General features: G+C 46.8%; 2 protein-coding genes across 2 annotated transcripts in view; both read left to right on the top strand.

Annotated features, from left to right (window-relative positions):
* The first annotated feature begins 13,813 nt into the window (after nucleotides 1–13,813).
* Nucleotides 13,814–50,563, top strand: LOC135914623 (uncharacterized). The gene is made up of 2 exons (XM_065447549.2): nucleotides 13,814–15,356; nucleotides 49,398–50,563. The coding sequence occupies exons 1-2, from the start codon at nucleotides 13,836–13,838 to the stop codon at nucleotides 49,737–49,739; spliced, it is 1,863 nt and encodes a 620-aa protein (XP_065303621.1). The 5' UTR covers nucleotides 13,814–13,835; the 3' UTR covers nucleotides 49,740–50,563.
* Nucleotides 50,564–61,483: 10,920 nt separating this feature from the next.
* Nucleotides 61,484–72,089, top strand: part of LOC135914622 (uncharacterized) — an 11,520-nt gene continuing 914 nt past the window's right edge. The window contains exon 1 of the mRNA XM_065447548.1: nucleotides 61,484–63,029. Within this exon, the coding sequence (XP_065303620.1) occupies nucleotides 61,656–63,029 (1,374 nt within the window). The 5' untranslated portion in view covers nucleotides 61,484–61,655. The remainder of the gene's footprint in view (nucleotides 63,030–72,089) is intronic.

Genomic DNA, 72,089 nt, shown 5'->3' with positions numbered 1-72,089 from the left:
CAAAATAATTTTTTTTAATATTGATAACTGTTTCCACCGAGATGGCGAGTAAGCTCTGTATTTCCACATGGATTTATTTGAATAGGCCTTCGAATTTGGTAGGGAGGATCACTGTGACTACTGTCGTTATTCACACAGGTTGCATTTTATATATTTATTGCGGGCGCCTAAGTTAGCATTTATCAGTCACAAAGCACGGAATCGCGCTTCTTGATAGTACATTATCGCGTTTAAGATTTCTTCAATATCCTATGCACGCAGTAACATCCGAGTGATATTTGAACTGTGTCACTCAGTGTGATCGATTCCCTGTAGGCAAAGGATCACCTAATCAAGGCCATAACCGCTAAATATCATGACAAATATGTGCTCGGGCACCAAAGCCCTACCACCAAAATATTATAACTTTGTCAACCCCCCTCCCCTACTCTTGTTCTGAAGTTCACCTAACTCACCATGAGCAGTGCAGTTATAATATTGTGGCCAATGTGTTATCTCAAACAATTGGGGCACGACTTTGCCATAAACGGAATTAATTATCATATGTGGCTTAATCAAAGTATTACAAAGTAGCTTCAAGATTATTAGTGCGAGAAGTCAGGAGGACGTTCAGACCCAGCTGCCCTGGAAAATTTAAAGAAACAACTTTTTGATATGTCCATGTTGGCTCAGCCCCCATATTTTCATTTTCAACAACCACTAACGCCTGATAACTCATACTATTAAATATAAGAATCTCTGCAACGGCACGTTCTTTTTAATGACAGTGACTAGCCTAGCCACCTGAGCGATGTTATGCTAAACACGAGGTCGCGCGATCGAATCCCGGCCACGGCGGCCGCATTTCTATGGGGGCGAGAACACCCTTGTACTTAGATTTAGGTGAACGTTAAAGAACCCCAGGTGGTCCAAATTTCCGGAGTCCCCCACTACGGCGTGCCTTATAATCAGGTCGTGCTTTTGGCACGTAAAGCCACATAATTTAATTTATGTAACTAAGCGATGTTATAATTACGGCAATAAAATATAAATGATGAACAGTCTCCTTTTGAAAGTCTAGAATTTATGATCTTCATAAAGTTCACAGAACAACCGCAGCTAATGCCACTTGTCTTGGTTTATATTCCTTCGTCCGATAGCTTCCCTGTATCTTGATTACACACCAGAACATATGTCACAAGAGGAGCTTCTTTATACAACGGCTGTCGACAGCACTTCTCGCACTGCCAATAGTCACGAAGTTCAATGTCACAGTGCAAAGAACGATTTTCTATAACTCAGCGAACTAACAGAACGTGGCACACCAGACACGTTTAGAAAAACCAGCTGATGACAAACGTTTTGGCTAACAACACGGCCATACTTGCACCCCACGTATCTCGGAGTACTGATATTGTTATCCACTTTTTGCGAGTTAGAACACTGCAACCGAACTTTCGCATGACACCATCTGTGAACTTGTAGAGTCTATGAAACTCAAGACAAAGTGTCTTCGAATGCACTTTTCTGAAAAAGAGATATGACACTTATTCCATCGAATCGTCTCACTGGACTTATTAGATGTCGTATATAATGGGACCGTGGCATAGGTAATCTATTTTGTGGTTATTGTCATATGTTAGTGGAGCAGCCTTAAAAATTTGCGTCTCATAATCTAAATAACCGGTAAAGGAAGTGGTACTTCTGTTCCAATCCATTAAGAAAGCAGTGTTCTATAAGTCCCATTATTGAGCACTTCCCCACATCGATAACAACCACGTGGCTTTTAGAGTAAAGTATGGTTCCAAATTCAAAGGTTTTTGGCTTTCCTGATATCTTAAGTCGTGCTAATGAAAGGGCAGAGACCGACGATACACAGCGTTACATCATCTTGCATATTTACTTTTGTATTTTTAGCGGTACCCATAATTCCAGTGTGATAGAACAACCCACCCGAATCATGGCTGTGTTGCTATTGTTAGTAGATATTTGAATGACCATTTTCAGAAAATGTGCTCGTAATGGCGCTGGAGGAGAAACTGCGAAAAGATAACATTTGTTGGTGATGCTTTTGCAAATTTGCAAAGCACAAAAAATCGAAGTTTGAAATAGGACTTCATTTATTGAACACCTGGCTGTGAGGGCTACATTAGTTATTACTATATTATATTTATGGAATTCTGTCGAGAAAGAACAGATGAAACGTTTGCGAATTTGAAAATGTTGATTCTAAGCTGAGACGATTACAAAAAAAAAGTGAGACCAGTTCACGGTTCATGATAACGTTCCCTTATACTTTCCCTGTCCATTCTCGTTGTTGACCATCACGAGAATTTCACAGCACGGCACATTCGCCAATGCATTCGCTACGAACGAACACGTTTTTATAGCTCAACTAGACGCATATGTTTGATATGTGCTTCCCTTGAAGCTGTGGTAACGGCGTCTTAGCCGCGAACATGAAACGGGAAGCATGCTTGCTTTCGACGGATCACTGTGAACTGTTTCGATTCTGACATCACCAGGAAACGTAACCTTACTGGACATTTCTTTAACTGTTGGAACGTAGATGATGTGTAGAGTGGACATCCTTGTTTTTTTTCCTCTGGAGTGGAATATTATGTGGTGTTCTGTAGCTGCTCTCCTGGCGCAGATTCATCTAACCGTGTGGTGGCGGGATACAGATGATGAATTTAAGTGGTTTATTAGGCTATCTATAAATTGGAATTTACACGATAGAGAAGCTAAAAGGAAAAAAGAAATACGGTAGTTTTTCTCCCTTTCATAATAGCAGTTCGTGCTGCAATTATTGTTGACCATTAGCACAACAACGAGAGCGTTCGGCGTGAATGTGGCATTAAACATATTATTTAAAGTAGCTGTAAAACCCCATAGGAACTTCATGTGAAGTCTGTTGATTTTCTATGACACTGATCTTCACTCACGATCTTACAATTCTTGCCGACTAAAGCCTGTAAACTTTACACGAGCCACATGACATGACATCAGTTGACAAGAATGGATCAATGAAATATCTCTGTAGGGAAGTTTTCTCTACATACAGCACAGAGATTTCATGTAGCAGAGTGGAAAGTCTATAGATAGCAAGGTGGTCTTCGAAAGTTTGTTTCTAGATAATCAACAACAGCCAAAATTTATAGTAGTATAGGGATCATTGACTGCCAATTTCATGAGAAATATTAATATCGCTCCATTAAGGTTGCCAGGAAACACCTCAAATTCGTATTGACACTGGAATTCTTGAAACACCACTGCAATTTCGACAGGTCAAAGTGTGATGGCACGTGAGGTTCTGAAGCTTGAGAAAAAAAATTGCTGTGATGAAAAAAACTAGTAGGGATGATTTCTCACCCTTCTTTAACCCCGAAATCTGCATACTGGATTCTCGCCGATTTCCTGCGCAATACGTTACGAGATATTGCGAGCAAATGAGTGTCCCGCCCCTTCGGTGACGATGGAATTGCAGGAGCATGGGTCAGGATCTAGTAGCCTCGACAAAAATGAGTAACCGCTGGCAGTGCAGTCCAGTGGCTCCAGTGCGCAAGCGGCTCACCCCCACACTCGTGCTGTCAGGGCGGCGCGAGAGCGCCCTAAAGAGACTAGCGTTTCAGTTTGCAGCGTAGCTCTTGGCATGCAGTACTCGGTCTGCTGTGATAACACACTGTGTGTACAATACCTTAGTGGGAGTAACAAAAAGAAGAAAAAAAATACTGAAGCAAAGCCGGTGCCCGCCTGCTGTCATTGTATAGCCATCGTTTTTACACTGGTGCACGTCTGTGTGACTGAGTGAAACCGTGTACATATGTACATAGAAGGAAATAAACAGGTATAATTCTTGCAACCGTCTGCGAGTGTACTAATGCAAACATCTAAACCAGGCCGCGTACATTGCAGCGTCGGAAGGAAGAGACGAACGCATGGAACGTCCGCAGCTGATGCTGACACTCGAAGAGCCCAAGCTACACCAACATACGGCTATGGCCTCACGTGATTCAGCCGAGATCGTCACTGTCTACACATGAAGATCCCTACTCTCTTTGGCATCTTTGTGCCGACTGCTGAATGCGGTGTTATTTTTTTTTTCATTTCCAACTTTCTTATCCGCTTCTCAGCTTACTCAGTTTTACTTGCTTAGGCTTGCAAGGTTGACAGCTTGCGCGAGTTGACATTTCATGGCAAAATGGTCAAAGGGTGGAAGACTGGGGCAACACCATGTGCGGCTTTTGTTTCTGTGCTTTCGTCTTTAACGCCGTGCTAGTTTTACCTGCTTAGCTCCATCGCACTTGCAGGGCAACAGGAATACAAACTCTGCCCATGAAAGGAGCTGTTCCCCTCATGAAGACATGTAAGCCAGTCGAAACACTAAAGAGTGCTAGTAATACTACTAGCAGGAACGATGGTGTTGCAGTCATTTAGCTATCATGCTAATATTGCTTAGTACATGGATTTGTATGATCTCCGTGCTTGTGGCTTCAGACGTTCTTGTGACTACTACACAATTTACTACACTCCATCGGCACTCAGAGACTCAAACTTCGAAGAAATCGTACTTTTGTAAATGCATCAAACAATAACACTTTGAACACAAGCATAATCATTAGCTAATTCTAGCTCATTAAAGGCAACATTTTGGTGGAAATTGTCGATGTCCTAAGTCATATGGCTATTTCAGACCAGGAGGATGAAGTTTAGGCTAATTCATGTATTAACCATCATTCCCATACTGGCCGACAGACTTTCTTGCAGGTTCCACAGACACTAGCATCAGAGTCCTTTTCTAGAAATATTTGTAAGAATTTTATGGCTGGAATGATGGCTGCAGGCAGAGGCCTCCGTTGTTTTTCCACTGATTATCAATACTTCTTTCTTTGGCCAGTTCACCTTCGTTTACAGCGTTGAACCGGTATAACCTAGATATCGAACCATCTCTGTAGCATGAAAGCCTCTGGTAACACCATGCTCAAAGCATCGAAAAAGGAAATAATGGAAAAACAGTTAACGAATTAACGCAGGTTCAGATCAAGAACCTCACAGTACTTAAGTGGGTGTTCGACGACTTAACATACAGCCTTCTTTTTCATGGCATTTTTTACGATAAGTCTACCATACATGCATAATGTACTTTAAAAGCGGCCAAAGCTGTCATAGCCGCGTCTGCAACCACAAACACACTGCAAAGTTCATTTCACAAGTTGGTTGCAGCATGGCGAAAGCTGGCCGGATTTCAGCCAATCAGGAAGGCGAGCTGCTTCACGTTGTTTTAGTCCATGCTCGCTTTCAGCCATGGCCTGATCGGTTGAACGCCCGTACCGCGAGATCATGCGAGTCTCATCGGACGCAAGTTCGGATGGGTCGAGTTGAAGAAGTTTCTTACGTTAATCTTCTGTAGCTGGCTAACGCCAAATAACCCACCGCACTGTTTGAGCAGTGCTTTTGTTCCTTTGCGTTCTGTAGCGTACTTGCCGTGTGTCCGCGTCCTACGATTGGTCCTGTTACGACACCCAACCGGTGCCACCAGTATTACGACTTTGTGGTCCCGTAGCGCTCGTCACCCGTTTCGTGACAGAGCGTTGGTAGCGAAGACTCCGAGCCAGGCGTCGATGAGAATAACGAAAGGGATTTTATACATTATATACAGGTCATTGTACAGGACAAGATCGGATCGGCACTGGGGCCGAGAGCTCACACAAACGCGACTGTTCCCGCACGACGGCGTCCGGCGAGAACGCGTGACACATCTCACCCCAGTCGGGAGCGACACTCTCTCCCGGTGGGTCGGCGGATCCTGTTTTTCAGGCAGCGCGTCGCTGCTTTTATAATCCCCGAGGAACCATTGTCACTCAAACGGCCCAATACAAAGTCAGCACACGACGGTCGTCCGAGGGGTCCAACCAGCGACCGCGCTGGCCACCCGGTTCAAAGTTCGCGCGCGCGGAGACCTCCATGCAACAGGAGGTGCGGCGCCGGGCTGTCTGGCACACGCGGACACGTCCAAACAGGCTGCTCGCCGAGGCTTCTCCCGCAGGATCCCGCTGCCTGACGGCTCAGCATCTTGACTCGGGAAGGGAGAATTAGGGCGCTCGCAGGATAGATTCTGCATCTTGCAGATTCGGAATCCGGGCTTGTGGTAATGGCACAACAGTCCTCACGGAAGCCGATAAAAAAGCTTCTAAACGTAGCGCCTTTCCTGTAAGGTTAGTTTTGTTTTTATGGATATTATGTCATTTTACAAAGAAACGGTATATGGCGCACACCTCGGCATTTCTTCGTAACGTGGACCGTCAGCAGAATACGCTATGCGGCAAAGCCAAATTTCTCATAATGGCTTGTAGCGTCAATTTACCTTCGACAAAAATTATTGTGCAAGAGCCCGACAAGTCAACTCTAACACTATGCTGAGTTGCATGTACTTTTCACAATTATTTACCCTACCGTGGAGTTGTAAACGTTTTGGAATTCATTTCTGCTATCAGTAGATGGGCTTTTCTTTTACGGGAGGAGCAAGGATGCAAAATATGGCTGCAACTTGTGCATCACGGAAATTATCCCAAAACATGTTTCATAAGGTTTGACTGCTCAGCCAACAACATAACCGTGGGGATGTTTATTTCAGCCGGTATCATGGATACTTATCAGTTGCGGTTTCGATACAAATGACATGATGACCCCGCTGCGCCATTCTAGCAGCATCACAAAGCCACTGTGAAGCGAGCAGCTCCATGTTTTCGGGATGCCTCATTATTGCACAAGCAGGTTTATTCAGCAACCATCACCACGTCACAGCGCAAGTGAAAAGAACGAGAAAAGAAAACACAACAATTGTCTAATATATTCAGAGATGTAGAACGCCTGACAGGACAGGTATTTATTTGTGCACTTCATAAAGATACAAATAAAATGTGCAGGCTCTTTCGAGAAAGTTGTCTGTATTATGTATTTGTGGTCCCCAGGGCGGCCTACTTATTGCATAAACCGCTGTATGAGAGCCGTGAACTTCGGTCATTGCAGATTAGCACTAAAATATTGGTAATTCTTTCTCTAATAAACATAAATTATATCTGCAGAAAAAAAGCCACTCCGAAATATGTCAAACCAGAAAACCAGCTCCCAAAGGGGAAATGCAAGTTCAAGGAATTTTCGCTACTTCACATGACGGTCCCGAACATAACTAATTTTCACGTAAACATTCGACGAGGCTCATAAAATGGGGCTCACACCTAATGTCATGTTCATACAGCCTCTTGTCGTGGCCCCTGGTTAACCATCAAGTTTGTTCGGCAACTACCAAGCCACGGCAACAAGTACTTAAGTGCTACAGCTGTCTAACCTATTGCAAAGCCCTTCAGAAAGGAACACCTCACCGGAGAGGTATCGTTTTGAAGGGTATGCACACTTGAAAAAGACACGCATAAAATGCGCCGAATACACGCTCTTATCACAACGAAAAGGTTAGAGATTTTTCCTGCAGGACAAACGCATTTAAAGATTCTTTTTTCCCGCGCACGATTTCTGAGTGGAACGCTTTTCCTGCCACAACTGTCGACTGTCCAACGGTTTCATCCTTTCTTTCTGCACTTTGTGAATAAACCAAAGCGTTCATCCCTCGTTTTTACCAGTCAAATCATGATTGTGAAAAGGTTTCTTTCATGTTGTTTGTTATGCAGTTTCTTGGTCAGTGTCTGTTATCTTGTTTGATCTTATTTCATACTTGTTCTTTTTTTTGTTCCAAATGTCTACTTCTGCCTAAGGCCTGGTAACAAGGCTGGCAGTATTGTACAATAATAAATAAATAATAAATAAATATAGAATTCACAGCCCGTCTTGATGAAGGCCATCACAGGGGCTCGCACCCAAGGTCGTCTTCATCAGCAGCGATTGTGCCATCATCGCTCGTTGTGCCCTCTGCTAGGTTCACCAGCGCAGGGTCCAGACTGTCAAGAACATCGTCAATGATGTGATGTATTTTCTTCATCGAGTCCTCTTCATCTAGAGCGTGCTATACGTACTTCCACTTTTCAGCACTCGCTCGCTGCCTCCCCTTCCATGCCAGCGGCTCCATGTCTCTCATCTTGAATGTCTTGTTTTCCCTGGCCAGAAAAAACTTTGACGTCACCCCATGGGAACTCTATCAGATGCAGTTGACAGTGATAGGCGGCCAAGAGTACAACGAGGGTACAGTCCACTCGGTACTGGTCTCCACCCATGTTCGCGATTTCGACGAGCTTCGCGGTTTCAGCCTTCACCATGCCCTCGCCATACCCAACACCCTTTGTAGTAAGCTAGTCCAGTATTTCCTTTTTCAGGCTGCTCACTGGCAGCACCTTCTTCTGCTTCACGGAGCGATAAGGTGCATTGTCCATAACTATAACACTCCCAGGGGGCAGAAGATGCAGCAGTTTCTCGGGGAATCGCTCTCAGGGAACCAGGGAAGACCCTGAGATGGTAGAATGGCGACTAGTTTGTCACAAGTGGTCACCATAACAAGCATACGCCATGTTGAGTATCAGGCATGCATACGACAATTTCACACGCTTGAAATACCGAAAAAAGCGCACAAAAAAGTAACTCGCTTAGACGCCCACACTATCTTGCGACAATTGCCTCCTTTAAAACCAACGAAGGACTGTGATTATTGTTTCTGGAGTCGTAAAACATGAACGTAGTACACCAGCTTAAGTTGCACCAGTTTGTTGCCGAAGGCCGCAGCGACTAGTGAAAGGAGTAATCGTGATAACTATGAATCCTTTTTCATGGCATGCTTGCCGCCAGTGTTGCCATGTTGTGGCTTTGTTGTCAGCTGCCGCGTCATCAAACCAGCATCCAATCTACAGGCCACACGGACAGATAACGACGGTGGTCAAGATTCTGTACACATGCTTTATGCGCGTGTGAGAAAGTAAATTGTAGATTATATTTTTATATATTATATATTATTATATGACGCCCGCACCCGTTCATTCGGTATCCTTAAGGTTGAAAGAAAAAAAGAACTGCAGACTTGTTCGACCTTGCAGAATCGCCACCCAGTTGCCATCGATGCTTTTTCTTCCTAGCAGTTGCAATAAAAATTTAGTTGCTTGTAATTAAACCAGACACTTTAAAACATTCACCGTATATGACCGGTCTGTTTGTATGCTTGCCAGCATAGAGCGTTTTCAGGCACTTGGTAAATAATTTTATAATTGCAGTGATTCATCCAGACACAATTTACTTTGCCAGAATATCGGCCATGTCATTCACCCCATTTTTTGCAGTTCACAGTTCGCCCAAGGCAACGTGTTAAATTTTGCATTGTTCGTGAAACACAGTTTTAACGTTGCGGATAGCCTGTATATGCAATTTACTGCATATGTCTGCAATCTGTCCCAACACATTTTGAATTTTGTATACAAATTATCTATACCCTGCCCATAATTTTAAACAAATGTAAACAGCGTGCCTTTTGTAGTTCATCGAGGACAGCTGTCAAAAAATAGCTGACGTCCCGGCATGCCCTCCGTCAAGCAAGGGAGACGTTTGGGGCGGAAAGCCAGCTCTCTTAGCTGCATATCTTCGTCGTAGGCCTTCCTCCTCACCCGCTTTTTTTTTTATTCGCACAACACCCCCGAGCGTTTATATACACAATTTATTTCAAAAACAGCAATACACGTTCCCTTTTTGAACTCTTCCTACACATTACACATCACGTGTTGCTCAGTTTTATCAAACTGAAACGACATGCCTGCTTTATTTCACCAAGGAGAGCGGGCGAACGTTTTACTTGCTTGCACCCCTCTATCACGCATGGAAATAACATAATAACCAGGATTAATGAATGTTTTGCAATACTGTTAATAAGGCCCGTAACTTCAGCATTTCGGGACACATTCGACTTAATATTGTTCTAATTTCTGTCAAATATGAAGATATTGTAACGCGCAGTTCTTTACGGGTTTCGGGAAACGTAGCTATTAAGCGCAGCGTGACATTTGGAAAAAATATGTTTTAGAATTTTTCGTTGTTGCAAGAGCAGTTAGTAAAGCCACACGCACTTAACTTCGCACGCAAGTTTTTCACAGTATCCCGCCTATTTTCAGTGAACTTGATATTGGTGGCATATGTGGCTATGTCATGGCGGCGGCCTCAATTCCGCGCCACTTCTAAAACCCAGTAATAAATCTTCGGGGCAACCTGCGAGCATGATTTATTGGAAGTTCCGCACTTAAACTTGCTAATCATGCTGCTTCGAATTGCGCTTGCACATTGGCCATATCCTATTCCTTACTTTAAAGGATTGTAAACAGGGTGTCCGGACTAGTAAACCGACGACATAGTAGAAACCAACTGCAAACTTCTTTCTCCCGTAAACGCCTTGCCGTGAGATCCGTTTATAATTCGGATGGACTGCTTCCTGAACGACTTGAACATTATAAATATCTTGGGGTCTACTTTTCGGAAAATTTGAACTGGAATACACATACCGAATGCGTCACTTTAATGTAATCGAGAATGCTTAACCCCATTAGACGTAACTTTCGCAAAGTCCCTAAAAGTGTAAAAGACGATCTTTACAACTCTAGTGTTTGCACAATACTCGAGTACCCTTGCTCACCTCGGCATCCCATAAGGCTTATACCCTTTAGACAAACACTAACGCACTTAAGACTGCCTGGCCTGGTTTGTTTCTGGAAATAACAACTTCCAAAGAAATATTACGTTAACAAAAGAAAAACATTGGCTGGCAGGCACTAGCACAACGCTACTTAGCGAAGAAATTAGAACTCTTTTGCCTAATTTACTCTGGTATCACAGGAATAAACCTGCGCTTGTTCATTTTCGCACCCCATTGCATTTATCTGCAATGTGATTACGAGCTTAAGGTTCTTTAAACACACTCTTGCAATGATGTTCTCCCACAATTCATTGTTTCGGTTACGTCGAGAAACTGGAATACGCTTCCTAGGAATGTTGTTCAATGGAAAACGCGCTCTTAGTTTCAGTCGTTTTTATCGTCTAACCTGTAGTAAGCACATATCATTCAGCTTCGTGCGTTAAACCATCATTTCCTTTTCTATGACGTGATTCTCTGGCACAACAGGCACGTCAAGCTGTCGCTACGCTTTTTCTTCTCTCTATCCTTGTTCCTTTATATTGCACCTGTACCTTCCTGCATGCGTTTTTAAATAAGCTCAATATTCAAGTAAAGTTTGTACTACCTCACTCGTGGCGGCCTCGGTGTTGTAAAAAAAGAAACTCAAGCCAAACGAAAATAAAAATCGCTTGTTGGCCCAAGTATTCACCACCGACCTGCTGGTTGCGAAACCACCAGGTCGTTTTTTTTTAACTACATCGAAAACAAAACTGAAGATATATTACAAAGAGGATGCATCTACACACTCAAAACTCGGGCGAACACACGCATGCGTCCAGAAAACTTGGTTGAATTCCAGGGGCTGCTTTGTGCCGTAGTCAAAACACTGTCGACTCTGTCCACGTTCCGAGACCAAATATCACAGTATTATAGATTGTAGAGATGCTGTATATTTTTTCGACATTCTCCAACGGACAATTAGAACGGTCATTGACATCACTTCATGTTCCATTATGTTTCTGCCGTTTAAGGTTACGGGAGGTCCTCTCTATGACATCGTCGTAATATACTTGGTTTATATAGCCTATGAGGATGTAGACTGTGTGATCGCATGCCAAAAGCCCGCGATCTACAAAGCACTTGTTGCGCGAAAGTGCTGCTTATGTGAGAGCGTGTACGCTGCGCAGGAATTTCCGCCAATGTCAGTTCATCATACGCCACCTTTAAAGCGGGGTTTCATATGCATGAAGAAGTAGACGCAGCGCAAGGCGCCCCCTCCCTTCCGAGGAGGGAAAGGGTGCGATCGCGTGTTCGCTCGCCTCGCGTCCGCCGTTTCCCGCCAGTTCAGGCCCGGCAGTCTGATGGTGAGGCCGCGTTTGAATTGTTCTACCGCGACAGCTGCAGACAGGAACCTTCCCAAATTTACATATACTATGCAAAATGTTCCCAAGTCAATACAGGGACACATGCCCGTGGTGTGGTGCAATACCCACACTTTATCACATCACATGGGAGTGCAATACAAATAAGGAATTCCACAAAATAGAAAATCCGAGTGCGGAGCAGTGGAAGAGCGTGCTCTCCAGCGGCGACCCTAGCCTCCAACGGAAGCTGGTGGATCATGCCCGACGAGCAGCCACGCTCAGTGGTGCCCTGGAATAGGGGCGCCAACCATGCAGGCCGGAGATCTTCATCAACCAATAGAAGATCAAGACATCCGGCACGACCGCTGAATTACTCTTTCTAGAGTAATAAAGTTTACTTCCTCCTCCTCTATCGAAGAGCCGGCTGCGTTGAAGGAGCGGCAGCGGGAACGGACCGCTCGTTGTGCGTTCGGCCGAAGAATAGGCGGCGTTTGATGAACGCCACCGGGAACTCGCTTGAGGGAGGGCTCGTCGTCGACGTGCCGACCTCGCCGTGAGAGAGCACGAAGGCGAGGCATTACGACAACGAAGAGCTGCGGACCCCGAGATTCGCGTGCGCCCCTTTTCACAGCAGTGGAAGGGCGGTGATTTTTTGCTGATGTTTTTCTTTTCGTTAAGAATCCCCCCCCCCCCTGTAATAATACCCTTTGGTGCTCTCAGATACTTGTACAATTAAACATAAATAAACCTTCCAACGCATGAAAAAAAAAACGAGGGTTCAGTAATTCCTGGAAGTGCTTCTATTTATACCAGGAATACAAAAGTTTCGCCACACATTACACTTAACCCTACCTCTGTTTCCACCGAAGTTGACTTCGGTGTCTTGTGCAGTTGTTGAGATATATAGCGTGCAGTGGCAGTATTACACTCTGGAAGACTTGAATAAATGCCTTTCTACAAGGGTTGCAAATAGGCTGCAGAGATGAAACAGTTATCATTCGTCCAATACGACCCACCTCCTTCTTGAACGAACTAAACTCCCCGTGTTTTGCATGATTCGCCAAAGACACCGGGGAATAGCAACTACATGCCAAGTGTAAACTATAAAAATTCAGGGAAGGCAAGTATTGGGTAAGTATTTTCAGAGCACAAAATTACCCTAGACACTTTAAATTGTCGGTGCAGGTCTGCCACTGAGTTGTTCCTATTTCTCTTCAATCTGAAATCTTTTTACGTTTATGGTCCTCCCGCGCAACAGGCAAAACTAAGGTGGGTTGAGCCATATCCGTAAGCACTATCCCAAACCAAAACAAGCAATAGAGCTCGGGCTGTTCACTGCTGCTAGACTAATTATCACCTGTTCTCTTAAATGTCATTACAAATTAAATATTTTTACATAGTGAAATGGTAAATCGCCGCTAACAAAATGAAAATAAAAACAGCATATGCATGCGGCCAGAAAAATGGGAATAAAAGGATGTATAAAAAGTGCACTTTAAATGAATCAATATAGCCATTATGGAAAAGAAGGGTCTGTACATGTAAAGGGCGGGTCAAATAACACGGGAACTTCGAGGTTTTGCCAAGCTGTATTCTTGCGCCCTTCAACGAAGCAAGCACCTTCTTTCGACTACGTGGAATTGCGCATGCGCACTTTATTATGCGCGTGTGCCCACCGCTATCGGCATTTCTTGCCAACGTGCTGTGGCTACCTTAATCAACTTATTATCACCATGTTGCTCAATCGTTTTCGAACCTACAAACGCAAAAACATACGCGCGTGCAAAAAGAATGAAAACAGCGATAACAATTCACTGCCTATAACGCGACCTAATCAACGTGACTGTGATATCCCAGAAAGCACCTTCAGATTCCAGATAAATTTCGTAGTCACTTGATTCATGACATGGCGCGCACCGAAAACCTGCTGCTTCGACCATGTAGCGTCGTCAATGCGGATAGACCAACGGCCGGTTTCACCGGCCGAGCTGCCAAGTATTTTTCTCCACATCTGTTTGTGCGTGACATCGCCCAACGTCGTCGCCATGATGCTCAGTATGGCCGCCGCCCAGACAGTGGACGTGCTGGTGAAAAAACTGGCTACGTACCATCGCCACGAAGTCTCGGAGCTGCAGCTCCGAAACTGCGTGGTCGCGAACCCGTCCCGCCTTTGCACCTTGATAAGTAGCTTCACGGAGCTGCGGTGTCTTCGCTGCGTCGCTAGTTTGTTAAAGCCTTACGACGTCCGAATACTGCTCCTCCCGGCGCTGAAGAAGTTGGAAACTCTCGAGTTCACGATAGACGAACGTTTGTCTCCACTCCAGGCCCGCTCGATTCGCAACCTGGCGAGGTGCAACTTCGCCCCACAATTTCCGAGCCTTCAGTCCATATACGTCGAAGTCGCTGGCAGCGACAACATCGACATTGTCAGTGACCTGATGCTGCACTTTCCCAACGTGAACGACTTGCACGTTCACTTTCTTCGGGGGCAGTTCGGGGATGCCAGCGACAAATGCAGGAGGTTGTGGGAAAGTCATCAGAGCCTACGCCGCTTCACGTTCACGTCCGAGGTTCCTTCGACGGCGTGCCAATTTGCCTATCCGCACATGAACTCCGCAGACTGCGGCGTCCTCTGCGGAAACGTGCTGTGCACTCGGGACCCACACACTACTGGGAACTGCTGGCTGATGCGTGATCTCTGCGAGCGTAAACAGGCACTGCCGAACCATCAGACGCTCGTGGTGGTACGCCCCAGCAGCACTGCGACAGAGCAAATGCGCCAAGCGGGCGTTACGAACGAGTGGACTCGCGTGAAAAGCCTCTGCCTCGTCCTGCTCGGAATGTTCAACAACTTGCAGTATCCGTGCGCCGATGCCGCCTACCACGACGCCCTAGTCTATTTCCTGCAGCAGTTCAGGAGCATCAACGGGCACGGCGAGTACGAACACATGACCGAGCTGAACGTCAACTCGTTCCACTGCGCCGACAACTTGGACATGACCGCAGTCTTGCGGGACGCCGGGTTGACGTCGCTGACGGCGCTGTCGGCGTCGCCCTGCGGCATCCGACGGCAGGGGGCGCTCGGCCGTCTCGCCCTCGCCTGCCCCTCGCTCAATGACTTGGACGTCCGAGTCTACGCCGACGTCGCCAGTTGCGAGCGCTGCCGGGAAGGCCTCGACGTGGATGCCGACGACGCGGCCGAGCTGGCTGTCAGCCACAACGGAGGCCGGCTCACGTTCATCGGGGTGCCGCGATTCGGCTCGCTCGATTTCCTCAGCCGCTGCAACGTGCGGGAGCTGCGCTTGGGCGCCACTGATTGTGACCCGCCCGAAGGACTCGGAGAGCAGCTGGGTTTCAACGAGAGGCTGCGCTGCTTGGTTCTCAGCTACGACGGCGTGCACCTCGACCTGAACCTGTACAAGGTACGCATTAATAGGTTCAGCGTTTCTTGTTTTTCATTAGCTGTGAAACGTGGAGAGTGCGGGCGCGGAGAAAGCCGTATACTTAGAAACCTTGGTTAAGAAAAAAAATTCGAATCCCAATTCTAAGAGTTCATAAAGGAAAAACAAAAAGCACTAACAGCAAGAGCACGATTGCGAATCACGAAATAGCCGATACGTGGTGTAGTAGCGCTCAATGCGTTTTCTATCTATAAGCGGTAGTTCACTAGCCAAAGACTCACGCTTAACCCTGCTCGTTCGACACTGCTTTTGGGAATAGTTCTTCAATATATCTGCGGCATTTTGAGCGTGATGTGATAAATCGTGGCTGGTTTATTTACTTCAAAATAAGCGTAATTTTCCCGATGTTTTGCGTAGTTTTAATTCTTTAGTTCTATGTATCAAATCTCTAAGGCTGCGGGATTTTCGCCCATTATTATTTGAGTGCTGGCCCACCACCCTGCTGACCCCAAGGCCTTGTGACAAACTTCGGCAACGTACAGTGGTGAGCAGCCTTGTCTAGAGCGCGGCGACGGTGCTCTGCGGAGCAAGTCAGCGCCACCTAACGTTGCGCTCTGGGTTTGAGTTATGCGTCCCGCGCGCATGCGCGGCAGAGACAGAGGCATGCCTGCTCATCGCTTCCTTGTCCAGCCACCACCTTGCGAGTTCGTTTCGTGCCGCGAGGGGCGCTCTGCCTGCAATTGTGACGCTGTGACGGCGGCGAGGGCGTCGCCGTGCCACCGTGTTTGACGAGTGTAACGAGACGGCCAGGCAAGTAAGCGCGAGTGATAGCAGATCACCGCGCATTTCTGCACAGGCACCACTCGCCGCGGCGATAATGTCTTTCGGCGTGTATCTGCACTGCGTATTTAGCTAAGGGCGATAGCCGACGAAAATAGGCGACGAAAATAGACACCAAACAACCATATAGGCCCAATTCTCGCACTCTTAGCCTGGTCTGCGCCTGAAACGCGCGATCACCCGCTATCACTTGGACGTGCTTCAGAAATGCGCGATCACCCGATATCACTTGCACTTGCTTGCCTAGCCGCCCCGTGATTCGCGCGCAACGCGTTGGTTTTCCGGCCGCTGTTACATATCATTCAGCGCGGCCCTGGCGGACTGAAGCCTAAGAACTAAGGCCGAGAACCCACGAGCAGGCACCGCTTTATTTTGGCCGCGCATGCGCACGAGACGCATAGCTCAAACCCAGAGCGTAACGTTAGATGGCGCTGACTTGCTCCGCAGAGCACCGTCGCCGCGCTCTAGACAAGGCTGCTCACCACTGTACGGCTGTGCATGCTTACGCCGATGAAGCTGTGTCTGACATTGCCAAAGTATAAGTCACTCTGTTTATTTATACCGTCATGAAACTGAAGACGCATTCAAGCTGCACGGCATGGCTGCGCACGACCACCAGCTCCACCGCGGTAGCTTCGCCTTCGTCGAGGAACAATTTGCTAGGATATGGTCGAGTGGGCCGGACTTGCCGGCTCGTCGAATGCATTCTAGTGAGGCATACAACCACGCTGAAAAGAGTAAAAGTGTGAGCGTCATGTGACAATCGTGGAGCCTAGTCATCATAAATATAGGATACATGTTGGCACTTGCCATGATAAAAGCCAAGCACTCGCTTCTAACCGCCTCGGTTTGATTGCGTTTGTTGCGACAATTTCGTGTTGCGTATTCTTAGCTGCGATAGTTGTGGTACAAAATTTAGAAAGAAAAAAAATAGTCCGTGGCTCATGTTGGTACTGGGAGAACGCAAATCATTCAAGGCGTTTCCGCGGACTTTGTCGGCTGACGTAGTTGGCTTCCGCGTTCAGCTTTTTCGGGGGTATGCCTAGACATATGGCACTCACCTCAACACCACTCGGATTTCTGTCACAAGATCGCTTGTAAATACTTCCATGCGAGCGCGTTGCTCTGCGTGGCCTACCGTGGCGGCTTACCTAGTATGTCGTTACACTGCTGCGCACGATGTATGGGGTTACGTTACTCGGCTGCAGCGACGGCATTTCGATAGGGGTGAAATGCGAGAATTCGCGTGTACCATGTACTGCTGCATGATGTTGTACCCCACGTTGTCATACCTGATCCACAGCTCCCTACTACGACCAGCCTGATAGTGATGTCGTGGGTTTGGCAAGTAAAACCCCATAATTTAACATTTCTTTTGAAGCGCAGCTTTCAGACCTCCGTTCCTGAGTGGAGCGTCGGCGTCCCTCGACGTAACCGCGTGAACGCGCTCCCGCCATTACTCGTTCGTTCGTTCGTCGTCTTCTCCCACAGCTGGTTCCGATGCCGTTGAACGTCCAGCGTTCCCATAGTGTCTCTCCGTCTGCGAAGGCGCTGAGGGCAGTAGCCCACTGCCAGTAGGTGCGGTGATTTCAGTCTTGTTAGATATGGAGCTGTTTCCTGCGATTACTTCGAGTTCCCCAAACCACTTCGAGTCGCAGCACAGCTAATTGAGGAATGCAGAAGCAGGAAAGTGCATTCCAGAGAAGCGGCCGAGCAAACAAGTTTAAGGCAACAAGTTCGCGTGCCAACAAGTTCGTGCGCCGCCGGGATTAGCAGGTGGGCCTCCGACAATGGAGCATGAGCAGCCCTCCCCTTCTCCTCGTTAGAAGTGCATTGCCAGTCTGCGAAGCAAGACCGCAGAAAGCCGCCAGGTGTGACACCGCGACACGGGCGGCTACCATTGGCTGAAAGTGGCGTCATCGGAGCGGACTCTCCCATTGGTGAAACATGACGTGACTTACAGTGCTCGAAGGGTTTATAAGAAGCCTTCCAGAGAGACCTGAGCATTCTGGGACATGCCCTGATTCCCCGTTTCACCTCTCTCGAACTTCTTGCCGCGGGCCGCAGCGTCCGAGTTGCTGCCGGCCCGTAATGACTGTACTACTGTTAATTGACGCTCACCTCCTTGTACATAATATGTAAATAAATCCTCCCAAGTTTTGGGTTTCCATCCCGGAGTCCGTCCCTCAACCCCTACATCTGGTGGCAGCGGTGGGATCGCCTCTGAATGCTTCAGCTGGTGGCAGCGCTACAGATAAACCTTCGTCGAGAGAGATCCTAAGGAACCGGGAAGAGCGAAGAAGAGAGAGCCTTCGTCGAAAGAGGTCCGAAGAGACTGGGAGTATCGAAGAAGGAGCGAGCCTTCGACCCAGGGAGTCCGGAAGGAACCGGGAACAGCGGACAGATGAACCGGATGGCAGAGTGCTGCAACCGTAAGTGAGCGCGTGGTTTTTTTCCTTATGATTCGCCAGACTCAAAGGTTGTGTGTTCAATTTTGATAGTTCTGGGAATCGGGAATTTGTTGCATTGTGTGTTTGCACAAATTAATTAAGGAAAACAGTTCTAACCACCTGTCGGGGCAGCTGCCATGGATCTTAGAAGGTTGACGAGGTTAGACTTGTTGTTGGTGTGCGACGATTTGGGAGTTGAGGCGGACGAACGGATGGAAACGCCAGCTATCATAAAGGCGATTAATGATAGTGGCAATGATGACAAAAGCATTGCGCTTGCTTGGGAGGTGATACAGGAGCCACGGGAGCGTGTGCGTCGTGTACGTTTGCGAGAGCGTCGTGAGCTTAGGAGTGAGCGTCAGCGTGAAGAACGCGAGAATGAACGGAAGCAGGAGCTTCAAGAACTTACTCTTAGGTGTGAGCGTCACGGACGTGAGAATGAACGCGAACGTGAGCGAGAGGAAAAGTATGAGAGAGAGAAGGCAGCACTGATCAAAGAGATACAGTATTGTGATCAGTTATTGGCACAGAGACAACGGCTGTCTGAGAATTCTGTAGGAAGTACAGAGCGAAAGAATGAAAAAGTGTCTAGCAGATTTTCGCCAAAAGCCGAGGAAAAGATTAGTGCCTGTGAGATTGGCTGCCGATTGATAAGTGAAGGGAAAAGGCTAGCTGCTAACAATGCCTTAGTGGCAACAGAGGCCGTTAAAGGCCGCAGAGAGAGCGACGAGGTGCTGTGCCAACAGATGACTGTAGAGACAGCTAGGCCAGCTGCGAACAAATTGGCACAGTTACCGCGTGTGTGCGTCGCTGGTAATGTTAGCGAGGTAGCTAGCGAAGGAAAGGGTACTGCTGACCCGACAGACGCGAGCACCCATGTAGAGCCAGAGGTGCGTGCAGAAGTGAAGTGCGAGCTGGACGATGCAGTTGAGAGTAGTTCTCGGGATGGCGAGCTCCGTAGTCCACGAGAGAACAACTGCATTGTTCAGGGATCGGTGCGGCTCTCCGCCAGTCTAGATAGCCTAGATAGGGATGATTCCGTTATTAATCATTCGGACTGTGCGCGTGAGACAGCGATCGATACCGACGGGCTGTGTGCCGATTCACAGCGTGAGCTGGGCAATGTAGTAGAGGGCAGTTCGCAAGAGTGCGAGTTGTCTTACTCGAGTAAAGCCTGCTGCATTGTGCCAGAGTCGGTTGAGCTGTCCGCCAGTCGAGGCAGAGAGAGGGTTGATTTAAATGTAAATCACTCAGACTGTGCGGGTAAGAGACCGATCCGGGCCGACGAAATGTGTACCGGCCAGCACGAGGCACGAGAAGGCGACATAAAAGTGAGTGCGAAGAGAAAGCGCCGTAAAAAGAAGCGCAGTAAAGACCGAAAGACGGTAATTAATGTAGCGCCGCCAAAGATGGCAAGAACCCCAAATGGGCAGGGCGCGAGGAAGAAGGTGCGGTCGTCTAGGACGATGTTGACGCATCCAAAACGTTCGAGCCACAGGTCAAAGGGGGACCGCGAAGAATGTTCTGCACGGACGCGGACAAAGGGCACGAGGCAGTTAAGCTCCTCGTCGTTCCGTAGTTCTTTTCATAGCTCAGCGTGCAGTTCGAAGAAACGCAAGGTGGCAGGACGAGACCAGGTGGGGAGTAGCGACGCGGTCAGTCGAGTTCGTGTTGAAAGCGGGGCGCGAGGACGCAAATTGGCAGAAGACCGTAACGTCTTGGGGGAGCTGATAGTGAATCAGCCCTTTTGTTGTCTCTCGGCAGCCAGAGTAGCTTGTAAACTTCGACCTCCCCGGGTACGACTCAAAGTATGAGTCAGACGTAGGCGTTTGGAATGGGAGGCCAAGTGAGCCTCCGTAGAAGCAAAACGTGTTATTTGGTTTTATTCTTGAGCATCGGAAAATTTCGCGATTTGAGACTAGAGTTTCTTTCAATGTGTAAGGTTTGAGCTTTGTTTATGTTTTGGTTTGAGCAAGCTCCGAGATTTGAAAGATGAGGTTTATGTAATCATGTAGTCTCGCGAGATGTTCATTAATAAGTAGATAGGCTTTTTTTGTGTGTGTGAGTAACCTGAGGGTCAAGGTTATCGTTCAGAGGCCTATGGTAAACCGCGTGTGTTATTTAACCTGCTTTTTATGTGTTTTTGAATTTTCTAAGGTTAAGCGCGTAGATTTTCAGTGAGTGCATGATTTGCACGGAGAAGCGTTCTTAGTTCCATTAGCGCGTGTCCTGTGTGGACGGAAGGAAGCAGACTTTATGACTGGGTTGCTAGTGTGTGTGGAGGGCAGCCGTATTCTGACTTCTCTGATAAGTACGCGTGGAACGAGTTATTAAAAGACGCATTAGTTTAAGGGTTCTGCGGAGTGTGTAAGTCCCGCAAGTTTAATTGTTCGTTTATGTCACGTGTCCTGTAGGACTTTCAGGGAAGAAACGTGAGTAAGCGTAAATGAAAAGTTTGCCTACAACGCAAGTACGCTTTCTGTTTAGTGACCACAAGGCTAGTGCGCTTGTGATTACGTGCTTGTGAGGTTGACCAGATCGTTCAGTGGCACCATTACGTGCGATAAGTACGCCACTGCGATAGATTGGAAACATGCTGTTCGTGTATAGTTAGGCCACTTAGGTTATGTTTGGCTGTTTTCATTTGTTGTTTGCATCGTCAACGACCCTTTTGTTTTGCAACAACAATAGTACTCTGGTCTTGTCGGCAATCGAGGAGAAATGGATAGCTGTTTGGAAGGGTGGTTGGAACTGTTTTGTCAAAATTGGGGAACTAAAAGATCAGGGTTGATTTTGACTCAGTAATAGCCTGGCGAGTCAGGGGTGAAGAGCCTGCGCTTACGCGTGGTGCAGCGCTGTGCTGTTTTGTTTGTTTGACGTTTGTTGTCCAGGGCCCAGGATCTTGAGGGTTGTCAAACGAGGCTCGACCCCAGAGGCCTGCAGCTTCTTTCAGCGTTCCTCATGGCCAGCGAATTGAGTTCACCGGCCATTCAGAGCAACCGCGGCGAGGACGAGCTGTTAGATATGGAGCTGTTTCCTGCGATTACTTCGAGTTCCCCAAACCACTTCGAGTCGCAGCACAGCTAATTGAGGAATGCAGAAGCAGGAAAGTGCATTCCAGAGAAGCGGCCGAGCAAACAAGTTTAAGGCAACAAGTTCGCGTGCCAACAAGTTCGTGCGCCGCCGGGATTAGCAGGTGGGCCTCCGACAATGGAGCATGAGCAGCCCTCCCCTTCTCCTCGTTAGAAGTGCATTGCCAGTCTGCGAGGCAAGACCGCAGAAAGCCGCCAGGTGTGACACCGCGACACGGGCGGCTACCATTGGCTGAAAGTGGCGTCATCGGAGCGGACTCTCCCATTGGTGAAACATGACGTGACTTAGAGTGCTCGAAGGGTTTATAAGAAGCCTTCCAGAGAGACCTGAGCATTCTGGGACATGCCCTGATTCCCCGTTTCACCTCTCTCGAACTTCTTGCCGCGGGCCGCAGCGTCCGAGTTGCTGCCGGCCCGTAATGACTGTACTACTGTTAATTGACGCTCACCTCCTTGTACATAATATGTAAATAAATCCTCCCAAGTTTTGGGTTTCCATCCCGGAGTCCGTCCCTCAACCCCTACAGTCTCAACTCATTTGCCTCAATAGATCGTGAAATGGAAACACGTATAGAGCTGCACTCAAATTCCGCATTAGGGAGTATCGTAATCGTCGGACAATTTTTTTTACGTTGCGTTAATGTTGTTTGTGGTTAAGTTATAATGCGAAGGATTCTTGGAGAGTGCAACCCCGTTTTCTGTAGCCTAGTATTCTGCAACGGCCATCACGTCGTCGTTGGCAGATCCTGAAGATAGCGCAGTCTAGAACTGCAGCAGGTCCAACGTGTTGGAATCCATATACAGCGCAGTGTTGTGTGAGTCCCTAAGGAGTTGGAAACACCAGTTTGTGTTGCTTAAATGTCCACAAGATTACCCGGAAGGCTTTATTCGGGCATTGTAGAGAGGCTAATGCAATGCCGCTGCAGCGGATGCACGAAGACGAGTTTACTGTTTCTTTTTTTTTTCTCGCACGACCACCGCTACCGCGGATGCGATTGCCATTTGGGGTGGCTCAAGGAACCCAGCGGTGGTGACAGTGCACGCGTCCTCCACTGTGATTTGTTGGCCTATTCGATATGGAAATAGCCACGCAGCAACTTCAGTCATTAAAACCCAGCAAGGTTCGCTAAACACGAGGTCGCGTGATCAAAACCCGGCGATGGCGGTCGCGTTTCAATGGAGGCGAGATGCGAAAACGCTTGCATACTTAGGCTTAGGTGCACGTTAAACAAATCCAGATGTTCCGAATTTCCGGAGACCTCCACTACGGTATGCCCCATAATCTGATCGTGTTATCCTTTGGCACCTCAAACCCCATAAATTATTATCATCCAAACTATCGTTTATTTATTCGTACTAAATGCTTCTTGCTTCGTGAAAAAGAAAAAAAAAGCCATCGCTAAAGAGGCTAGTAAAGAAGCTCTGGATTGAATTCCGTAAAGAATGATTCGCATCACAATGCTCACGCTAACAAGCGGCTCGACCTTAGCGGCAGCCAGTTCATCGGCAGATCAATCGTGAACCGTCGCGTCCCTCAATTCAAGGCAGAGCCCATGAATGCTCTTACACACAAAACAGTGCAACTGAAGTGGCAGCGTACTTGATCTACGGCGTCGTATGAGAGCGAGAAGGAAACGAAGCTCGGAAATCAACAAGGAAAGAGAAGTGGGGTCACCTCATATGATTATAGCACGTAATGCGTTTGTGGTCGAGGCTGCACCTTCGCGACAAATCGCTACGCGCTTCTCTTTAACAGTTTTTTTTTCCAGGCCTCGGCTACAGCGCCTATCACGGCCGCGCCATGACCCCACCTTCAAAGCAATGACAGTGTCCCTTATACAAGGCGGATGAACGTCTTCATTTTGATACTAATTATGCAACAAAAAGAAATATTCATAAAAAACTACGGCCCAGCTTGTCTCATGCTTACTGTCGACGGTAATGCGGATACCAATCGAGCGACGTATAGTGACCGGCCATATTCCTGAAGCCACGTTTATTTAGCACGTGTAGTGGTGATTCTGACACTTCTGTTGATTCGGTCAATCGCCGCATATTCCAGTAATGTGCCACTTTATTATGGCACTCACTTATCGAAGTCGCGCATGTGCACGGAGACGTGACGACGGCTATGACATCGACGCAGTGACAATGGAATGACGAAGTAATGGCGTCGATTGAACGACAAAAGCATATAAGGGCGATGGCTTGACGACAATGAGATGTCAATTCTCAAATTATGACTATGCCATGATGACAACGTGACGACGATTGCATGAGAAAGAGATGACGACTGTATGATAGCGATGGCGCGACGACGGCTATATGATGACGAAGAGGATGAAGAGGGAATGACGACAATGGCATGATAAAGACGGCATGACGACGGAATGACAACGGAGGTGGTATGACTACGACGGCATGATGAAAATAGAATCACGTTACTGCAGCTCTCATGAAAATCATAAGATGGCAGCGTGACGAGGATGGCACGATGACTGTTTGACGACTAGGACATGATTGGACTAGGATTGGATAGGACTAGGATTGATTGATAGGTATGACGTGAGTCGGATGGCAAAGCTGATATGATGGCATCACGGCCACGAGCTTCTACCTGCTGGTCCAAGCTGTTAGACGGCTTGGGCCACTTGCCTGGTTACAAGGCATGACGAGTACGGCATGCTGACAGTAAGATCACGAAGCTGGGATGGCGAAAATGGAACGACCCTGAACGCTTGACGACGAGGGGTGATATAACGTAAAGCTATTTCGAACTGTTCTTTTTCTGTTTCCGCAATCAGCCCTCCACAATTGGTCAAAATATTTTGGGCCACAACCACTTCACTTTTCTGTCACGCGACGTCACAAGAACCACGAAAGCTCCCGATCTGGTTTAGTGACGTGGCTTCACGTGGTCCCGCAGAGCGCCCGCGGTTGCAGGGTGTCCGGGAATTCTACATCGCCATGACGAACATCTGGTTCATCCAGCTGAACAGTGTTAGGATTGGGGGCTCAATCCCATCGCTCGTAATTTATTGTCAAGATTGGAGTCGGGCATGAATTAGAAGGTAGCTTGCTCATGCCGCCGTCCAACTTATCACCACTGAGGACGTTGATGAAGGGAAGGACAGCTTCTCATCGAGAACGAGGAATATGGGCTGATTTACAGTATCTACATAAGGATGTTGCAGTTAATCAGTCTAGCATGACAGCGAGAGAAAGTCCACTGAGCAGCCGCACAACAACGGTTTATAAACACACGGTCCTCCCCCGATACCCAGGTGAGGGAAACATCCAACCACTCAATGCAGCCGAGCCGTCGTTTTGCGGCAGGGCTTACACACACATACACTCCCGCACCGGTTTCACGGAGCCCCCCGAGGTCCGACTGTCTTCGCAGAACGCGGGGCTTACTTTAAGAATGGTGCGTGGGAAGGGGACGCCGCAGACGCTCCCTCGGGACCTCCCTGGCTCATGGCAGACCGGGTCGCCGTTGTCGTGTTCAGGCACAAAGCCTGGTTCGTCGAACTCATCTCGGCGCCTGCGACAGAGAGTCGAGGACGCGCGTATTGTTCTGCACACAGTCGACTTAGTGACGCAGTTGCTAGAGGGTGACAGTTGCTTTCCAAGAACAGTTGACGCCGCTGTCGCAACTGGCTGGTAAAACTTGCACCTCAGCCGGCCGTTCTTAACAACAGCCACTTCCGTTTCAAAAATGTTGAAGGCTCCGGCTGCCAACCCAACCTCCCCCCCCCCCCGGCACCAACTTCTACGAGATCTTGTGGGCAGCGGCCTTTGCTCAACATACGCCGCCTCGAGCGCTCAGTCGCAACTACTCTAGCCGTTTGAACGGTCACGTCATTCAGCGTCTTGCCGTTCCACCTGCCTTGCGTCCGCCCGTGCCGATCGTCGGTCACGCGCCGGTCACGCGCCGGTCACGCGCCTGTCCCGGAATGAGACCTCCACTCGGTCCGTGAGCTTCCTACCCAGCTCAAAGGCAGCTGCGCAACGAGTCATTCGAAGGAAGTCACTGGGCCAAACGCGAGCTCTTTCTGCTACACTCTACGGCCTGCCGATCTCCTCCTTTGCACCTTCCCGCAAGCTGTCCGCTTTCCGTTCCGCGGCACCTCACTCATCACCGATTCAGGGGCTCCCCTACCGGCCCCACTAGGCGCAAATTTCACTTTCACAGGTACAGCGACGCCACAAGCACAACCTTCGCGATGCCTGTATAGCAACCACCACAACCGTGATGCTATCAGCGTTCGAGATTTCGCCGCATGCAGCACAAGGCGAGCTTTCCGACGTTCTGTGCTCGTGCCTTCCGCAGATGCATGGCATGCCGAAGTATTCCAGAAGCAGTTCTACTATACTATACAGTTGCTTGAGCTCGAGAATCCCTTCTACGACAACAAACAACGGCTGTCGCCTCAGCCATCTGTGGCAGTCGGGTCAGGCAGCATTCACGGGAAAGGAAATGCATGAGGCGTGCGCGTAGATGGTTGCTGTTCGTGGAGACTTTTGGCGGGAAGGATCGTTCAGTGGCTGCTTGATCGGCGCAGCTTCCCACGGTGTGTATGACGCTGTGCTTCTTGTTCGCGGGACACAGACATATCCTCACTGCGGATACTCAACTCCTACGGTCCTCCACATTTACATGTAAGTCGCACGTATTATTTACGCTATTAGAGCCCATCTTTCGTAGCGTTAACTTGGAAGGCCAGCTCGTAAGGCCTCGTTTCTTTGTTTCGAGAGCTCGACTCCGCTTTCCGATCTCTTGAAATCGACATGTTACTAGCGCGCTCCAGAGCAGCATGACACCACTGAGCAAGTGATCCGTCGCGTGGCCTTTTTCATATTTCACGGGCTTTTTTTGCAACCTGGAAAAAAGGTCTACGTGAGACGTATCGTAATGGAAACAACTCGATCGGTGGCCCCGCAGGGGCGTCTGCGTCAGTAGGCGTTTGGTGTGTTGCGACACCACGGACCCGAGCACACGAGGGTTGGACCCTCCCGCGTGTAGTCGTGCGCGGCTTAGCCGTGTCCGGGGAAAGGGGGATCCTGGAGGTTGAGCCGATGCTGGGTGATCGGACCTTTAAGGCCCCCCGGCGGAGGCAACACACCTCTTTGGCCTCTGCTTCACGTAGACGGCACCCCCGGACTGACCCACCCGGGGGAAATCGGTAGTCGCCTCTTCCTATCTCTCTCTTCTCAAACCTTCGTCTTTATCTCTCACTTTTTTACCTTTCCTGTCTTCTTCTCTCTTCCAGTTACTTCCTTTCTCCACGGCGGCAAGGGTTAACCTTGTGTGGATATCCTACCTTGGGTACACCATATTTGGTTATAGTGACGGCGTACGGCTGGCGTCGTGCAGGCTTGGACACAAGCCCTGCCGCGTCCCCTTGTTGGGCTCCGTGGTGGGCGGTCGGCGCTGTTGCCGAACACATACACTTTCCTATGGCAGCTCAAATCTCTGTTGTCCATGATCGGCGTCTCAAAGGATGCCGCACCGAAGTACCATTTCAATTCTTTCGAAGCAACGCTCCATCTTTCCCCAAATACTATGTAGTCCACAGTGAAAGTAATACACCTATTAGAAAGCTTTCCCCATTCCTGGTCGCCAAATGCCTGAAAGATAAAATCGGACAGACATACAAAGCCTCCAAAATGTCTAGCGGGGACCTCCTCCTAGAATTAAATAGTAAAGACCAAGCAGATAAGCTGTCTGAACTTACCAGTATTGGCGAGGCTACAGTGACTGTTTCAGCCCACAGAACACTCAATACAAGTAGGGGAGTAATATCTGAAGAAGACTTTATTGGCTTAAGTGACGAGGAACTGCTGGAAGGTTTCCAGGAACAAAATGTGACAAAGGTGCAAAGAATAGTAATCCGTAGAAACAACCAAGAAATCCCCACCAAACATGTCATACTTACATTTGGTACAAGCGTAATGCCTACCTCTCTGGATGCAGGGTACGTGAAACTAAACGTCAGACCATATATCCGGAACCCAAGACGGTGTTTCAAGTGTCAAAGGTTCGGACATGCTTCACATGCATGCCGAGGCCAAACAACCTGTGCTAAATGCAGCTCAACTGATCATCAATCTGAAAACTGCACTTCTTCCCCACATTGTACTAACTGCAAAGGAGACCATCCAGCCTACTCGCGGTCTTGCCCATGCTGGAAAAAAGAAAAAGAAGTAATAGCACTAACTGTCAAAGAAAAAATATCGTTCTTTGAAGCCCGAAAACGACTGTCGCGTAGCTTCCCCGACGCAGTTATGCCGATGTGACGCAGGCGGGGGCAGCGTCACAGAGGCTTCCGGAGTCCTCCGAGCCCACGCGCAGTGGTGCCGCAGTGACTCCTCCCGCCCCCGTGGTGGAAGCAGTCAGTACTGCTCCGCCCTCTTCAACGGCCCTGCAGACACCAGTCCCGCAGGGTCCTAAGATCAAGCGAACTCCAAGGCCCGAGACACGTGTCTCGGCGCCAAACTCTCGGTCCTCCAGCGCCTCAGAGAGAGCAATGGAGGTCGAAACAAAAACCCCGGTGTCCTCGACACCGAAGGAGAAGCGCTCCCTCGAGCGCGGTAAGAGGGATAAAATCCCAATAACAACTCAAAATAAGAAGGCGATAACCTAAGGGTTATCGCTCTGTTTGTATCTGCCTTCTTCAGATCCATGTCACCTAACATCTTTCTTATCTCCCATTCACTCGTTAATATCAATTTTTGCCTTTCAATTTCATAATGGCTTTCATGATCCATTGGAATTGTAGAGGTCTCATTCATAACTTAGGTGACATAAAAGACCTTTTAATAAACTTCTCTCCTGTGGCCCTGTGCTTACAGGAAACCAACCTAGGCGAAAAACAGAAGAACTTTTTGAAAGGTTTCACTGTTGTACGGCGCGACCGTAATCAGACGAACCGGCTGTCAGGTGGTGTAGCCATTGTTCTGCCAGTTGGTATACCAGCCAGAGAAATTCCCATTAACACTCACATAGAAGCCGTTGCTGTCACCGTTTTAGCTCACAAAACCATCACCATTTGTTCAATGTACATTCCGCCACATTCACATTTTACCGTAAGAGACCTAGAGATAATTTTAGAGCAGCTACCTGAACCATTTTTAATAGGTGGTGATTTTAATTCACATAGCACGTTATGGGGTAGTAAAACTACTGACACCAGGGGCCAAACACTTGAAGATTTTATTCTAACCAACGACATATGCCTATTAAACTCTGGTGCGGCAACTTACTGTTGCCCAAGCACAGGAGCTATGAGTTGCCTAGATCTGTCACTGTGCTCTGCATCACTTTTTACAGATTTTAAATGGGATGTCGTTGACAACCCCTATGGAAGTGATCACCTTCCTGTAAAAATTAACTTATCATCCCCACCACAAATCATCCCAAGCAAACCACGTCGTTGGAAGCTACACTTAGCAAACTGGGCACTGTTTCAAGAACTGGCCAGCCTGGAAAAAGTTTTTTCAAAGAATTTAAATGTCGACGATCAAAACGAATTATTCACAACCTGTATTATTAATGCCGCGCGGCTAGCTATTCCTCAGTCCTCAGGAGTGGTTCGACGTAATCATAAAATCTGGTACACGCAAGAATGTAAGCAAGCAAAAAAGAAACAAAACAAAGCGTGGGGCATATTCCGTAGATACCCAACCTATGATAATCTTGTAAATTTTAAAAAAGCGAAAGCAAACGCACGCCGCATCCGTCGAGACGCTGAGAAAACTTCCTGGAAGAACTACATATCATCTATTAAAAGCTCAACCACATCCAAAAAAATGTGGGAACAAGTCCATAAATTAAACGGCAACTTCTCCCCTTTCACAATTCCGTTATTAACAGCTCCCGGCACACAAACAAGTATAGGGGAACAGGCAGACGTACTAGGGGAACATTTTTCTCATGTTTCAAGTTCCTCACACTACACTCCATCATTCCTGAAGCTCAAACATACAACCGCAAAACAAAAACTTCCTACAACTGGCTCTACAAATGAGCCCTATAATGCATTAATCACATTTCACGAAATCCAAAAGGTACTGTCGGCAGGCAAACAGACGGCACCCGGTCCTGATGAAATACATTATGAAATGCTCGCTCACCTCTCAGACGCTGCTGTAAACGCACTTCTGCAATTCTTCAATAAAATATGGGTATCGGGTAAAATTCCGGAGGCTTGGAAAAAAGCCGTGATTGTACCGTTCCTGAAACCTGCAAAACCACCAACCACACCTAGTAGTTATAGGCCTATAGCCCTCACAAGTTGCCTGGCAAAATCATTCGAAAGTATCCTGAACGTTAGGCTGACGTTCACTCTTCAGTCACGTGAACTCCTTGACATCCACCAGTGCGGATTTTAAAAAATGTGTTCAACGACTGATCATCTCGTCCGCCTAGAAAATACAGTGCGAGAAGCATTCGTACACAAGCAACACTGTTTAGCAGTCTTTTTTGATATCGATAAGGCTTACGATACCGCCTGGAGGTTCGGTATTCTTCGCGACCTAGCAGAACTTGGTATTCGCGGTAGGATGCTGAACTGCTTGAAAGATTTCATCTCCGACCGTTCATTTCATGTACGCCTTGGTGCAACTCTGTCGAAGAAATTCGTCCAGGAGAATGGAGTGCCGCAGGGCTGCATTTTAAGTACGACACTTTTCATAGTAAAAATGAACTCCATAGCAAAAATAATTCCTAGGTCCATTATGTATTCTGCATATGTTGATGACCTTCAAATAGCATGCACATCCTCCAGCTTACCAACATGCGAGAGACAGATACAACTCACACTGAACAAACTCGCTATTTGGGCAGAAAAAAACGGGTTTAAATTTTCACCCCAAAAAACAGTTGCTGTCCTCTTTTCACTCGAAAGAGGCCTACAGGTTGACCCCACCCTGCACCTAAATGAAACCGTACTTCCAGTAAAGAATGAACACAAATTTTTAGGCATAATTTTTGACAAAAAGCTCACATTCCTACCACACATAACCACCCTGAAAAAGAAAGCTTCCCAGTCACTAAATATACTCAAAGTACTGTCTCATAAACACTGGGGTTCTGACAGAACATGTCTTCTACACATTTATCGTTACTTAGTGCGTTCCTCCTTAGATTATGGCTCCATAGTGTATGGCTCAGCAAGACCGACATACCTTAAAAAATTAGACCCAGTACATAACTCAGGCTTGCGTATTTCATGTGGTGCATACCGTACGTCTCCTATAACCAGTCTTTACGTAGAAACAAACGAACCCCCACTAGAAACTAGAAGAGCCGCTCTAACCTGTGCATATATTCTTAAGATACAATCTCTACCAAAACACATTTGCTACCCACTTGTAACAAAATGCCTTTCCCGAGTACTTTTTAACAACAAACCACAAACTACAAGACCACTGCTCATGCGATTTGAAGAGATGTGTCGGAATCTTGGCATAGCGGACACATTACCTGGCATTACCCACAGACAAAATCCACTACCCCCATGGTTCACCTTTCCCACAGTTTGCGATCTCACTTTAACACAGTTTCGTAAAGCACAAACGCCGCCACAACACATAATTCAGGAATTCCTTGCACTAGAAGAAAAATACAGCAGCTTCACAAACTTTTATACTGATGGTTCGAAAACAAATGAACATGTTGGTAGCGCAGTTGTACAGGGGAACTGGGAAGAAACAATAAGACTTCCGCAGTGCACATCCATTTTCACTGCTGAATGTTATGCCATTTCTATAGCCATAGACAAAATAATAAAGGAGAACCTCGCAAATAGTATCATATACACAGACTCCTTAAGTGCACTCACAGCTCTTCATGCCAGAAATGCAGTCACACCATTAATAGGAGACATTATACATAATTTATTAAAAGGCACCACACAAGGACTGAACATTAAATTGTGCTGGGTTCCGAGCCACGTCGGAATTAGTGGCAATGAGAGAGCAGATGCATGCGCGGCACAAGCCCGGCACAAAGAAATCACAAAAGTAAAGATACCTCCTAACGACTGCATGAAGTTAGTACATTATAAACTAAGGAAAAAATGGCAGTCCGCTTGGAATAATGAAGCAAACAACAAATTACACCTGCTAAAACCTGTGTTAGGCGAATGGAAATCTTGTACACACCAGGAACGTTTCAAAGAAGTGGTTCTGTGCCGTCTTCGCATAGGACACGCACACCTAACACACAACTTCATTCTAACAAAGCAAGACAAACCCCACTGTGAACTATGTGGAGATGAACTAACAGTTAACCACATCCTATTTTCATGCAGAAAACTTGAACCACTGAGGAAGAAGTCTTTTACCATATTCTACAAAGAACATATCCCTTTTCACCCAGCCTTGATTTTAGGAGAAGATGGGCTTGTTGAAGTATCATGTGTTTTTAGCTTTTTAAAAGAAGCTGGAGTTCTCTTAAAACTTAAAAAGCTAACTTAACTACATATTAACTACGTATTACAGAGCACCTCATCCACCTTCTCATCCCTGAGAAGAAGGCCGAGGTCCTTAGTTAACTTGTTGGGACTTTCCGGGCTCTTGCCCAGACAAGGACTCACTGAGGTGTCCCAACTTATTAAAAGAATACATACCTAGTGTTTGGCGCATGATAGCCTAAGCTGCTTATGTGCCATTAACCCCAACTCAACTCAACTCAACTCGATCGGTGGTTTCTGAAGGTGCTCTACAAATCTGCGTATCATACTTGTGGTCCTCAGCCAATCATTAAAAAGTTGGGTAAAAAAAACTAATTAGGGAGTTATGGGAAAAGCAAAAAAATGTCCGAGTTTCTATCGTCTGCTGAGGAGAGTACGCTTTCGGTTCAATTCGCTTCCGACGTCCATTTCATTTTTAAATTCTTGGCTCAAGTTATGTGAGGCATCCTGTATACCGGGTGCTTCTGCGAAGCCTTTTACCAATTTTGGCAAATCACCTATCGCAGGTAATTCGATTCCAATCCTTGAGCTATATTGCTCAAACATGCGCACATTATTTGCAGGAAAAGTATACACATGTTATCGACTAATCACCAATAATATGGTAATTATCTTTTTTTACCTGTCTTATGACCCATATTGCAATTGAGATAGTGTAACTAAGGAATTTTCAAGATGACACCAGTTTCGAGATGCTAATTAGCGAACCTTGTGAAGAAACACGCTGGCGGTTAATTTCGTGTTTCTATGCATAAAACAGCGTTTTGATAAAAAAAGTAATTGAAATGACATTGCGTTTTTACCGCAAGTTTGATGGCGCTTACCCCGAAAATGGTGTCTTCCACAGTTATATTCGAGTACATATTTCTTGTATTCTCACCGGCTACAATTTCTTATTTGCAATGTGAGCTGTAAGGTAATTAGGGAAATAGCTAATTATTGTTTTTGTCAATGAGTCGATTATGCATTTGGTTTTTCGCGCAAGTAGGACCAGATAATTTTTTAATTGCAATGTCGCAAAAACAACTGGTGCCTGTGAGTGTGTTGGCATTCCTGCACCACAGGGCCCGTAGCCTATTGACTAGACGCAACCGAGGTATCACTAAATGGACATATTTTTGCATCCTTAACTAGAGTAAGTGAGCATCTGCCCCGAAAAAGCTCACGAAATAGCGTTTAGAAATCCGTCTCTGGCAGCCATGCCTAAGTGCCTTGACTTGAGGTGCTGCACTATTCGTTGTATTATTTCTTTATACACCGCATGGCTCGTAGCAGTATTGATCAACAAAACGGTGGCGTCATTCCAAATGCTATATATGTAACTACAAACCGTTTTATGAGGCAACCCTGATGGCCTATTCCACGATGCTTCATGGACACGTGAATCTTTGTAGTTAATCAGAATCGAGTGGCTTAAACCAACCCGATATCTGTCCACGCAGCTTTTATTCATATCGAAGACTGTTTGCACGCTTTCATTTGGCACTAATGCTTACCAGAAGACTCATGACGATTATGCGTTCCATTTATGTGGTGACATTTATTTCAGAGTATCGCAGTCGTTTGAGTCGTTCATGTTGTTTTATTCTTAATGCCAGTACGTGATGTTATTCGCAGTTTCTTTTTTTCCGTATTTCATTGTACTGACGTGCAGTTTCATATCCTAGGCAAGAAAGCCGTACGTCGTATGCATGCGTTCCCTGAAGCTGTAAGCTACGGTTTGAGCAAAACCGTGGGCATAGACCCTACGACGCTGGGATAGTTTATTTGAAACAACCAGCAATATAATCAAGATACCAGTCAAGATGGCATACCTCACTGCGAATCCCCGACTACGGGGACCAAATCTGGACCGTCCAGGGAGCCCACGTGTTGGCGGCCAGGCCGAGCCTGCTTGTCCCAACATGTGAGGGGCCCGCTGCGCGATAATCGCGTATCTCAGGAATGTGAATAAATTTTTGCATCCATCCATCGATAATCAAACGCTGAGCGTAACAGCACACAAAAGTACAACGAATTGTAAAACAGCAACAAGTGTTTATGATTATAGGCGCTTAGGTGTTTTGTGGGGCTTTGACCTTACACGAAAAAGCATAGCCTCAAGAGCGCCTTGAATGCTATTCATCCGCATCTGTATCAGCGAGAGCAAGCTTAAACTAGGAAAATATAGAAGTGCTCCAATACATTAATGACAAATTCGACGGTTGTCATAAATCGACATTTCATGTTTGTTTGCTGCTACCAGAGCTTATTGCCCAATGCGCTGCTGTTATGAATGCACAAAATAGCTTGACCTCATTTTCATCAAGACACTTTACGGCCATAAAGTGGCCGTAAAGCGTTTATCTATCAGGTGTCTTGACGAAAATGAAGTCAGGGTATTGAGTGCATTGGAAGCAGCCCATCGGACAATAAGCAGAAGTTCGCAGCACAACAGGAATGTTATCGCCTTCCACAGCAACGCACTCCCGATAAAATCATGCGCTACACGCACGCCACAAGGACTAGAACACCAACCATCCTCCGTTATCCGTAATAGCTTCTGGTCAACAGGCGGTAGGAGCACGTTCCATCGCTTAACAGTGGCAGCTCATCCGGTGCAGATCGGCATAATCCGCCTTTTACAGCGAAGCCGTCTATGGCTAGGGTTCCGGGGTTTCTTTCTGGCGTAACGTCGACCGAAAACTATCATCATCAATGGCTCATATTCTCAATAGCAAAGGCTCATACCCCCGTAAGGCAGAGGCTACCCGCACACGGCAATGTGAGGCGAATAATAGTGCATAAATTCTTTGGAATCATGAATCGCGCCCTCGGCCCTCTACCCTCTGCCGTTGGGAACATTTCGGAAATGTTTTAGCAGTTGATTTACTTACCTGCACCCCATGTTGAGTGTGTGTCGGTTGTGCGTTTCAAGGATTGCGAATAATTAATAATGGCTTCTCCAGGGCAGCATGTGGCACCTTCTCGTGGGTGAGCAGGCCTGAGTGTGTTATGCTAAGAGCGCGGCCGACAACCCTTACAAAAATTTTTATAGAAATTCCATAGACAGTCCATAGACATTTGTCTATGAAGTCTATAGACTGCCTATAGACATTTCTTTAGACTTGTCTATAGACAGTCTATAGATTTATGGCCGCACACTTTTTATAGACTGGTCTATAAAAAGTCTGAGTTTATAGACTGTCTATAGACATTTCTTTAGACTAGTCTATAGACAGTCTATAGACTTATGGCCGCACAGTTTTTATAGACTAGTCTATAAAAAGTCTGAGTCTATAGACTGTCTATACACTGTCTATAGACTGTCTGTAGACTTATGGCCATATACTTTTTATAGACTAGTCTATAAGAAGTCTAAGTCTATAGACTGTCTATAGACCGTCTATAGACATATGGCCATACACTTTTTATGGACTAGTCTATAAAAAGTCTGAGTCTAGAGTGTCTATGGATTAATTAAAATTCATGTTTGTAGACAGTTGTCTGCATAATGTTTATGGGCAAGTGTATAGGCTTACAGTTCTACTTTTGTAGACTGAAGTCTATGGAATGTCTACAGACAAATGTATATATACTATAGACATTCTATAGACTTCAGTCTACAAAAACAGAACTTTATAATCCAATACACTTTTTTCTATGACATTCTGCATACACTTGCCAACAAACATGCATTTTCATTAATTTATAGACACTCTATAGACACAGACATTTTATAGACAAGTTTACAAAGAGTGTATAAGGCCATAACTCCATAGCGGCTATCTACAAGTTAGTTTACATTTTTCATTACATGCGGTAGCAAAACGTTTTGAATGTATTTCATTTCATTTTATAGATATGAAATGCATGGAAATGCATGGAATGCAGATATTATGCATGTGCACCTGTTCCTTTTCATCTGCACTTATGCATTACCGTTAGTAGATTAATAAAGCTCCTGAACCAGCTGTACTTCATATATGTTGCATAAACAAAGAATTTATATAGTGCTGAATCATGCAGTGCAAAAAATAAAACAAATGCACCGGCAATACATTAACCGTTTTTATTGCTCGATATAATACATGAATTCCTTAAATTCTTGTCTTATGCTATTATGGAAACAGATTAAATATTTACACTACTCCTTGGCAAGCATGGTCGCCAGGCTGGCCTTGACCTTTGTGTCATTAGTCCCAAAGGTGCTGCAGGTGTATGCTGCAAATAAGTACATGCAGCAATATGAGGCAAAAATAACAGATGTGTATTCTTTGTGTGTTCATTAAGCAGCTGAATATATTTACTCAAACCATCTAAGTCAATACTTAATGTGGTTTAACTATGACTAATGGCTGCTTGTCAATACAAATCAGTACCTTTATGCAATGTTCTATTGCATGGTATGGTGAACAATTAAACAGTCACAACTGCTGCTCGTGTCAGCAACAGTATGTTCCCTTTTATGACATGTTCATATATGATGCATTATTGTACTTATCCCAAATGGTCCCTATATTTGTTGCGGAAACGTTACCCAGTTGGGCTGTCTGTACAGTTTTTTTGGCTGGTAGTTAAGTATGCCCGTGCAGAGGGATGTTTTCAGGAGACGTGACTGGAATATTCCCAGTATCATGCCTAAGATTGTAATTTATTTTGCTTAGTACACATTGAAATGTATTTCTCATACTTTTAAATGAATGGGTCATTGGCCATAACTTCAACAGATGGCGGATGGGTTGATTGTATTGATATGGTACCTTAATTTCTTGCAGGTAATGAGGCCTCTTGGGCATGCTAACAGGTTTCCAAGTTAGGTATACCACATGAGCACCCGAAATACCACACGAGCACTTCGTGTCATGGCACGACAGATATGCACCTCCTAGGAAACAGAACTGATAGTATAGTTTGAATGAATTCTATCACAGTAAATTATTTAAGGTGCTTTGAAAGATGAAAATTTTTTCTAGGCTATCGAGGTTCAGGACGTTTAGTTAACGCAAAAAAAAACGTATTGAGTAAGAAATGCCTTGTCAATCTGCATGACTTTCTTTTTTTTTTCAATAAATAGAACCAATTTCCTTCAATTTTTATGAAGTGAAACGTTTTAAAAATATATTTAACACAGAGACTTTCTGGAAACTTTGACATGTAACAAGACAGCATACCTATGTGGCCAATTTAAAGTTTCCCGATCTTTTTCCAAGCCTTTCCTGGCTGTTTTCATGAAAATTTTCTGGCAATCTATGACGCCTGCAGCTTAAGTGCAATAAAAAATACTATGGTTTAATGCTTGCCAAGTAGTGCCAGTCCATAATATTTAGATAAAACGAATAACACGTCAGTCACTTAACATGTAGTATTAGATGCAACTGACTTGAATCCCTTGTTTAATAAAGCTGACAAGGGCTTCGGCAAGTTCGTAATTGATGGCCACACGAGTACAGCACGGAAGACAGAGACACGCGTAAAACAAATGCAACAATGTGAGGGAAAACTATACAATGAGTTATTTTTACGGTTCAATAGTAGTTTTCTATATAATTTGCTCTCACCACTTATGCCTCTAGTTAACTTTGTTTACCTATGACTAAAGACTACATGGCAATATTAATCAGTACCATTATGATGTTTTGTTATATTATAGTATGATAAGCAGTTAGACAATCATAATGGTAGCCGGTGTTAGCAACGGTACGTTTCGTTTCAAGACAGGTTCATGTGACACACAGTGTACTCATAAAAATGAAAGAAATGTGAGAATCCCAAACGATTCCTATAATAATAATTGTTGAAACAAAGATACCCTGCGGGACTGTGCACATATTTCAGGTGTTAATGCAATGTGCCCGTGCCGATCGAACATGCTCAGCATACTGACTGCAATTTTGAACAATCACGTTAACATTTGCAATTTATTTCCGCTTAGAACAGTCTGCATTGTCTCTTTTCTCATACTTCGAGATGAATACATTTGCCACACTTTCAGTAGAATGCGCATGAATGGGGGCGTACTGATCAGGTCACTTATCAACTAAAACATGTTACGATCTCTTAGGTGTGTTAATAAGGGTAGAACAAATGCAATGTCCACTGAATTATTTGAATAATCCGTGCGTTATCTACTAAGAAAAGACCACCAAATTGATAATCTGGCTCTTTTTTCTTTTGTACAGCGCATATAGTATGCAGTCTGTCCAAGACGACGGCACTACATGCAACAGTAATGAAAACCGGAACACTTATTGCGCACGACAAGGGCTTCATACCGTGCACGACTGGCACAATGCGAATCTGCGCCAGCAGCTGCCTAGAGATTAAGAGCACGTAAACTGCATAACCCCGAAGCATCGAAAGGCGCTTAACGCTTTTCATATAGCTCGAAAGATAACTTCTGCTGCTAAACTGTTTAAAAAAGAGACAAAAAACAAATCTTCCAACTACCGTCAAACGCAATGCCTTCAGTCTGAAACGTGTAAAGGTGCTTCCCGGAGCGACTAATTTATTGTGCTCCAATTTTTTCGGCTAAGTTGCGAAGCTGCGAGTGACTGAGCTTTAGCAGGTTTCATGCTCCAAAAGCGTTTCTGGTTGCATATAAATAGATTGGGTGAATCTAGAGATTTTCGCTTGACATTTCTTCAAGTCTCGTGTTTTGCTTGCGGTAACTTCCCAAAATTATTTAGATTGGTTGCCAGAAACCTTAAAAATACTGCTACCTTAAAAACAATGCGAAAGCGGCAGTGCACACACTGCTGATGCATGCCCCGCAAACACGGCCTTTCATCCGAGTACGTTAGCAGTTATTTAACTATACGTGTCTGTCAGAACATTCTTGATGCTAACACAATTTCGAGATATATACGTAAAGCGTGTCACGAGAATTTCACTACACATGCGGCGCAGCATTCATCGCGGCCGGATCAAGCGCCACGAAATGAGATCTACCACACTGGCTGCCCAACATACACAATCCGCTTAGTGGTAGCTCAATATCAAGTTAAAAGATGGTGTAGCTTCCTTCTTTACGCACCTAAACTATTATGCGAAAATCAACAAGCCCGAGCGATCGCTCGCCGTAAAACATTCCGTATAGTAGAAGCGAGAACAAGAGCGCGTTATGAAACCATGTCAACGACAAACCGACACTATACCCGAGTCGCCTGCGCTACATGCAGCCGCTTCGCGCTACGAAATGCGCTCACATAATCATGAGCTATTGACGCAAAACATCTTTGCTAAAGCTTACCGTTCAGTGTAGTTGACGTGTGATGCCACAAAGATGACACGCATACACACACACCAACGTTCAGGCGGACACCGCACACCGGTACAACCGTATACGTGCCTGGCAAGGTCGATCCAAATAGGTCTCGAAGCTTCGGGCGAAAAGCGGTTCAGTACAGATTGTCACCGACATCAGCATGGGGGGTTATGGGAATAGCGATTGAAGCGCGACTATGTTTGGAGGGAACAAACATTGGGAAAGAAAAACGCGTTTTTTAATTCAAACGAGACACAGTTAGATTCATTCAACGAAAATAAAATTCCTAGACAATTTTATACATTCTTGACGAGTTAAGAAAATACAAGTTTAATTTTATTATTATTAATAAATGCATTTCTTTGAAGCGCCCATCGCTACAGGGGGCGTTGACGCCACTATCACTCGCAATGCAACGCACGTCTTGAAATGGGCAGAAAGGCGCCCTCGTATCACTTGTTGAAATACGCCCCCCTCACAGTTTGTGCTTTCTTGCTTGTCAAAGTTTGTCTGAATTTGGTGACGTGGGTAGCTTCATTGCTTCTTAATCTGTTCAGTCAAATGTAGTGAGTTACGACCGCCAGATAATTGTGTAGTTGTTTTCGTGCGACCGCGCTGGCCGACGGGCTTGGCATCCAACAATAGGATCAGCACTCTACACCTAAAGCTTTCGTCCGCCTCCAAAGAAAGTATGTTCTGAGCAGGGATGCGATTTCGACAACCGTACGGCTGGCCTTTTCCTGCATCGCTTTCCACGCTGAAAGCTCGAAACGCCCATCCAATCGAATGGCAGGGCATTTTAATATATAGCTCCAAAGGAAGAACAACAAAACAAATTTCGCGCCTTCGAAAAAAAAATGATGTCACTTCTGCTTTTAACGGACATGGCATCACATTATTTTTTCTTCCGCCGGAAGTGTTCCCACCACATACAGATGGCGCTAAGCCCCATGGACCGCCGGTGGACCGCCATGTTTTGAACGTATGGGCTCCTATGGAAGCTTCGCTACCAGGTACATTTACCTTGTGCCTGGCGCACTCGTTGAGATGGCGCACCGCCGTGCATGCGCAAGATCTCCGCGCATGCGCAGGAGCTCCGCGCGCGAGAGCGCGCGCGCTCGGAGGAGTGTGAGCAGGGGGCGGACACTTCGTATACATCCCATTGGCCGTTTTCGAGCAGACGCTCTTTCGACGCTAGCGCCAAGGTCCCCTTCAGTTACGGCCCTAACCAATGGGCGACGCATTAAGCAAAATGGCGGCGCACATTATTGTTTACGTTGTCATGGCAACAGCAGCGGCGCGGCACCTCCTCTCCCAAACGTTTTTTTTTCCTTTTTGTGTTTATTATGCCGACCCGCTCCACTCCCTTTCCCCCATGCCGCGTGGGCCGCTCACTTTTTTTTTGTTTTTACCCGTAAGCGGCGCGTTTTTTCTTCTTTTTTATTGCGCGCTTGTTACCGCGTGCCACGCGCCAGCTCGCAAGCAATGCGCGCGCTACGCCACGCATTGGCATTGCTTGCGAGCTGGCGCGTGGTGCGCCGTGGGCTATGCGTTGGCAGGCGCGCAGTCTTGCCCATACATATATTATACCAGCATGTGCCGGAACATAAAAAAAATTCCACTTCCAGCACAACAGATGTTTAGTCTCGCTTTATTGACTTCGTTTCCGAAAAGCGATTTTTCTTACAACGTAGTGTGATACACGCTCAAAAAACGAGCAAAAGTGAGAGGTGCATGACATATACAAGAGTACTAAAGACAAAAGTTCACAGATGGTGAAATAACAAAAGAAAGCGCTAGAAAACGCGAAGGCCATTTCATGTACACACATATAAAAACAAGATTTTTATATAACGTCCTCAAGACCTAAATGTAGACGAGCTCCTGATATGTGCACTAAGATATTGCACCAAATTGGACGACGTGTATGACATAGTCATGACAACTATAAAAAGGGAAGACTCACTAGTAATGGCAAAAACAATGACACGCAAAATACCTGAAAGATAGAATAAAATGCTAACATGGTTTGATTGAGAGCCATGCCGAAAAAAAGCTTACTTATAAATCTGCACGAAAGTATATGAAATGCTTGACATGTTCATTACTGCTGAACAAATTGAAAAAAACATGGCAGAAAAAAATAACATTGTACTAAAAACTGAAACACACATTATCACATTTTGCACTTGGCCACAACTTGAGTAACGGTGGCAAGGCGAACAAAAGATAGTCGGCTTTTGCAGCAGCACATAGAAAACATTCGCAGAAAGGCTTATTCCTCAATCAAAGACCAGGTAAAACAAGCCAACACACTTTTCTTTCTACCCGAATGCAATGCTTAGCAATAAAATCACTTCACTTAATGCACTAAGTCGTACCTACTGGCCTCTCCCTTGTATAATAAACACGAACTGCAAAAATCTGCATGTAGGACACTTGCAATGCTCATGCTTTCCAGGGGAAAAAAAAGCGTATCATGCCTACACATGAAGGTTGTTCGCGCGGTTTTCCCATCGGGCGTTACTGAGATAGTACACAAACACAAACACTAACAGTAATTTTTCAGCTGTTGGTTTGTAGAACGCGATACACAGAAAAAGCACTGAGGGCGGTATGGAAAGCTGGGCAAGTTACTGAAGTTGCAGAATGAGACTTGGCACAGAAAAACACAAGTCACAGACCAGGTGACAATGAGGAGGAACATCTATTTGTCAGCTTTCTCTACCGGGAAGAGGCAAGTGTAGCACAATCAAGGCGCAACGACGTCCGGAGCTTCATGGAGTACACAAATGGACAGGGCTGTGTTCGTGTACATGCGCCTTCTGATGTCCTTGGGTCTGAGCGCTCACCTGTTGTCTTTAGGCACCCGGAACAACCTTGCAGAACTTGTTTTTGAGGTATTTGTGCACCACTGCACGATGCACGAGCGGTACGAGTCGTGAAACGGGTGAAACATCGCGGAGCACAAGCACACAGCTACCGAGGACCACAGAACTGACGAAACTAGCCACGTCGGTCAACGCACAGCAGCGCACGCATCTCGATGACAGTAGATAACAAAAATAAAGCGTTACGTAGCGGACTAAGCAGCAGCCGGGCCAGCGGGGATGGCACGGCGGCGCGGGCGCGTAGACAGTCGAAGGTGTGGGAGTTGAGAGGGTGTTACGAGAGAGGGCGTAGGGAGAGGAGTTGAGCGGGGGAAAGGGCTTGTCCACCTGGATCGGCGCGCGTGCGCGCGACGATCTACGAGGCCATGCAAGGGAAACGGATTTTCGCGTCGCCCGTTACAGAGATGGCGCCAATTTCCTGTGCCACCGGAACCGGGGAGTGTCCCCCCCCCTGGTGTGAGCGCCTTTTCCTCCTTCATTTTTTTTTTCGCTCTCTCTCTGCGCGCCATGCGCGCCGGAACGGGTGGCTTATTCATCTTTATCACCATTATTCATCTTTTTTCGTGGACGAAGGAAATGCGCTGGCAGGTTGTATGACAAACGCTGTGGGCTATCGTATGAGACTGGAACGCTAACTTGAATGCGCTGTTTGTAAAAGCCATTACAGGGCCCTTCAAAGGTTTCAGACGCATTATTGCCAGCGTCGATTATCAATACAGCGTACTTGTAGCATATCTTCCAGCGTACCACCAAATGTGATGCCCGCACGTATGTTAGTGCTAATTTTCTGTTCCGGTGATAGGTCAAAGCAATCAGTACAGCATTGAGGTACTCATATGCGTGGCTGCCCAGGCATACCGCCGGCGAAATACTGGGTGGGCTCTGATAATTTGGCACCTATTTTAAGTGAATGAGAAACTTTGATGGGTTTATAGTGCAGGATATCAGTCAACAAAAAACCGCCCTATGTTAGTGACGCAGCCGAGGTATGAAGAAAATGTGAAAAGTATCCGAGAATCGGACGACACACAACGCGAACACCACATGCGCGACATCGGTTCATCGCACATTCACAAAGTCCGCGTTGCCAGCTACAAACATTACGAGTGTCCTTGCTGTTAGCTCGATGCCTGTTTGGAATCCACTTGTAGCTGAAGCTGGCGTTCATAACAACTATTATAACAATTGGATCGGCGTTTTGCTTTCTTTATTCTACTGCCGCAAAAGTGATGCGACAACTGTGAAGACTGTCTTGAGATTGCCGAGACCGACTACGTAGATCATATCATGTGGTCAACAAATGCGGAGGTATACACTATGTGTATACTAATGTCTACAAATAGGCTCTACAGCAATCTCAGCAGTATACAACTTCAGTGGCTTATATCAAACGCAGCTACGTATTATCCACCGGTACCTGCGCTTGGTTACAGCGTACACGGGTTGGGCCCAGATTAACGATGTTTGTCTACTGTTAATCTATAGACATGCAATACCACGACAACTCAGAGGCAGACCAGGTGGTGAATTCACCACCTGGTCTGCCGGCTTTCGCGACTTATTCACCACCTTTGCCACATCATCACCATCTGACCTTCACCAGCTGGTCTCGCGAAGTTTACGTCCGGGAAGCAGCCAGGATTAGGGCCTTCGGGTGCCTGGAAGACCTTTGTGACTCGGACGTTGCCTGTTCCGCCGCGATCCTCGTTCGGTGCAGCTGCACCGAATGACGACTAGCAGTCTGCACGGTTTGCCCGCCGCGCCGGGGTTGCACGCGGTGCCGGTCGCGCATGAACCAGTGCCATATCATCGCCTTCGCTGAGGGCGGGGAGTATGGGAACTCTGCATTACATATTATCGACTTTCTTATATAGACATTCAATACACCAGGAGAGAAAAAGAAATAGAAACCTTAGCCGACTATTATTATTAACTGTCTAATATAGAGAGTCCATAGACAGAGTATGGACAAAAATAAATAGACTGTATCGGCTTTCGTCTATAGGTAGTCCATATAGAGGGGAAGCAGACAAAAAAGAAACAAACACCTTATCGACTTTTTTCTATAGACCGTCCATAATCTACGAGTAGACGAAAACAAATAGAAACCTTATCGACTTTCGTCTTTAGAAAGTCTGTAGACAAAGTATGGACTAAAATAGATAGAGACCGTATCCACTTTCGTCTATAGGTAGTCCATAGAGGGGAAGGATAAAAAAAAACACCTTATCGACTTTTTTCTATAGACTGTCTATAGACTGCGAGTAGACAAAAAGAAATAGAAACTTTATCGACTTTCGTCTATAGAAAGTCTATAGACAAAGTATAGCCGCCGTGGTTGCTCAGTGGCTATGGTGTTAGGCTGCTGAGCACGAGGTCGCGGGATCGAATCCCGGCCACGGCGGCCGCATTTCGATGGGGGCGAAATGCGAAAACACCGGTGTACTTAGATTTAGGTGCACGTTAAAGAACCCCAGGTGGTCGAAATTTCCGCATTCCTCCACTACGGCGTGCCTCATAATCAGAAAGTGGTTTTGGCACGTAAAACCCCGTTGTTTAATTTAATTTTATAGACAAAGTATGGACAAAAATAGATAGAGACCGTAATCCACTTTTGTCTATAGGTAGTCCATAGAGGGGAAGGATACTATAAAGAAACAAACTCCTTATCGACTTTTTTCTATAAACTGTCTATAGACTGCGAGTAGACAAAAGAAATAGAAACCTTATCGACTTTCGTCTATAGAAAGTCTATAGACAAAGTATGGACAAAAATAGATAGAAGCTGTATCGACTTTCGTCTATAGGTAGTCCATAGAGGGGAAGTAGGCAAAAAAGAGCAAACACCTTATCGACTTTTTTCTATAGACCGTCTATAGACTGCGTATAGACAAAAAGAAATAGAAACTTTATCGACTTTCGTCTATAGACAGTCTACAGACTTTGTATCAACAGAAGGCCAAATCTATAGAAAGGAAAGGTCGTCTATAAGAAGTCTATAGACTTTCTATAGACAGTCTAAAGTCATTTTTGTAAGGGAAAGGCACGCCGAGTTCTGTCTGCTGACGCGGCTGCCTTGGAGTTTTCGTCGCTGATTTCTGCTTTTGCACCTCGCTTGTTGCATTCTTTTTAGACATTCTTTAGACATTTCGCATATTCAAGCCGTCTTAGAGCGCAGCCTTCCGCGTCGGATTTACCAAAGAGGTGCATTTGATACCATGGACACATACAGCCACAAATCGCTGTTATCTTAAATTATTGTGGAAGCGGCGCATGGATTTCATGAAATGTCCAATGGTAGCAAAACAAACACATCTACGCATATTAGCCGCATACTGTCACCCCAACTATAACAGCAGTTTCCTTTGTCCTAACTGCTTAAAAAAAGTTCAGACCCAACGCCAGAGGGCGCGCGAACTCAACGGCACCAGGCTTCACCTTCGCTGAACAGGACCAGCGTTTGCCTAAACTTCATCTGCTCGGCTTGACAGGGCCGAAGCTCGTGCATTTCAAATGCGAAGGCACGTTTCAACTCATTTTGAGCGCGAATAATTATATTGTCGCGTGTATCCTGCTGAAGCATACACGCTGAATGGAGAACCAGGCGTTCGTATTTCATGAAACGCAACCGTTGATGCGCGATGCCGAGACAAACCTCGTTCTCTTCGGTCCCCTTGCTGTGCCACACCATGTGGCACTACCCCCTCTTCAAAAAAAAATAATAATAAAAGAATGAAAACATACATAGGCTTGACGTGAGAGCGCCGAGATGGCCTAGGATGAACACATAGGCTATAGTCACAATCACTGGTGTGCGATATAGTCACAAGGCACTGAGGGACGAGCAACAACAAAACCTAACCTAAGCAGCTGAAAATGTCGAATTTTAAGGGCTTTGGTACGGTTTCAACCGTACAATGTGCACAATCTCAGATTGCGGTTGTCGACGTCGGGGAGGCTGGCTTCCGTCAGGAAGGACTTCGTAATTCACGTCACTAATTCGCTGGAACACTTTGAAAGGCCCGTAGTAGCGACTCAAAAGCTTTTCGGCGCATGCGAGTCCAGACTAAAACTTGATCACCAGGTTGAAACTCGACTTGTCGATGGCGGAGATTGTAACGTTGCGCATCGATGCTCTGTTGTTTCTTTATATGCACTCGGGCAAGCTGACGGGCTTCTTCCGCGCGTTGCACGAAGAGTTCGGCATCTTGGGCGAGATCGAGGTGATCGATGCTGTCGCATGGCAGCATTGCTTCTAACATAGTCTGCACTTCACGGCCGTAAACAAGGTAGAATGGCGTGAAGCGTTTTGTTTCTTGCGTAGCAGTATTATAGGCAAACGTTACGCATGGTAGTATCTCGTCCCACGTCTTGTGCTGTACGTCTACGTGCATAAACAGCATGTCGGTCATCGTTTCGTTCAGTCGTTCGGTCAAGCCGTTTGTCTGCGCATGACAGGCAGTTGTCCATCCATGGGTTGTGCAGCTGAGTTTAAAAACGTCTTCAATGAGCTGCGCTGTAAAAGCTTTTTATCGGTCTGTGATGACGTGCGATGGGGTGCCATGCCGTAGGACGATGCTCTGTATGAAAAACTGGTCAACCTCGGTAGCTGTGCCTCGAGGCAACGCCTTTGTCTCCGCATACCGCGTTAAATAGTCTGTGGCGACGATTATCCACCTGTTGCCAGAAGATGACAGTGGAAACGGGCCCAGAAGATCCATGCCGACCTGGTCGAAAGGTTTGCCAGGTGGGTCAATCGGATTCAGCAATCCCGCAGGCTTCACAGCTGGCGACTTTCGGCGCTGGAATTCACGGCAGGCTTAGACATACCGCTTAACACACTCGGCGAGTTTCGGCCAGTAGTATGATTTGCGCACTCTATCAAGCGTTCGCGTAAAACCCAAATGGCCAGACGGAGGCTCATCATGACAGGCGAATAAAACTTCGGCACGGAGGTCTGCTGGAACGACCAAAAGGTATGTTTTGTTGGTGGCAGCGGAGTTCTTCTTGTACAAGATGCCATGTCGTATACAAAACGACGACAATCCTCGAGCGATATGCCGGCGTATTGATGGGGTCCGTCCTTCCAGGTATTCGAATATAGGTCGTAGTGAGTTGTCTGCGCGCTGCCGTGCGGACAAGTCAGTAACGCTTACGGCCCCAAGGAAAGCGCCGTCGTCCTCGATGTCGTGGTCGGTAGTGTCCATAGGAACGCGCGAGAATGCGTCAGCGTCTTCGTGTATGCGGCCCGACTTGTACACGATGGTCACGTCGCACTCCTGCAAACGTAGACTCCACCGTGCTAGTCGTCCAGAAGGGTCCTGCAGATTTGCAAGCCAACATACCGAGTGATGATCAGTTACAACTTTGAAAGGGCGGCCGTAGAGGTTGGGTCGAAATTTGGCCAGCGCCCATACGATGGCAAGACACTCTTTTTCCGTAGTGGTGTAGTTGGTATCTGCACGCGATAGTGTGCGACTTCCGTAGGCAATCATTCTTTCAATACCTTGCTGCCGTTGTACAAACACCAAGACCAAAGTTACTGGAGTTTGTATGAACTTGCGTGTCCGCCGACAAGCGAAGCCCACTTGTCGGCTATCACGGTGTCGGTTCCGCGGCAGATCGCGGGGACTCGGTCGAACGATGGTCGGCAAGCTTATTTTCTCTGTGCCTTAGACAAGAAAATCAGACGCACTACGACTACTCGCGCTAGTCCGTTGCTTCCTGTAATATAAAACGGTTTCAGCGACACACTGTGCTGACTAGTCCGCCAGTCATCAGCGTCTTATCGGCCTCGTATAGACCCAGTGTTACCACGCGTTAAATGAGTACGTGTGCGAAGCCAGGCACGCGCTGCCTACACCAGTGAAAGCTGACGTCACAAGAAGACGTCGTCAGCAATGGGATATCTTTTTGAAGTGTCGGCCAACTATCAATGAAAGTCGGCACCCACGTGGTTCACGGTGAAGTCCGTGCGAATCCCTGGCTGCTTTCTGTTTTGACGTGGAGCTGCAGGCTAACGCTACGCACGCTTTCGGCGATGTAAGGACGCAGAGATACCAGTGGAATTGCAAGGCCGTACACGGCAAGATTCTTTGCAGCTGTGCGTGACCGCGCTCTTTTTCTTTTCTTTTTTTCGGAGGGACTTTCCTCTCAGATCGGACCATGTGTCCATGCGCGCGACCATTGCAAACCGTTTCGCGACTAATCTGCGGGCAGGGTGCTCGCGCCGTCGTGCCATAAAAAGGTTTACATTCGTAAGTTCGTAAGACATATGCCCCTTCACGTAGACTTCCTTCTTACGTTCGCAGGTGCAACTACCGTTTGTTTTGCGAATCGACTACAGCTTAACCCGCCGTGGTTGCTAAGTGGCAATGATGTTGGGCTGCTAAGCACGACATCGCCGGATCGAATCCCGGCCACGGCTACCGCATTTCGATGGGGCCGGAATGCGAAAACAGCCGTGTGATTGAGGTGCAAGTTAACGAACCCCAGGCGGTCCAAATTTACGGAGTCGCCCACTATGGCGTGGCTCATGTAAAGAAAGTGGTTTTGTCAGGTAAAACTCCACCATATTTTCGACTCAAGCTTAAATTAGGCGCAAGTACGTAAGTTCGCACCGACACTATATTCGTATGCTTGCTAATCTTTCGAATATTTTTAGCTTTGTGAATGCGCTTACTTTATAAAATTTTTGCAACGCCTGAATTTGTTCGCAAGTTAGCTTTGTCAATTGCGTTCGAGACGATTGCTATATTCAACAGCGCAACATCACTGTACTGTATGCAAGGCTCACTTTAGAAAACAGAATTCTGCAACGTGTATTATACTCCCTTGCAATGGACCCCTATGACGCCAACCTAGGTCACTGTATGACAACTAACAACGCCGTGCGCTGTGCCCTGCCGCATCAATTCGTAACACGTCGCCCAAGCATTACGCGTTCGCTGCTGGTAACCTACGATTCGGAACAAGTCTACCAAACCGCGAGTGCTTCGCGTCACGTAGTTGTTAGCCGGAGTTCAGTCTGCTGATTAAGCATCATTTCCTTCCCTTTCCGAACAGAACCTGAAAGGGCTCCGGAATCTACGCCTCCTCAGCGTGCTGTCGACTGCGTGCTACGACAATATCTACCCAAGAGCCTACATGCAATCTGTGGGCTCCTTCATGGAACGGCTGAAGGTCTTCCACGTGCACTTCACGGACACCAAGGGCAATACTGAGCGACTGACGTGGGTGCGACGCGCTCCGACGGTTGTGGAACAGGTCTACCGACTCGGTCCGCTGCTGATAGCGCCGGTGTTTTTCGGCCGGGTGCTCACCGGCGCACCGTGCGTGGTCTGCACGACCCAAACTTTCATCGGGCTCGTCAAGCCGAAATACCGGGGCGTGCACACCAAGTTTTAGACCTTCCTCTTTTAGTGTCCTTATAGACTGTTTTAGCTCGGCCGTACGCGCATTACCGTTCGTGGAACACCTGGTTACAGCAGCCGTCAATGGCAGTATAGCAACGCTGCTAGCGACGATGTCAGGATGCCTGTTTCAATGGCAACGCGTGAGGATCGCTTTTTTATGTATCGTCATTCTTGTTTAAAAGAAATACAATAGGACAAAGCGGTCTGCATGGTAACGACGATGTCGCTACCATTTATTTACACCAGCGGCTAGGTAGCAAATGAAAAGTAACTTCAATGGGCATTTTGTGTTTTTGCTAGTTATATTATCTTACCTAAGATGGCGTGTCACCAACGCTTCTCTTGAAGTAAACGTGTCCGGTAACCTGGTGTTTCTCAAAGGGCAATGCGTTTACGGACCCGCTAATACTCTGTTGTTATTCAAACCTTGTCTCACCGAGAGACTTGACTTTTACTGCTACTGCTTCTGTTTTATCCGTCAGGCTAAAAGTCATATTTCGAATTTTAGCTTGTTCATACTGCTGACAAAAACTCCTAAACGCCACATTTGCCTTGAATCCTTATATTGCAGTGTGATCATACAGAACCATGAAAACAAATTGTATATTCCTGAATAAACCCCTGAGATCACATAGCATGACGGCACTGGGTTGATGGGCCTTCTTCAATAGAGATAGAGGTCTAATAATTCAATATCGGAACATCATACGTGGCGAAAGTATTATGAATATGACCGAAATAGTCACCGCTAATACTAGTTTGTACCGGGGTAGCCACAAATAATAACCTTGCCTGTACGAGATTTTAATGTGTTCGCGAGCATCGTTTGAGTTTTTATACACAGAATTGACTATAATGCATAACTTTATCTGCAATTTCCTAATATTTTACGTAAGATTGAACAGAAAGATGACGCGAGGGGACGACCTTGAGATTTATCAAATTTCTTGCCAATTTTTTATTGCACTTCTGCATTACAGTTCTTTAGTCCCACACTACACTGTTCTTCAAATCTAGTTTTGCTTTAATTCTAACTATATGAAAAACCACCTGCTTTTTGGCCCCTCCCCCATCATGGTTATGTGCCAGTGTTTGGGAAACGAAATGAGTCGAAGAAGTGAGAATAAACAGTAATGGTGACCGTATGACTAGTTGTTCTTGGTGTCCTTACAAAGTAGGTGCAGTCTACTTCACGATCCTTTGTTAATCGACTGATGGACCACTCCAATTACCCAAGGACAATGTGTGTCAACGTCACGGCCACTGATATGGATGGTATCCAGCTGGTGAGCGGTACATACTGCGTCTATGGCGGAAAGTCGGCCTGTTGGCATGAACTTTGACGGTTGTTTCTTAAAACGCGCATGCTTGCTTTCGGCAACCAAGTGGCGATGAGTACTTCCAAGGTAAATAGCAGAGACCGCGAACATGAAGTGGCCGTTGCGCATATTAATAGAGAGCATCACGACGCCAAAGAGCAGGTAAATATGCTCGCGATTTTAGGAGGTTACTACAAAAAAGGCAGAGTTGTTTCCACAACAAAATACATATTGTGAGGTGTGAATAATTTGCAAGAAAAAAACAGCCAGTGGCAACAACAGTTGTTGGAACTCGTGAGGCAAACACGCCTCCAACGTGCTCTGAGGACAGCAATGGAATTTAGTAAACCGGATATCTTCGACGGCTCATTCACAAATAGTGCTCAGCCTTGGCTTGATTTCTTTGAATACGCATGGGATCATAATTGTTGGCAGGATGATACTTACACGGTTATGAACATGCCATTGTACCTCGGAAGCGTCGCAAGGACTTGGTATAAGATCCGAATGACCGAAAAGGCAGGACATACTCGACGCATTGGAGGAAGAACGTTTTTACGACATTTTCTCAAAGCAGGCTCGAATGGTGTGACAGGGCAATAGCTTTCAAGTACGTTTCTGGCCCTGTGCATAATTACTTTTTTTAAAAGTGGAGGCTACCGCACGCAGCAGATTTTGCACTAACATGATTTTGGCTTCTAGCGCGAAGTGAAACACGGACACAGAAAAGAGCAGACAGGACGAGCGCTTTATCCTTTTGCATTAGATTTTGCGCTGTCAGACTCATCGCTCGTGCCCCTCATCATACTGGGACTTCCTAAGCGGATACAGCATCAAGTTCAACTTAGGGCACCACAAATACTAGAATACCTAACGCCAATTATGAAGCAACTATTTGTTCAGGAGCGACAACATGCGGCGACAGAAGTTAATGCCAATTATCTGTAGTACCGGGGTTCTGAGGTGACAAATTTTGCACAGCAGGCGGCAAACCTCGTTTCTGGAAGACTTTTCTAAACAAGAGAAAAAGAAAAAAAAGAAAATATTTTATAAGTCTGACGACCTGTCGCCCCTTTTACAGGAAACCATTTTTCTCACTGATCATGCCAAGCTGATATATGTTCCCGCACAAGTCAATGAAAATGATGTGAAAACACTCGTGGGCAGCGAAGCGTCAATCACTGTGGTTGTAGCGCTGTCCTTAAGTAATTTTCGTTAAAGCGGAGGCTATTGAATTCAGCAGATTATGCACCAGAGACGGTGATACCAAAAGTACTTAACTTATATCATAACAGCCGTGAATCTTCTGGTCAAGACAGCTTTTGGCGGGCGTATAATAAGCTTTTGCAGAGATTCGCATGGAAAAATATGAAAAAGGACATCAAAGTAAGCTTCTTCAGAGGTTCAGAAGTAAACTTCTTCAGCGCTGTGTGTGTCAAATGTGCCTTTCTGTTGTCTTTGTCGTACAGCTTGCGCTACAACAAAATAACATATGCCGTGTAGATATCCTCATCGACATCAACTCCTGTCACTTGTGCCAAATAAACAAGGCCAAGTACCGACCGTCAATCGACGAACTATTTTTGCATATCATTTCCGATAAACCCTTTGAAGTTGTGCACGTAGATTTGCAGAACTGAAGGTGAAAAGTACTGGAGTTTGCAAGACGCAATCTTAGCTGGTTGCAATAGATCAGTGCAGTAGAATTGTAGCAGCGTGCCCTGGGGGAAAAGACGCTAACAGCGTTATGGTCCTTCTTGGTCGCACAATGTTTTCACAGCGGAAAGTTGTGATGTCAAACAATGGAACCGCATTCCTATGCAAGAAACCTTAGGAGTGGGCAGATAGCCGAAGTGTTACGCCACGACGTTGTGCTCCATATCACCCGCAGGCAAATGGAATGGCCAAAAGAGCGATTCGTGACCTTAAGCAGTTCATCTCCATGTACCCAACGTTTAAAAGAGGCTCGAAAGGCTGTCTGAAAGCGGCTGTGGCTCACCACAACTGGACGCACACTACTAGTATTGGTTGTAGCCCTCATTTTGCTGCTCATGGCAAAGTACCGGCGCCACCAGCTGACAAATAACATGTTATTGAAGACAACATGCACCTGTCTGAGTGCCGTAAAAGCGATGAAGTTGCATTTTCATATGTGCCACCAAGGACACCGCGCTAATGATTCACTGAACGATCTTGTGCTAGTAGAAAGGGGCTACCGGGCAGCGGTACCAGAAATCTTGGCCCTTTCAAAGTCGTTCCAACATCGACACAACAGGTGTGCTTAAGACTATTGAGTGCCACAGTAACGGGCAGCTAGAATTCGCGGCCCTAAGCAACGTTCATCGCTCTCACCCAGGAGGGGTGAACAAGAAAAACGGGGGGAGTGTAAGGTTGAAGAGAAAGGTGACGCGAGAGGACAGTCTTGAGGAGCCGAGGAAGAAGTGAGAATAAATAGTAACGGCGACTGTATGACTAGTTGTTCTTGGAGTTCCTCTATTATATAATAGTACTTGGTTGTGTTGTTGATTCATGTCTATTGTGACTTTATGCTGCATTATATTAAGTTTATTCGCCTTCTCCCCACGTACTATTACTATACCTTTGACGTAGATGGTACAGCGGATAAAAAAAAATGCACATCCAAGGGATCCAAGGGACAGCGTCAAAGCAGGAGCTGGAATAGTTTTCCTGTGGCAAACCTCCTCCTCTCATGACCGAAGTTCATATGGTTTTTCATCTCTGCGCATGTACGTTATACCCACTGCAAAGTAACAATGCAACGTGTACCATTTGTTTCGTCATTTCTTTGAATATGTAGCGCTTTTTACTTACTTTTTTATGTTCGTACGTTTCCTTTAAGAGGAAGCTTTAGTTCGGGTGCTCCTATCTAAGTACACGTAAAAGAATTCCTTTTCCTCGGCAACCACTACACCAAGGTTTGTCGCATTTAAAAGAAAAACTTCTACTTTAGTGTATGTTTGTTTCAAATTTTTTATTGAAGTTGTCAATTCTTTATTAAAAATTTCCAAATACTGACAATTTTCAGAACACGGTACTATGAAGTTTACAACTATACCTCAGCAAGGGAACAGATACCACGATTCTGAGAATTGCATCTGATAGTACATCTCAAGCGGACAAAATTGATGTGTCACACATGAATCTAAAAAAAATTTGTAATATTTAAATACAGCTTTCTCAGAGCCCTTGTAAACAACGTAATAAGTTCCCGTAAGATACATAGTGACATACTGAACATCTAATGAGTGCCATTCACAGAACCGCGATATATATTCCTTATGTATAGCTAATAATCTACAAACTTCGTGCGTCTAATCTTTTCTAACTTTCAAAGTTTTGAAAATTCTTTTTACAAAATTCAGGCAATAAATCGATATTCCGCTTCCAACAGTCACTAGAATTTGATCTCTCTCAAATGCAACAAAATTCTTTAAAATCGGTCCTGCGGTTATCTGAAAAAAGCGATATTTGCGTTTTACGTGTACTACATGAATAGGTCGCGTTGGGTTGGGCCCGAGCTAAAGCTTCCTGTTAACATTGGTGTTTCAAGCAGTTTAAAAGCTTTTTATTCCTCAAGTCAGTTATTAGTGTTGTGGACAAGTTATTGCTGCATTACTATTTGTTTGTGGCTTTCTTGTTGCTATTCCAAAAAAATGTTTTGTTTCTTGTATTTTGTACTCCGTGGAGCTGGCAACTAGTCAAGCTGATTTTTCCGCTTTTTTCCCGCACTCCCTCACTTCATGAGTGAAATAAAGGATATTATTATTATTGGATCTATGTCACGCGAAGTTTTAATAAAGCTGTTATGTTTTTCAACTAAATGCGATGTGTATAATTCGTTTTCTTTATCCTAGGCAATGTGAATTCTCGGACATGGAATGTTTGGGTTTATGCACTACATTTCTCACAAGCTATGCCGCAATGCAGATTTCAAGTAAGGCGGATGCCAGGTGTGAGGTGTACATGCAACGATGTCCCAATGGCAATGAATGACGCTCATCGAGGGTAGAACACGGCAATTGTGCGAGCAGAAAAGTACGCGCATCAAGCAACATTTATGGATTTTTGTTCCTCTTTTGTCAATGTGAAATGAACCCATACTGAAGGATTGGCCGAGAACTGGCATACGAGAACGGGGTAAGTGGTGCATGCCAAATGGCCAAGTCAAAGTGAAGTAAATCAGGGAAGCCATGAAATATTTTCCCTATTTCATTAACAAATCGGTGTGCGTTAGAGATGCCTGTCGGCTACCAAGTACAGTGTAATTGAAAGTGTAAACAGAGAAGCAGGAGCCATAAAAGGTAACATGGTGTAAACAGAGACGGTAAATTGGATGCAAAGAATGGAAACAATAAACCATGGAGATTTAGAAAAACGGCAAGAAAGAAATCGGGAGGTGAGTTCCATTTCTTGTCTTTTTTGAGACACGAAAATCAAGAAACATATACAACAATCAGGCCAAGATGACTATAGTAGGATGCAACTCAAACAAACATCTCTTGGCAACCAAGGAACAGGGACCACGCGGCGTTGTTACTCCGCTAGCCAATCACATAAGCGAACGATATCATCGCCATGCGATGTTTCGAAAACGGCGTCGGTGTTGGGCTGCTGAGCACAAGGTCGCGGGATCGAATCCCGGCCACGGCGGCCGCATTTCGATGTGGGCGAAATGCGAAAACACCCCTGTACTTAGATATAGGTGCACGTTAAAGAACCCCAGGTGGTCGAAATTTCCGGAGTCCTCCACTACGGCGTGCCTCATAAAGTGCTTTCGGCACGTAAAACCCCATAATTGTTTTTTAACGGCGTCGTACCTGCATGATGCCACAACGTGCCTTTTGTAGTTCATGGAGGACGCCTGTCAAAAAATAGCTGACGTCCCGGCGTGCCCTCCGTCCAGCAAGGGAGACGTTTGGGGCGGAAAACCAGTTCTCTTAGCTGCATATCTTCGTCGTAGGCCTTCCTCTTCACCCCCTTTTTTTTCTTCGCACAACATCCCAGAGCGCTTATATACACAATTTATTTCAAAAACCGCAATACACGTTCCCTTTTTCAACTCTTCCTACACGTTACACATCACGTGTTGCTTAGTTTTATCAAACTGAAACGAGATGCCTGCTTTATTTCACCAAGGAGAGCGGGCGAACGTTTTTACTTGCTTGCACCCCTCTATCACGCCTGGAAATAACATAATAACCAGGATTAATGAATTTTTTGCAATACTGTTAATAAGGCCCGTAACTTCAGCATTTCGGGACACATTGGACTTAATATTGTTCTAATTTCTGTCAAATATGAAGATATTGTAACGCGCAGTTCTTTCCGGGTTTCGGGAAACGTAGCTATTAAGCGCAGCGTGACATTTGGAAAAAATATGTTTTAGAATTTTTCGTTGTTGCAAGAGCAGTTAGTAAAGCCACACGCACTTAACTTCGCACGCAAGTTTTTCACGGTATCCCGCCTATTTTCAGTGAACTTGATATTGGTGGCATATGTGGCTATGTCATGGCGGCGGCCTCAATTCCGCGCCACTTCTAAAACCCAGTAATAAATCTTCGGGGCAACCTGCGAGCATGATTTATTGGAAGTTCCGCACTTAAACTTGCTAATCATGCTGCTTCGAATTGCGCTTGCACATTGGCCATATCCTATTCCTTACTTTAAAGGATTGTAAACAGAGTGTCCGGACTAGTAAACCGACGACATAGTAGCAACCAACTGCAAACTTCTTTCTCCCGTAAACGCCTTGCCGTGAGATCCGTTTATAATTCGGATGGACAGCTTCTTGAACGACTTGAACATTATAAATATCTTGGGGTCTACTTTTCGGAAAATTTGAACTGGAATACACATACCGAATGCGTCACTTTAATGTAATCGAGAATGCTTAACCCCATTAGACGTAACTTTCGCAGAGTCCCTAAAAGTGTAAAAGACGATCTTTACAACTCTAGTGTTTGCACAATACTCGAGTACCCTTGCTCACCTCGGCATCCCATAAGGCTTATACCCTTTAGACAAACACTAACGCACTTAAGACTGCCTGACCTGGTTTGTTTCTGGAAATAACAACTTCCAAAGAAATATTACGTTAACAAAAGAAAAACATTGGCTGGCAGGCACTAGCACAACGCTACTTAGCGAAGAAATTAGAACTCTTTTGCCTAATTTACTCTGGTATCACAGGAATAAACCTGCGCTTGTTCATTTTCGCACCCCATTGCATTTATCTGCAATGTGATCACGAGCTTAAGGTTCTTTAAACACACTGTTGCAATGATGTTCTCCCACAATTCATTGTTTCGGTTACGTCGACAAACTGGAATACGCTTCCTAGGAATGTTGTTCAATGGAAAACGCGCTCTTAGTTTCAGTCGTTTTTATCGTCTAACCTGTAGTAAGCACATATCATTCAGCTTCGTACGTTAAACCATCATTTCCTTTTCTATGACGTGATTCTCTGGCACAACAGGCACGTCAAGCTGTCGCTACGCTTTTTCTTCTCTCTATCCTTGTTCCTTTATATTGCACCTGTACCTTCCTGCATGCGTTTTTAAATAAGCTCAATATTCAAGTAAAGTTTGTACTACCTCACTCGTGGCGGCCTCGGTGTTGTAAAAAAAGAAACTCAAGCCAAACGAAAATAAAAATCGCTTGTTGGCCCAAGTATTCACCACCGACCTGCTGGTTGCGAAACCACCAGGTCGTTTTTTTTTAACTACATCGAAAACAAAACTGAAGATATATTACAAAGAGGACGCATCTACACACTCAAAACTCGGGCGAACACACGCATGCGTCCAGAAAACTTGGTTGAATTCCAGTGGCTGCTTTGTGCCGTAGTGAAAACACTGTCGACTCTGTCCACGTTCCGAGACCAAATATCACAGTATTATAGATTGTAGGGATGCTGTATATTTTTTCGACATTCTCCAACGGACAATTAGAACGGTTATTGACATCACTTCATGTTCCATTATGTTTCTGCCGTTTACGGTTATGGGAGGTCCTCTCTATGACATCTTCATAATATACTTGGTTTATACAGCCTATGAGGATGTAGACTGTGTGATCGCACGCCAAAAGCCCGCGATCTACAAAGTACTTCTTGCGCGAGAGTGCTGCTTATTGAGAGCATGTACGCTGCGCAGGAATTTCCGCCATTGTCAGTTCATCATACGCCACCTTTAAAGCGGGGTTTCATATGCATGAAGAAGTAGACGCAGCGCAAGGCGCCCCCTCCCTTCCGAGGAGGGAAAGGGTGGTGATCGCGTGTTAGCTCTCCTCGCGCCCGCCAGTTCAGGCCCGGCAGACAGATGGCGAGGCCGCGTTTGAATTGTTCTGCCGAAGAGCACGCTGCGTTGAAGAAGCGGCAGTGAGAACGGGCCACTCGTTGTGCGTTCGGCCGAAGAATAGGCAGCGTTTGATGAACGCCACCGGGAACTCGCTCGAGGAAGGGCTCGTCGTCGACGTGCCGACCGCGCCGTGAGAGAGCGCGAAGGCGAGGCATTACGACAACGAAGAGCTGTGGACCCCGAGATTCGCGTGCGCCCCTTTTCACACCAGTGGAAGGGTGGTCATTTTTTGGTTATGTTTTTCTTTTCGTTAAGAATCCCCCCCCCCCTGTAATTATACCCTTTGGTGCTCTCAGATACTTGTACAATTAAACATAAATAAACCTTACGACACATGAAAACAAACGAGGGTTCAGTAGTTTCTGGAAGTGCTTCTATTTATACCAGGAATACAAAAGTTTCGCCACACATTACACTTAACCTTACCACTGTTTCCACAGAAGTTGACTTCGGTGTCTTGTGCAGTTGTTGGGATATATAGCGCGCAGTGGCAGTATTACACTCTGGAAGGCTTGAATAAATACCTTTCTACAAGGGTTGAAAATAGGCTGCAGAGATGGAACACTTATCATTAGTCCAATACGACACGCCTCCTTCTTCAATGAACTAAAGTCCCCGTGTTTTGCATGATTCACCAAAGACACCGGGGAATAGCACCTACATGCCAAGTATAAAGTATAAAAATTGCGAAAAGGCAGGTATTGGGTAAGTATTTTGAGAGCACAAAGTTACCCTAGACACTTTAAATTTTTGGTGCAGGTCTGCCACAGAGTTGTTCCTATTTCTCTTCAATCTGAAATCTTCTTACTTTTATGGTCCTCCCGCGCAACAGGCAAAACTAAGGTGTTTCATGTAACACTTCAATGTAGGCCAGAAACGAAGGTATAACAATTTTCATTTAACCCCTAATTGTCGGAACCTGACTGCTTATAGCGTTTAACTATGCCAACACTTCTTTAGAATAGAGACATCGGGAGTCATTTAGTTATTTTTATGGAACCATGAAAGCAGTCATATAAGGTTTATGAGTGATCCTAGTCGCTATACTAACTTCGCTGTAAGAAAAAAAAGGAGACGTGCTACGCATTGTGCCGCGTGAAGTATAATACCTCCTACCTTGAACGTCTCCATGTCAAACTGTAGCGTGTCGTAGCCAAGAATTAGGCGGCGCAGCTTGTCGTGGGGTTTCGCGCAGGTCTCCCAGCTCCGTAGGCAGAACGCACTGCTTGGTGCGCATGCGCAGTTCCTGCACATTGCAGCGGGCCAGGAAATCGGCCGAGGCAAAGCGCGGAACTCCGGTTGAACGTGAGTCGGCCGCCGTTGTGGCCAAATGTCAGCTCAGCCACGTCGCCGGCACTCAGGTCGAGGTATTCCTGGTAGTGCTAAAACCACGGGAACTTGCTATACACGCGACGTCTAAGTTGTTAAGAGATGGGCAGGAGAGCGCGGGCCGTCGCAAGGCCTTCGAATCTCGCAGAGCGACGTCGAAAGCACCCTGGGCGACGTCAACTCGGAGTCGCACAAACGATTTGACGTTCAGCTCGGTGAGGTGTTCCAACTCGCCGGACCCGCTGACGCTCCTGAATCCTGGTAAAAAGTCATCCAAGGTGCCGTGGCAGACGGCACGGGCGCATGTGTACTGGCCATCTATGAACGGCTTGCGCTGCACAAGACAGAGGTTTTTCACGCCGGTCCAGTCGTAACAGAGGCCGGCTTCACGCATGCCGTCGACCCCCGCGGTGTCGTCTGTGAAGTGGATCACCGCGACCACGTGTTTTCTCCGGCAGGGTTGTTGGCCTCGCGTTTCGCTGGGCTCATCGATCAGCCAGCAACTCCAAATTTGAGGGCCTTGGCCAAAGAGCACGTTGCAGCAGACACCAGCGCAGTTGTCGAAGAACACATTCGTGCGTGGATAGCAGCGCACTGTCGAAGTCGCTTCGGAAGTCGACCCGAAGCAGCCCAGTCTTGGGTGACCGTTCCACAACCACTCGGGCACTGCCTCTTCAAAGTGTCCGCGAAGAAAGTGCACGAACAGACCGCTCACGTTCGGCCCAACAACTAGGCGAGAACATTGAGAATGCGCTGTGTGCACAGAAAAGCATTTATGGAAGGTCCCCTTCGCCAAGTTGGATTGGTCATTACGCTTCTTATGATACTGTCTCTTGGGGCGTCGGCATTAGGACACAGCAATATGAATGTATGTGATGCCACATTTGTTTTTGTATGTGAAACAAAGATACTGCCATCTTAACTTTATCGTTTTACTTTGCTCAATATGAACACAAATATATTAACTACAAATATTTAAAGTATGCTTTAATATTGATTTTAACGATTATTATTTATTTTATATCATTCATAAATTACAAATTTTTATTTCAGTATTCTTGCCTTTTTACCAGCTGAGGCCCTATTCATGGCCGATTCGATTCCCCGAAGTGGGTTGAGCCATATCCGTAAGCACTAAACCAAACCAAAACAAGCAATACAGCTCGGGCTGTTCGCTGCTGCTAGGCTAATCATCACCTTTTTTTCTAAATCTCATTACAAATCGAATATCTTTACATAGTGAAATGGTCAATTGCCGCTAACAAAATAAAAAGAAAAACAGCATATGCATGTGGCCAGAAAAGTGGGAATAAAAGTATGTATAAAAATTGCACATTAAGTGAATCAATATAGCCATTATGGAAATGGAGGGTCTGTACATGTAAAGGGCGGGTCAAAATAACGCGGGAACTTCGAGGGTTTGCCAAGCTGTATTCTTGCGCCCTTCAACTAAGCAAGCACCTTCTTTCGACAACCTGGAATTGCGCAGGCGCGCCTTTTTACGCGCGTGTGCGCACCACTATCAGCATTTCTTGCCAACGTGCTGTGGCTACCTTAATCAACTTATTGTTGCTCAATCGTTTTCAAACCTACAAATGCAAAAACATACGCGCGTGCAAAAAGAATGAAAACAGCGATAACAATTCACTGCCTATAACGCGACCTAATCAACGTGACTGTGATATCCCAGAAAGCGCCTTCAGATTCCTTATAAATTTTGTAGTCGCTTGATTCACGACATGGCGCACATCGAAAACCTGCTGCTTCGACGATGTAGCGTCGTCAGTGCGGATTGACCAACGGCTGGTTTCACCGGCCGAGCTGCCAAGTATTTTTCTCCACATCTGTTTGTGCGTGACATCGCCCAACGTCGTCGCCACGATGCTCAGTATGGCCGCCGCCCAGACAGCGGACGTGCTGGTGAAAAAACTGGCTACGTACCATCGCCACGAAGTCTCGGAGCTGCAGCTCCGAAACTGCGTGGTCGCGAACCCGTCCCGCCTTTGCACCTTGATAAGTAGCTGCACGGAGCTGCGGTGTCTTCGCTGCGTCGCTAGTTCGTTAAAGCCGTACGACGTCCGAATACTGGTCCTCCCGGCGCTGAAGAAGTTGGAAACTCTCGAGTTCACGATAGACGAGCGTTTGTCTCCACTCCAGGCCCGCTCGATTCGCAACCTGGCGAGGTGCAACGTCGCCCCACAATTTCCGAGCCTTCAGTCCATATACGTCGAAGTCGCTGGCAGCGACAACATCGACATTGTCAGTGACCTGATGCTGCACTTTCCCAACGTGAACGACTTGCACGTTCACTTTCTTCGGGGGCAGTTCGGGGATGCCAGCGACAAATGCAGGAGGTTGTGGGAAAGTCATCAGAGCCTACGCCGCTTCACGTTCACGTCCGAGGTTCCTTCGACGGCGTGCCAATTTGCCTATACGCCCATGAACTCCACGGACTGCGGCGTCCTCTGCGGAAACGTGCTGTGCACTCGGAACCCACACACTACTGGGAACCGCTGGCTGATGCGTGATCTCTGCTGCCGTAAACAGGCACTGCCGAACCATCAGACGCTCGTGGTGGTACGCCCCAGCAGCACTGCGACAGAGCAAATGCGCCAAGCGGGCGCTACGAACGAATGGACTCGCGTGAAAAGCCTCTGCCTCGTCCTGCTCGGAATGTTCAACAACTTGCAGTATCCGTGCGCCGATGCCGCCTACCACGACGCCCTAGTCTACTTCTTGCAGCAGTTCAGGAGCATCAACGGGCACGGCGAGTACGAACACATGACCGAGCTGAACGTCAACTCGTTCCACTGCGCCGACAACTTGGACATGACCGCAGTCTTGCGGGACGCCGGGTTGACGTCGCTGACGGCGCTGTCGGCGTCGCCCTGCGGCATCCGACGGCAGGGGGCGCTCGGCCGCCTCGCCCTCGCCTGCCCCTCGCTCAGCGACTTGGACGTCCGAGTCTACGCCGACGTCGCCAGTTGCGAGCGCTGCCGGGAAGGCCTCGACGTGGATGCCGACGACGCGGCCGAGCTGGCTGTCAGCCACAACGGAGGCCGGCTCACGTTCATCGGGGTGCCGCGATTCGGCTCGCTCGAATTCCTCAGCCGCTGCAACGTGCGGGAGCTGCGCTTGGGCGCCACTGATTGTGACCCGCCCGAAGGACTCGGAGAGCTGCTCGGGTTCAACGACAGGCTGCGCTGCTTGGTTCTCAGCTACGACGGCGCGCGCCTCGACCTGAACCTGTACAAGGTACGCATTAATAGGTTCAGCGTTTCTTGTTTTTCATTAGCTGTGAAACGTGGAGAGTGCGGGCGCGGAGAGAGCCATATACTTAGAAACCTTGGTTAAGAAAAAAAATTCTAATCCCAATTCTAAGAGTTCATAAAGGAAAAACAAAAAGCACTAACAGCAAGAGCACGATTGCGAATCAAGAAATAGCCGATACGTGGTGCAGTAGCGCTCAATGCGTTTTCTATCTATAAGCGGTAGTTCACTAGCCAAAGACTCACGCTTAACCCTGCTCGTTCGACACTGCTTTTCGGAATAGTTCTTCAATATATCTGCGGCATTTTGAGCGTGATGTGATAAATCGTGGCTGGTTTATTTACTTCAAAATAAGCGTAATTTTCCCGATGTTTTGCGTAGTTTTAATTCTTTAGTTCTATGTATCAAATCTCTAAGGCTGCGGGATTTTCGCCCATTATTATTTGAGTGCTGGCCCACCACCCTGCTGACCCCAAGGCCTTGTGACAAACTTCGGCAACGTACAGTGGTGAGCAGCCTTGTCTAGAGCGCGGCGACGGTGCTCTGCGGAGCAAGTCAGCGCCACCTAACGTTGCGCTCTGGGTTTGAGTTATGCGTCCCGCGCGCATGCGCGGCAGAGACAGAGGCATGCCTGCTCATCGCTTCCTTGTCCAGCCACCACCTTGCGAGTTCGTTTCGTGCCGCGAGGGGCGCTCTGCCTGCAATTGTGACGCTGTGACGGCGGCGAGGGCGTCGCCGTGCCACCGTGTTTGACGAGTGTAACGAGACGGCCAGACAAGTAAGCGCGAGTGATAGCAGATCACCGCGCATTTCTGCACAGGCACCACTCGCCGCGGCGATAATGTCTTTCGGCGTTTATCTGCACTGCGTATTTAGCTAAGGGCGATAGCCGACGAAAATGGGCAACCAGCGCTGAAGCTTCGCGTGCCGACAGCAGCGCCGTAACACACAGCCTAGCGAGCGGTAGACACAGTTTCCAGTAGCACACGCAGTGATTTCGTGTCAGCAAATTCACCGATTGTCTTGAGTCACACTTTTCACGGCTCCTCAAACGGCAGGGAACCGACGTGCTAGGACGTAGCAGCGCATGCGCTCTACGCAGCGCGCATGGCCATGGACAGAACTTGGCTGGCCGCATCGGGCTAGACAAACATTGATACAGGCGCACGTTTCTTATCGCTAAATATGTCGTGCCATCTTCGTAGCCTCCCTATCGGACGGTTTCAGCATATTTTAGTAACGAATGAAAAATGTCGTAGCGCCTCCTGGCCAGCGCTGGTTCCCCATAGGCGACGAAAATAGACACCAAACAACCATATAGGCCCAATTCTCGCACTCTTAGCCTGGTCTGCGCCTGAAACGCGCGATCACCCGCTATCACTTGGACGTGCTTCAGAAATGCGCGATCACCCGATATCACTTGCACTTGCTTGCCTAGCCGCCCCGTGATTCGCGCGCAACGCGTTGGTTTTCCGGCCGCTGTTACATATCATTCAGCGCGGCCCTGGCGGACTGAAGCGTAAGAACTAAGGCCGAGAACCCACGAGCAGGCACCGCTTTATTTTGGCCGCGCATGCGCACGAGACGCATAGCTCAAACCCAGAGCGTAACGTTAGATGGCGCTGACTTGCTCCGCAGAGCACCGTCGCCGCGCTCTAGACAAGGCTGCTCACCACTGTACGGCTGTGCATGCTTACGCCGATGAAGCTGTGTCTGACATTGCCAAAGTATAAGTCACTCTGTTTATTTATACTGTCATGAAACTGAAGACGCATTCAAGCTGCCCGGCATGGCTGCGCACGACCACCAGCTCCACCGCGGTAGCTTCGCCTTCGTCGAGGAACAATTTGCTAGGATATGGTCGAGTGGGCCGGACTTGCCGGCTCGTCGAATGCATTCTAGTGAGGCATACAACCACGCTGAAAAGAGTAAAAGTGTGAGCGTCATGAGACAATCGTGGAGCCTAGTCATCATAAATATAGGATACATGTTGGCACTTGCCATGATAAAAGCCAAGCAGTCGCGAGACACGGACATATCCTCACTGCGGATACTCAACTCCTACGGTCCTCCACATTTACATGTAAGTCGCACGTATTATTTACGCTATTAGAGCCCATCTTTCGTAGCGTTAACTTGGAAGGCCAGCTCGTAAGGCCTCGTTTCTTTGTTTCGAGAGCTCGACTCCGCTTTCCGATCTCTTGAAATCGACATGTTACTAGCGCGCTCCAGAGCAGCATGACACCACTGAGCAAGTGATCCGTCGCGTGGCCTTTTTCATATTTCACGGGCTTTTTTTGCAACCCGGAAAAAAGGTCTACGTGAGACGTATCGTAATGGAAACAACTCGATCGGTGGTTTCTGAAGGTGCTCTACAAATCTGCGTATCATACTTGTGGTCCTCAGCCAATCATTAAAAAGTTGGGTAAAAAAATCTAATTAGGGAGTTATGGGAAAAGCAAAAAAATGTCCGAGTTTCTATCATCTGCTGAGGAGAGTATGCTTTCGGTTCAATTCGCTTCCGACGTCCATTTCATTTTTAAATTCTTCGCTGAAGTTATGTGAGGCATCCTGTATACCGGGTGCTTCTGCGAAGCCTTTTACCAATTTTGGCAAATCACCTATCGCAGGTAGTTCGATTCCAATCCTTGAGCTATATTGCTCAAACATGCGCACATTATTTGCAGGAAAAGTACACACACGTTATCGACTAATCACCAATAATATGGTAATTATCTTTTTTTACCTGTCTTATGACCCATATTGCAATTGATATAGTGTAACTAAGGAATTTTCAAGATGACACCAGTTTCGAGATGCTAATTAGCGAACCTTGTGAAGAAACACGCTGGCGGTTAATTTCGTGTTTCTATGCATAAAACAGCGTTCTGATAAAAAAAGTAATTGAAATGACATTGCGTTTTTACCGCAAGTTTGATGGCGCTTACCCCGAAAATGGTGTCTTCCACAGTTATATTCGAGTACTTATTTCTTGTATTCTCACCGGCTACAATTTCTTATTTGCAATGTGAGCTGTAAGGTAATTAGGGAAATACCTAATTAGTGTTTTTGTCAATAAGTCGATTATGCATTTGGTTTTTCGCGCAAGTAGGACCAGATAATTTTTTAATTGCAATGTCGAAAAAACAACTGCTGCCTGTGAGTGTGTTGGCATTCCTGCACCACAGGGCCCGTAGCCTATTGACTAGACGCAACCAAGGTATCACTAAATGGACATATTTTTGCATCCTTAACTAGAGTAAGTGAGCATCTGCCCCGAAAAAGCTCACGAAATAGCGCTTAGAAATCCGTCTCTGGCAGCCACGCCTAAGTGCCTTGACTTGAGGTGCTGCACTATTCGTTGTATTATTTCTTTATACACCGCATGGCTCGTAGCAGTATTGATCAACAAAACGGTGGCGTCATTCCAAATGCTATATATGTAATTACAAACCGTTTTATGAGGCAACCCTAATGGCCTATTCCACGATACTACATGGACACGTGAATCTTTGTAGTTATTCAGAATCGAGGGGCTTAAACCAGCCCGATATCAGTCCACGCAGCTTTTATTCATATGGAAGACTGTTTGCACGCTTTCATTTGGCACTAATGCTTACCAGAAGACTCACGACGATTATGCGTTCCATTAATGTGGTGACATTTATTTCAGAGCATCGCAGTCGTTTGAGTCGTTCATGTTGTTTTATTCTTAATGCCAGTACGTGATGTTATTCGCAGTTTCTTTTTTTTCCGTATTTCATTGTACTGACGTGCAGTTTCATATCCTAGGCAAGAAAGCCGTACGTCGTATGCATGCGTTCCCTGAAGCTGTAAGCTACGGTTTGAGCAAAACCGTGGGCATAGACCCTACGATGCTGGGATAGTTTATTTGAAACAACCAGCAATATAATCAAGATAACAGTCAAGATGGCATACCTCACTGCGAATCCCCGACTACGGGGACCAAATCTGGACCGTCCAGGGAGCCCACGTGTTGGCGGCCAGGCCGAGCCTGCCCGTCCCAACTTGTGAGGGGCCCGCTGCGCGATAATCGCGTATCTCAGGAATGTGAATAAATTTTTGCATCCATCCATCGATAATCAAACGCTGAGCGTAACAGCACACAAAAGTACAACGAATTGTAAAACAGCAACAAGTGTTTATGATTATAGGCGCTTAGGTGTTTTGTGGGGCTTTGATCTTACACGAAAAAGCATAGCCTCAAGAGCGCCTTGAATGCTTTCATCCGCATCTGTATCAGCGAGAGCAAGCTTAAACTAGGAAAATATAGAAGTGCTCCAATACATTAATGACAAATTCGACGGTTGTCATAAATCGACACTTCATGTTTGTTTGCTGCTACCAGAGCTTATTGCCCAATGCGCTGCTGTTATGAATGCACGAAATAGCTTGACCTCATTTTCATCAAGACACTTTACGGCCATAAAGTGGCCGTAAAGCGTTTATCTATCAGGTGTCTTGACGAAAATGAAGTCAGGGTATTGAGTGCATTGGAAGCAGCCCATCGGACAATAAGCAGAAGTTCGCAGCACCACAGGAATGTTATCGCCTTCCACAGCAACGCACTCCCGATAAAATCATGCGCTACACGCACGCCACAAGGACTAGAACACCAACCATCCTCCGTTATCCGTAGTAGCTTCTGGTCAACAGGCGGTAGGAGCACGTTCCATCGCTTAACAGTGGCAGCTCATCCGGCGCAGATCGGCATTATCCGCCTTTTACAGCGAAGCCGTCTATGGCTAGGGTTCCGGGGTTTCTTTCTGGCGTAACGTCGACCGAAAACTATCATCATCAATGGCTCATATTCTCAATAGCAATGGCTCACACCCCCGTAAGGCAGAGGCTACCCGCACACGGCAATGTGAGGCGAATAATAGTGCATAAATTCTTTAGAATCATGAATCGCGCCCTCGGCCCTCTACCCTCTGCCGTTGGGAACATTTCGGAAATGTTTTAGTAGTTTATTTACTTACCTGCGCCCCATGTTGAGTGTGTGTCGGTTGTGCGTTTCAAGGATTGCGAATAATTAATAATGGCTTCTCCAGGGCAGCATGTGGCACCTTCTCGTGGGTGAGCAGGCCTGAGTGTGTTATGCTAAGAGCGCGGCCGACAAAGGCACGCCGAGTTCTGTCTGCTGACGCGGCTGCCTTGGAGTTTTCGTCGCTGATTTCTGCTTTTGCACCTCGCTTGTTGCATTCTTTTTAGACATTCTTTAGACATTTCGCATATTCAAGCCGTCTTAGAGCGCAGCCTTCCGCGTCGGATTTACCAAAGAGGTGCATTTGATACCATGGACACATACAGCCACAAATCGCTGTTATCTTAAATTATTGTGGAAGCGGCGCATGGATTTTATGAAATGTCCAATCGTAGCAAAACAAACACATCTACGCTTATTAGCCGCATAGTGTCACCTCAACAATACCAGCAGTTTCCTTTGTCCTAACTGCTTACCGTTAGGTTCAGACCCAACGGCAGAGGGCGCGTGAACTCAACGGCACCAGGCTTCACCTTCGCTGAACAGGACCATCGTTTGCCTAAACTTCATCTGCTCGGCTTGACAGGGCCAAAGCTTATGCATTTCAAAAGCGAAGGCACGTTTCATCTCATTTTGAGCGCGAATAAATATATTGTCGCGCATATCCTGCTGAAGTATACATGCTAAATGGGGATCCAGGCGTTTGTACTTCACGAAACACAACCGTTGACGCGCGATGCTGAGACGAACCTCGTTCTCTTCAGTCCCCTTGTTGTGCCACACCATGTGGCACTACCCCTTCTTCAAAATAATAATAATAATAAAAGAATGAAAACATACATAGCCTTGACGTGAGAGCGCCGAGATGGCCTAGGACGAACACATAGTTGATAATCACAATCACTGTGGTGTGCGATATAGTCACAAGGCACTGAGGGACGAGCAACAACAAAAACTACCCTAAGCAGCTGAAAACGTCGAATTTTGGGGGCTATGGTACGGTTTCAAACGTACAACATGCACAATCTCAGATTGTGGTTGTCGGCGTTGGGAAGACTGGCTTCCGTCAGGAAGGACTTCGTAATTGACGTCACTAATTCACTACAACACTTTGTAAGGTCCGAAGTTGCGACTCAAAAACTTCTCGGATAGTCCTTTTCGGCGCACGCGAGTCCAGACCTAAATTTGATCGCCAGGTTGGAACTCGTCTTGCCGATGGCGGAGATTGTAACGTTGCGCATCGATGCTCTGTTGTTTCTTTATGTGCACTCCGGCAAGCTGACGGGCTTCTTCCGCGCGTTGCACGAAGAGTTAGGCATCTTGGGCGAGATCGAGGGGATCGATGTTGTCGCATGGCAGCATTGTTTCTAACATAGTGTGCACTTCATGGCCGTAAACAAGGTAAAACGGCGTGCAGCGTGTTGTTTCTTGCGTAGCAGTATTACAGGCAAACGTTACGTATGGGAGCATCTCGTCCCTCGTCTTGTGCTGTACGTCTACGTACATAGACAGCATGTCGGTCATCGTTTCGTTCAGTCGTTCGGTCAAGCCGTTTGTCTGCGGATGATAGGCAGTTGTCCTTCGATGGGCTGTGCAGCTGAGTTTAAAAACGTCTTCAATGAGCTGCGCTGTAAAGGCTTTTTCTCGGTCTGTTATGACGTGCGATGGGGCGCCAAGCCGTAGGACGATGCTCTTCATGAAAAACTGGTCAACCTCGGTAGTTGTGCCTCGAGGCAACGCCTTTGTCTCAGCATACCACGTTGAATAGTCTGTGGCGACGATTATCCACCTGTTGCCAGAAGATGACAGTGGAAACGGGCCTAGAAGATCCATGCCGACCTGGTCGAATGGTTTACCAGGTGGGTCAATCGGATTCAGCAATCCCGCAGGCTTCACAGCTGACGACTTTCGGCGCTGGCATTCACGGCAGGCTTGGACGCACCGCTTAACACACTCGCCAAGTTTCGGCCAGTAGTAGGATTTGCGCGCACTCTATCAAGCGTTCGCGTTAAACCCAAATGGCAAGACGGAGGCTCATCATACAGGCGAATAAAACATGGGCATGGAGGTCTGCTGGAACGACCAAAAGGTATGTCTTGTTGGTGGCAGCGGAGCTCTTCTTATACAAGACGCCATGTCGTCAACAAAACGACGACATTCCTCGAGTGATATGCCGGGGGATTGATGGGTTTCGTCCTTCCAGATGTTCGAATATCGGTCGTAGTGAGTCGTCTGCGCGCTGCCGTGTGAACAAATCACTAACGATTACGGTCCCAAGGAAAACGCCGTCGTCCTCAATGTCGTGGTCGGTAGAGTCGATAGGGGCTCGCGAGAGAGCTTCAGCGTCTTCGTGTATGTGGCCCGACTTTTACACGATGGTCACGTCGTACTCCTGCAAACGTAGACTCCACCGTGCCAGTCGTCCAGAAGCGTCCCACAGGTTTGCAAGCCCACATGCCGAGTGATGATCGGTTAGAACTTCGAATGGCGGCCGTAGATGTAAGGTCGAAATTCGGCCAGCGCCCATACGACGGCAAGACACTCTTTCTCCGTAGTGGTGTAGTTGGTATCTGCACGCGATAGTGTGTGACTTGCGTAGGCAATCTCTTTCAATACCTTCCTGCCGTTGTACAAGCACCGCACCAAGACCAACGTTACTGGCGTCTGTATGAACTTCTGTGTCCACCGACACGCGAAGGCCACTTGTCGGCTATCACGGTGTCGGTTCCGCGGCCGATCGCGGGGACTCGATCGAACAATGGTCGGCAAGCTGATTTTCTCGGTGCCGTCGACAAGAAAATCAGTCGCACTACGTCAACTCGCGCTAGTCCGTCGCTTCCTGTAATGTAAAACGGTTCCAGGGACACACTGTGCTGACTAGTCGGCCAGTCGTCATCAGCGTTTGTCGGCCTCGTTTCGACCCAGTGTTACCGCGCGTTAAATGAGCGCGTGTGCGAAGCCAGGCACGCGCTGCCTACACCAGTGAGGGCTGACGTCACAAGAAGACGTCGTCAGTAATGGAATATCTTTTTCAAGTGTCAGCCAACAATCAATGAAAGTCGGCGACCACGTGGTTCACGGTGAAGTCCGTGCGAATCCCTGGCCGCTTTCTGTTTTGACGTGGAGTTGCAGGCTAACGCTACGCATGCTTTCGGCAACGTAAGGACGCGATACCAGTGGAATTGCAAGGCCGTACACGGCAAGATTCTTTGCAGCTGTGCGCGACCGCGCTCTTTTTCTTTTCTTTTTTTTGGAGGAACTTTCCTCTCAGACCATGTGGCCGCGCGCGCGACCGTTGCAAACCGTTTCGCGACTAATCTGCTTGCGCCGTCGAGCCATAAAAAGGTTTATATTCATAAGTTCGTAAGACATATGCCCCTTAACGTAGACTTCCTTCTTACGTTTGCAGGTGCAACCGCCGTTTGTTTTGCGAATCGACTAGAGCTTAACCCGCCGTGGTTGCTAAGTGGCAATGGTGTTGGGCTGCTAAGCACGACGTCGCGGTATCGAATCCCGGCCACGGCTACCGCATTTCGATGGGGCCGGAATGCGAAAACAGCCGTGTGATTTAGGTGCACGTTAACGAACCACAGGTGGTCCAAATTTGCGGAGTCGCCCACTACGGCGTGGCTCATATAAAGAAAGTGGTTTTGTCAGGCAAAACTCCACAATGTTTTCGACTCAAGCTTACTTTAGGCGCAAGTACGTAAGTTCGCAGCTGCGCTATATTCGTATGCTTGCTAATCTTTCGAATATTTTTAGCTTTGTGAATGCGCTTATTTTATAAAATTTTTGCGAAGCCTCAATTCGTTCGCAAGTTAGCTTTGTCGATTCCGTTCCAGAAGATTGCTACACTCAACGGCGCAACATCACTGTACTGTATGCAAGGCTCACTTTAAAAAACAGAATTCTGCAACGCGTATTATACTCCCTTGCAATGAACCCCTCTGACGTTAACCTAGGTCACTATGTATGATAACTAACAACGCCGTGCGCTGTGCCCTACCGCATCAGTTCGCAACACGTCGCCAAAGCATTAC

This window comes from Dermacentor albipictus, chromosome 9 (genome assembly GCF_038994185.2).
Source record: "Dermacentor albipictus isolate Rhodes 1998 colony chromosome 9, USDA_Dalb.pri_finalv2, whole genome shotgun sequence".
NCBI classification, from domain to species: Eukaryota; Metazoa; Arthropoda; class Arachnida; order Ixodida; family Ixodidae; genus Dermacentor; species Dermacentor albipictus.
Note: the sequence above shows the minus strand (reverse complement) of the source record. Positions and strands in the feature narration are given on the sequence as shown.

Coding starts and splice junctions, on each gene's coding strand:
- LOC135914623 (XM_065447549.2), top strand. CDS start 13,836: ATGACATGGCGCGCACCGAAAACCTGCTGCTTCGACCATGTAGCGTCG. Junction 15,357..49,397: donor TCGACCTGAACCTGTACAAG/GTACGCATTAAT, acceptor CTTTCCGAACAG/AACCTGAAAGGGCTCCGGAA.